The 72,089-nt window shown below is 28.2% G+C and overlaps 3 protein-coding genes across 3 annotated transcripts; 1 reads left to right on the top strand and 2 right to left on the bottom strand.

The window, feature by feature from the left end:
• Positions 1–24,551: 24,551 nt before the first annotated feature.
• Positions 24,552–25,253, top strand: LOC105846701 (zinc finger BED domain-containing protein 4-like). The gene has a single exon (XM_065802358.1). It carries the CDS (start codon positions 24,552–24,554, stop codon positions 25,251–25,253), a length of 702 nt encoding a protein of 233 aa, XP_065658430.1.
• A 4,802-nt stretch (positions 25,254–30,055) lies between these two features.
• Positions 30,056–49,102, bottom strand: LOC100206017 (testis-expressed protein 2). The gene is made up of 5 exons (XM_065802452.1): positions 47,733–49,102; positions 46,441–47,606; positions 42,958–43,188; positions 33,132–33,252; positions 30,056–30,674 (listed from the first exon to the last, which is right to left on the bottom strand). Exons 1-5 carry the CDS (start codon positions 48,993–48,995, stop codon positions 30,582–30,584), a joined length of 2,874 nt encoding a protein of 957 aa, XP_065658524.1. The 5' UTR covers positions 48,996–49,102; the 3' UTR covers positions 30,056–30,581.
• A 20,447-nt stretch (positions 49,103–69,549) lies between these two features.
• On the bottom strand, positions 69,550–70,500 carry LOC136082941 (uncharacterized). Its single transcript, XM_065802360.1, has one exon. The coding sequence runs from the start codon at positions 70,498–70,500 to the stop codon at positions 69,550–69,552; it is 951 nt and encodes a 316-aa protein (XP_065658432.1).
• Positions 70,501–72,089: the final 1,589 nt, after the last annotated feature.

Genomic DNA, 72,089 nt, shown 5'->3' on the forward strand with positions numbered 1-72,089 from the left:
AAAATTTTTTGAAACCTCCTTGAAGACCCATGAGGCATGATACCATTTTAAAGTCAACGATGAACTCCCATCCGTAATTGTCATACTTTAATGCACTCAGCAATATTTTGACACTGGTGTAGTCCTCTTTGAGATGCTTAGAGCGGACCATCGAGAGAGATGGGTAGTTGTTTCCACTGCAAAGCAACACATCTTTGAGGCTATGGAATGAGATGTCCATGAAAAGGCACCATTCAATAGGACTACATGTGATACCTGTAGCCTGGAACTGAACGACAACATTGTTGCAGAAGCACAGTCTATCACGCTGACTAAAGAAGTTAGAGAACCTTTGATGTCACTTCCTCTGATCCACGACTTATACGCTATAATCAATCAAGTTCCTCTGTTTGAGTCTGGACATCAGAAGCTCAGCATTCGATATCGTAAGCCCGAGGTTAGGGAAGTATGGTTTCTATCCCCAACTTCATCTGCAGAATCATAGCCCATATCTCCAGTATTTGCCTCGCTATCTGACTTGCTCTTATCTCCTGAAGATGGCTGATGCCGCCTAGGAGGAATCGGAACAAACAGATTAGGATGTGTTGTACTGGGTTGATAAAGGAAGGCATGTCTGGACAAACGATCTTAGGGGCATTTTTGCCGGTGCGACGATTTTTTGGGTTTACCATGCAGAAGTAGCAGTTGCTTGAGTGGTCCGTTGGTCCTTGCCAAATTCGCGGGATAGTAAACTTCATGATTTGCTTCTCTTATCTGAAATAACTTGTAACATAGCACTAATAATACATAACAATTATAATAATTTGAGGACAGGAAATTGCAAATTATAGAACGATTTCAAGATGGAACCTATTTGCCTAAAGTAGACGACTTATGATAAAACTTTGTAAATTCCTTGAAATGAAGTAGATCTAAAGCATTAAAGTTTTATGAGAATAAAATAAATCACATATAGGCCTTGTTAGCCTTGCACACTATATGACTTGCTTACACGGAATACTTTTTTGCTTTTGTCATTATGGAATGTCCGCACACATAGCAGAATGAACCAATTGGATGCTAACACCCTCTTGATGCCAAATCAGATAAATAACTTCTCTTCAACTACAAATTGTTAACTTTTTAGTCTGCAATAACACGAATTGGAATCTTGGTTTGAGACACCTGTGCTTTTGTACATGGGCAACTACTTTTGAAATGTTCAAGAACGATCTAGAAAGTTCTGAAAGTTTTACGAAAGTTCTGGAAGTTTTTTGAGGTTTTGAACGTTCTAGAGTGTTTAGGAGAATTGTAAAAACATCTGGACAACTCAAACAAATCAGGAATATTATAGGAGGAAGCTCGGCATTGAAAGCAAATCGAGAATTTCTCGAAAACACGCGATTTTCTAAATTTCATTATCCCGTTCACAGAAGCAAAGTTTTTCTGGAATAATAGCGATTTCAAAAAAAACAATTGCAAAACCGTAATAACTGTATAGGAAAATATTTTGAAATATTTTGACGCCATTTAGGAACCAATATCAGAACTACTTTGATATATCATTTCTTAGTTATTAAACATTATATTTTGTGAAAATTTTTTCATTTTATTAAGGTTTTAAGTCATTCACATTTATTCTATACAGTGTACAGTGGGCCAGAATTCACTTTTACTGGACAAAATTCATAACTAATTTAATATTAGGGCTGTATTGACTAAAATTAGGATGAGTAATAATATGATGCCTGCGCCTCTTAAGACGGTGTTATTTTTTAAATTCGTTGCTATGGATACTAATTATCGGATAGCAAAAATTTAGTTTTTAGTATTTTCAGATATTTTTACGAGTGCAATGTTTACCAAATTTTACATAAGTACCATTATGAGGTCGCGCTTGTTAAAAAAGTAAATATATTTTTCATTTAGTTGCTATGGATACCTAATTTTGATTAGCAGCAACTAACTTTTATTAGTTGCATATGTTTTATTTGTGCTATGAACACTATTTAGCACGTGTTTTATTATGAGAAATATGCTCGTGAAAAGCAAAAATTATTTAAGTTTAATATGATTAGCTAGTGTTATTACACGTAGTATTACACGTTGCTAGATAAACTTGTTTTCCTGTAGAAAAAAAATTATATTCTAGCTTAATTAATTAGTTTTTCTATTTAGCGGATTTTACGAACGCCTACGAAGTTTTTAAAATTTGTATGGTTATATTGTTCCCATACAACCACAAGAATTTGAAGCTGACAAAGTTGCAACTTTTCTTATCTTAGTTTTTGATGATGATTCTTGAAATGATAATGTAGGTCTGCCGAGTTGTTTATTTTTACTATTCTTCATTAATGTGGTATTAAAATCATTTTCAAGATCGCCGGTTAGTTTACTTTGATTCCATTTCTTACCATAATCAAAATAAATAAACGAAATTGACTCTCAAACTTTTCGCTTTGAAACTCCAAATCTTATTCTTTAATAAAGTTGTATACAAGTATACTGCCTTCTTTTTCATGTATCGACAGACTGTTGTGTCAAATAAAATAGTGAACTTTGTTTCTTGTGACACTAATTAAGCCTTAATAAAAACAGGGTTTCAGCATCTAAAATGAGCAGTCACAACCAAACCAACTAAATTAGATTATTAAACCCATTTGATTTGACAAGCGCTAAATAATCAAGAACAAAACTTTTATTTGATACTCTTAATAAACGTATTACTTAACAATAATATATATATATATATATATATATATATATATATATATATATATATATATATATATATATATATATATATATATATACATATACATATCAGTGGCGTATCCAGCATTTTTTTTATCTTTGAGATAGCTAACTTTCAGACATGGAGCTAACTCCAAACATTTATATGTTTATACTTATGTCAAATAATGAGAGTTTGCAAAAAATTGCGATGATTGAAGGCTGGGAACAAAAAAGACCCAAAATTTTTGCTACACTTGCCCCAAACGTGAGAGCAACAAGTTAATAAAATATTTTTTGTACTATTCTTAACTAGACTTATATTCAACAATAATTTTTAAGTTTCATAGTATTATCTCTCAGCGTTTAAAAATTATGACCATATAAAGTTTAAACCCCCCTCAATTTGAGGGGGTTGTAATTTTTATATGATCATGATTTTTGAATCAAAATTCTGATTTTGGTTTTAATGCTTTTGTCCATTCACTGGCCCACTGTGCACTGTAGAGAGCTGTGCAGTGTAGAGAGCTGTGCAGTGTAGAGAGCATGATTTTTTGACCAATATTTTATTATCGTTGATCAAGTAAGTATATTTACCTTAAACTATTGTAACTTAATGTTGAAGTTTAAAAAAATGAAACAAATAAACCATGGGCGCCGCACAGTGGGTCAGAATGCCCATTTTTGTGCCAAAATTATTTTTTTATTAAATATTATTAAATTTGATATAAATAACATACTTAGAGCTTTTAAACATATTTGTGACTAAAAAAATGATTTTATTAATTTTTTTTTTTAATAATTTTAAATACAGCAAAAAAAAAAATAAAAAAATGCATTTTTTCACATCTTATCAACTCAATTCAAACACAATCCACAGAATATACATTAAAAAATTACATTTTACTGTTTTTAATAGGTACACAATCTTATGAAAAAAATACTTTCATGTCTTATCAACTCATTCAAACACAATTTACAACTTTAAGGCAACCATCTATGTCTGCATATATTTAAATGAAGTATTTACAAATTTACAATGTTATCTCCTGATAATAATAACTCCAAAACCTCAACAGGAAAGTCTTTTGTTTTTGAAATGCAGGTTTGCCTCAAAGATGCTATGACAGGATCAGATGAGCATAGAAATCTTTTCAAAATGTCCTCATTTGCCTTACATCTTGAAGCTTTTCGAGCATGACGTTCACGAAACCGTTTGAAAAATATTTTTGTTGTCTCCTGTGCTTCTTCACTCATCATTCCAATTGGCAGTGAAATTCTATTAATGATGGCTGGGCCGTGGATCAGCAGTTTTTGGAGGCATTGTGACATGTAGTACCATGGGTACAGTTTCACAAACAACTTTGCAATTTCTGTTCACATCATGGTAAACTTTTCAGTATTTATTTCATAGCCACTTGATATGCTTGACAAAATAATGTGTAATTTTAAAATTTGTTCCTTATTGACACCTGTTATATTTCCAAAAGAAATGGCATCAGTAAATGCTCGTCGAGAAGTGTTGCCATCATTAGATGTACCAGATCCTCCAGACTTTTTTTTGATCAACAACAAGGCCTATCTGTTGAAGAAAAGCTTGTTGGATGTGAGACTTTGTTTCAGCAACTTATGCTTTGTCTTCTGCTGTTCTTGCTTGCCACTTTTTGATAGGCAATTTGTAAACAATATGTAGAAAACAATCAAAACATCGAATCCAGCAATGCAGTGTAGATAAACCATACTGCAAGCCTTTTGCCTGGTAATTTCTTACTATGCTGGCATCAATGTTTTTCATCTATTTTGGTGAGCATCCACAGATAGAGCAACACTGACTTGAGTTAGTGGCCTCAGATAAAGCTGTGTGTACTTTTCCATCAATCATTGTTATTTCAATCACATGCTTTACTTGAAGTACTTTTCCATTGTTTAATATAATTTTTGTACAATTTAAATTCCTTATTTCTTCTTTTAGTTGAGCTTCTTCAGAGATTATATCTTTAGACTCTTTTTCAAACTGAAAACGCAAAGGGCAACAATACAGAGTTGATGATAGTTTTAGGTTTCGCCACAAAGTTGTCTTTTTTCCACCAGCAAATGAGCTCAAGTCAAGTGGTACTATGCAAGTTAAAAACAATGACTCTTCTATTTGTATATTACGGATACCATCTTTAGACACTGTTTGCTTATAGACACTTTGTCCTGTTGAGCCATCAAATCCTGCCTTGTGTCTTAAAGTAGCTATTTGCTACTTTAAGACACAAGGCAGGATTTGGTTGTATCATTAGCAACTGTTTCAATAACTTCATTCTGTACTTGACATAGTCTTTGTGCAGTGTGGTCGACTAAGCTCTGCATTGAGATTTTAGCAAAAAAATTATCTATCTCTATTTCATTTGGATAGCAAGATAATTTTGCTGCCTTTATTATGTGATATGAAGGATAAAGTTCACAGTTTTTTCTCAAAGCAGCATTTCGATGTAGTTGATATCCATCTTTGGTCATATTTGTATCTAAAAGTAAAGCTAGAGCCTCATTGCCAGAGAGTTGTTGAGATATTTTGTTACTATTGTCAAAAATTCTCTTATATGAATTAGCAATGTTTCCAGCTTAGGGTTAGGGTTTACCAGATTCATACCATTGATAACATCCTTTAAAACACCATGGTCAGAGATTTTTAATTTATTTTCTAGCATGTAACATATATATCAATGTATTTCATTTTAACCTATAAATTCTAAAACACATTTATTAGAAATCATTTAAATGACAGTATATTTATGCCTAAAAGTTTAAAGATGATGTGTTTTATTTTTAATAAAAAGGCAAGTGATATATTAAAAATTAACTAATTAAAAAAACTCGTGATTTGTTTGTCGCCGGTAAAATTTTAGTTATAACCAGCTATCTAAAAGTTAATTTGTGGGCAAGGTGGTACTTTGTTGAAGCTAAAACTAACTTTAAGTTATAATATATATACTTAGTAAAGATTTTAATGCATTTTCAGACTGGAGGATATTGGAGGTTTTTTAATTAAATAAAGTAAGCAAAAATTTACACTAAAAAAATAAAAAATGCAAAAAATTTACAGGGAAGTTATTTTGTTTCAAAGAGTACCAATCTATCAATATATAAAAAAATTATAGCGCAAATAATTTTAATTAAAAAATAGTTGACAGTTTCTGTGTAGCAACACATATATTTTATTAATTTTTATTTTAAAACTTATAAATCTGGCAAAAAAAATTAACTTCAACAGGCCATATAAAATTTAATATAAAAGCTAGTGACTAAAAAATATCTTTTTTTTAAAGCTTGATAAGTATGGAAAACAACTATTACCATTAAACCTACGTTGAATAAGATTTCTTTTTTTAATTTTGGCACACCTTGACCCACTGTGCGCCGGTAGGATTTTTGACAAGTGAGGGGGGGGGGGACAAAATAAAGTTCAACAGTGATATTGCAAAAACTACATAAATGCATCAATTAATCAAGCCATTATGTTAGACCAGTGACAACAGAAAATTAAAGAAAATGTATAAGTAAAAACACAAGAATTAAATCATTGTTATTCAGTAAATAGAAATTGTAGTCGTCCGCGTTCACTGCCAAACTTATTTCCAATTTGTTCCATACATTCAGATTTTCTGGAGCATATTTTTTCACGAAGCACGCTCAGATTGCAAAGCCCAGACAAACGCTCATTGGACATGTTTGATTGAAGCACAGTCTTCACGCGCCGCAATGTACTAAATGATCTTTCTACTGTACATGTTGATGTTGGCAATGTTATTAAAATTAGCAAAGCATCACGAACTGCAAGGTAGAACACAGTCATTGCTAGTAAATCTGCAAATTCGTTTATTGTGTTTTAAAAAGATTGAATGGCTCAAATATTAAACCAAAATACACTATCGAGTTTAAAGTTATTAGTTTTGTATACTTCATTGACAGTTGACATTTTCTCTATGAATTTTCCATGAGTTAAAGTTCTCATTTTTGCAGGATGAAGTAAGCAAAAGTTAAATTGTGTAATGTTATCTTCTGAGAACCGCGTTTGAAGTGAATCGATTAATGAATCAAGATAAGGGATATACATAGCCTGGCGAAAGTATTCCTCAACATTTGTATCCGTTGCTCCACAATTGTTTCAGTATAACTGAAACCCACAAATGTTTCAGTTATACTGAAACCCACAAATGTTTCAGTTATACTGAAAGCCACAATTGTTTCACTATAACTGAAACCCAGTATAACTTCACGCGTACAACTTTACCCGTATAACTTCGCCAGTATATCTGAAACCCAGTATAACTTCACCTCCCACGCATGCGGACCAACTCAAAACATCCTCTTTCGTTTCTTACACAACAGTTTACCTTCTGCGGCCTTGCTAGCCAAAAACAAAAGGCAGCAGATCGTCAAAAATAACAAATGCAAAACTTGTGGTAAAATCGAGGACAACATGCACATCTTTGCCTACTGTCCTCCTTCTGTAGAAATTTGGAAGTATTTTAAACACGTATATAACTCCTTGACATCCCGAAACAACTTTTCTCCAATAAATTTGATTTTTTTAATTGAAACAGCGAATTTATCGGAGAAAAACCCCGCTTCGCAGCTGCTGTTGACACTCACTCAAACCATCATGAGTGCAATATGGAACAGTAGATGCCACCACATGTTCAGTAACAAAAAAACTGACCCAATGGCAGTGATCAGGGTAATAATCAGGAATATTATTACCTTAAAATATAATTATCATGTCCGTAGAGTTGTTAGTTGAATGTTCAACTTGCATATCTGCCTTGTTACGGTGTAGATATATAATCAAGAGCAATTCGTGAATGTGCCTCTGTACTTGTGGAAGATCTAATTGAATGGCTCGAAGTGCTTAAGTACAGGGTTCCACGAGAGCTGCGTAAAATGAAATGGTAACTTGTCCAAATAAAAAGTTGTTAAGCTGGATGCTGACAACAACTGATGTGCCGATTGACGCGTGTTTCCGTTTGCTTTGTTAGATAACACATCCAACTGGGTAAATATTTGGTCAAAATTATACCAAAACACTCGTATGCCTTATACTTTGCAGTCCATCGAATCTCGCAGAGGAGAGGAACGTTGGGTATCATTGACCTTCTCTTAGGACTTTTACGGAAAAACGCAATAATTGACTTGATAGTACCAATTGTATTGCAAATTTGCGGAAGTGCACTCAGATCATTTACAACCAAGTTCAGTCTATGTAATGAACAATGAAAAAAAGCCGCCATTCGATATTTCATTATGATTCTTGATTGGACGCCGTTATCCCTTCCTGCCATGGTTGAGCAACCATCGTATCCCAGACCTAACAGACAATCTAAATTGAGACCTAATGATAAACACTTGCTTAATATGGCGTCGCAAATTGAAGCCGCAGACATGTCGTTCAGTGGTACAAATCAAGGAATTCTTCCCGAATCTATTGCTCTTTTGTTGGGTTGACAAAGCATATTCCAATGGATAATTGTTCTGCCCCTGAAATATTGACTGTTTCATCAGCTAATACTGAGAATCCAATGGAGTTATTTGTAGCTGACACAACATCATTTACCAGAATCTGCTCAGATATTTTGATCAATTCTTTTTCGGTTTGATGTGATGTATATTTTGCATTCTTTGCAGCAGTATCAAGGTGATATTTTATAATCTTATCACCAGCCTCAATTCGAAAGTTCAATAGCTGATGCATATTTCCTTTTTCTTCCTTCCTTCCCTCGCAGAGCCAAATCATTTGTTCCACACAACAAAATCATTGAAAGGATAGAGAAAAGCTTCTGTCTGTTTGCTTCAACAATGCGTTTTACAGAATCATCAAGCTGACATACAATTTTCTTGTTTGGATTTCTTCTCACTGCCATGAAGTTTTCAGCATCTTGTTGAGAACACATGTGCCATGACGATAACATGTGATTGTGAGCACATTTGTTAAAATCATTATATTTTCTAAAGACTGTAGTAATAAATGCACCTTGAAAACCTCAATATACTTTTTGTGGGAAAAGATTATAATATATACAAAGAGCACCTTTTAGTTTTGAAGAGTACGCCAGCCAAGGAGCATATTGAACCAACCATGCATGTATAAACCGTTGCTTTCCAGCTTCATGCTACAGCACATCTTTTTTGAAACCATAAGTTTCATGGGGCTTGAATGGTTTGGTTAGTATATGATACTTGAGATCATCATTTATTCTAGCTGTTGCCTAAACAAGTCCAACATCGAAAACTGAGTTATCGTTATCATTTTTATATTCTGATTTTCATATTCAGAAAATGTCAGAAGTTATGATTGCAGATAAATCTGCAATCATAACTTCTGACATTTTCTGCATGTTTCCGTTGCATGCATCAACATTGTGTTGCTGTCTTGCATCATAATGGCTTTCATTTGGTGCCACTACCGGTTGAGGAAGAGTAATGTGTTCCGGTGATTTTTCGGAATCATCTGTAGTTGCAGCACGTTTAAAATTGAAGTAATCCAAAATATTACTACTTTGTCATTTTTTAGACATTTTTTCAGTATTCTGAAAAGAATATATTGTAAAAACCTAAATTTAGAACAGTCTACAAATTTAAATAAATTGAAGAAACTTTTTTTTTCAAAAATTTTTTTACTATATCAATCATATATATTATATCAATGATATATATTATATCAATCATATATATTATATCAATCATATATATTATATCAATCATATATATTATACCAATCATATATATTATATCAATCATATATATTATATCAATCATATATATTATATCAATCATATATACTTTTGAATAAAAATTTTATATTCATGGCTGTTTACAATTAATTAAAAGACTAATGTAAAGTAAACACCTAATAATGCTAAATTATATAATAATATAATGGTTAGTTAAAAAACATTAAATGATTTATTTAAATACAATTTAGACATTCCGAAAAAAAAAACAAAAATTAAAATACAGCAGGTTAATGCACGTTAATCAAATTAAATATATATAATTATAATAATTAACATTTAGCTAGCAAAAAAAAACAAGGTAAAAGTATTATTAAAATGAATATAACACAATAAATAGGAAAAAAGTAAATAGAAATACAATACAAACAAGAAACATTTGCCAACAAACAAAAAAACAGCAGCATAAAAAAGTAAATGAAACTGACACATTAAAAAATAATTTAAAAAATTTAATCACTGTATCCAATTCTTTCTTCGTTAGTTATTTGTTAGCGTAAGAACTTTGTTATTGTAATTCGATTTCTTTTTTTTTATTATTATTATTATTTCCTTTATTTTCCTTTTTTTTCTTCCTCTCTTCCTTTTGGTTTCTATACTTCTCCTTTAACTATTGTTTTTTTCTATTTATTCCTTTTTTATTTTTCTGTGATCTATTTCTATCATACTTTTTTTTAAACTTTCATACAAACATCTTTTTTTTTTAAATATAAAATATACCTGAATAAAAAAGCTTCCGCCATCGTGGAAGTCATTCCACTTGATAGTAATATTTCATTTAAACTGTAGTCATTTACATTACGATGAATAAACTATAAATAAGTTAAATTGATGAGATATGGAAATAAAATCTTTTAAATGTTAAAAGAAATTTTGTGAATATTAAAATTTGTTATTTTGCTTTTCTAGGGGGCAACTGCCCCTCCTTGCCCTTGCCAACCGGCGCCCATGAAATAAACGCTTATATTTAAATTCTTAAACAAACAAAATAATAAATTGTTGCGCTAATTGCATCAGTAAAAGCAAAAATGACTGTTTAGGGAATACCTTTGAAATGTACTTTTTTTTAATTTTTTTTTAATTTGTTCACAACCTCGTTATTCAAATGTTTTTACCTTAAAGATGTTAATAACTGAGCCAAATCACACAAAAATAGTCACGAAACATAACTTAAAAAAACTTAAAAAAACGAGAACGAGACGAGAAATTTAACAATTTTTGAAAACAAATTTATTTAAGTCCAAGTAAATAAAAAAAAAAAAATGCAAACATGGTTTTGACAAATAGACACAAATGACATTTGTCAAATGTAAACAACTTTTTCAAATAATAATTCAGAACTTTTTTTGCCAAACTTTTCCAACAAGACAATGTTTTCTCTGATTAAGATGATTTGTTCTACTTTTTCTGGGTGTAAGTTGTGTCTGGATGATCGGACGACATTTCCACCTTAGCTAAAAACTCTCTCTGATTTAGTTGAACTTGCTGGAATAGCTAAAAATTTGTCTAGCTAATGAAGAGATTTCTGGCAATGTATTTGAATGCAATTTTTACCAATCAAGAATCGCAAAGTCTTTTTTGGCATCAGGGAGATATATGAATATCTCCCTGATGCCAAAAAAGACTTTCCGATTCTTGATTGGTGAAAACTGGCACATTTCGCTCAAAATAGGATTCAGTTCAGATGTTGGCTCTTGCGTTTCAAGCCTGACGTTTAACTTGCGCTTCAGTTTTGAATTAGGGGACAAATCTGCTGAAAGGACTCACGCAACAGGTTGGCACTCAACATTATCCTTAACCGGTGAGGCTAACCATTCTTTTGTTGTTTGAAATATTTTGAAGAGCTTCAAGTGAAGTCCCTTTGCAGCAGGATTTAAGTAGTTTGCTGCAGCACTCAATAAGTTTCCAGTGTGACAAAGAGGAAATCTTTTCTCAATGCAGCTTTTCAAGTTTTTTGCATACAAGACACCGTAGCCATTTTTTCCATCTGTCTCAATAAATTGATCAATTTTGTCATGGATTAAATAAAGAGAATCGGCGACAGTGTTAATTGTTGGAATAGACTCAGCCGACCACATTTCTGTAGCTTCTTTAAGTGGTGCCAAAATTTCTACTGCTTCCTCGATTGATTTCTACTGTGATGCAACGATGGTCTTTGAAGAAAAAATATCTTCATTTGCACATAAGCTGATAATTGCACTCTTTAGATGTAGGACAGAAGCAATGCATTCCAGTTCACTATTCCATCTTGTGTCAACAGATTGGTGTAAATGTCTAAAATTGATTCCTTGAGCGTCTGATTCTGATTCAAGCAACTCAGCTGCAACTGTTGACTGGTGAGTTAAAGAAGCCAAATCTTTGCATGTTTGCAACGCATCATCCATTCCAGCAGTCATTCCAAATGAGTCTCGAACTGCACATTGCAAGATATGATTGTTGCACAAGTATTGGCCAAGGCGCTTTGACAATTTGACTGCAAGTTTCATGTTTCTTGCCTGGTCGTTCACGCAGTACATTGGCAAATCAACAGGCAAATTTAGTTCTTCTAAGAAAAAATCTAGCTATCCTTCAATTAAGATACCTGTGTGTCTGCCTGGGAAATGTTGGACATGGGGTGTCCAGTGATGTAGTCTCCAATTTTCGTCAATAGCATGAAAGGTCCAAGAGATATAGCTGTCCTGAGCTCTAGAAGTCCAAAGGTCAGAAGTAAATGCAGCACTTTTTAGATTTGGCGTAATCTCCGTTATTATGCTCTTCATTCCAGCTTGAACTTCTCTTGACAGAATTGAAAGCTTTCTTGAATAAGTTGTTCTGTGATGAAGGCTCAGTTTAGGGTTTGCAATGTCAAACAATTTCTTAAAACCTCTTCCTTCGACTGCTGAAAAAGATGCCAGATCAGTGCAAAAGTAATCCAGCATTGCAGAGTCAAACTGTTTTTGAATGGAATTGTCTTTGTCATATTTGGACTTTGTTTCAAGCATTTCGACCATGGTTCGCTGTTTCTTCTTAGGGGGAGGAAGAAGAGAGTCGTCAGTTTTTTCAAAATACTCAACATAATCTTGGCTGTGTTTTTTTTCGAGGTAACAATGAAGTCCGCTTGTGTTTCCATCTTTTGTTTTCAAAGACTTTTTGCACGCCTTGCATTCAGCACCGTCACTTGTTTTTTGAAAATATCTCCAGATTTTGTTTTTTCTTGGTGACATTTTTGATCGTTGAAATGAGGCAAGAATATTTCTTTTCAATATGAACAATATGTGTCAAGTTGAATTCCACTGGTAAACTAATGAAATTAAGTCGAAAGTGCACCATTTTAAACAAAAAGTTTTTGTATTGTAAAATCTAATTTAAAAATATTTAAAATCTAATTAAAATTTATTGATTAGATTTTAAAAAAAAATTTAATTAAAAATCTAATTAAAATCACGGAGTCAAAATATTTATTAATTAAAAAAACAAATTATTAAGCGTTTTGTAAATTATAATAATTTTTAATTTGGAAAATAATATAATATTTAAGTCTCGTTCTACTTCTCGCGAGAATTTTCTATTTTTCGTTTCTCACGAGAAGTCCCATTTCTCACGAGAAACGAGAACGAGACGAGATCTCGCTTATGGTTAAAAACTTGTTATTACTTTTAATATAAAAAAATTCCTAAAGTATTATTTTATTTGTAAATTTAATTTACATTTGGTAGCATATTACCTTTATGTAATTTACTTACATATGCAAGTTACTTTTTAATATAATTTTTTTTAATTAGTTACTTTTATAGGTGAATGTAAATTACAGTTTGAGGAACTTTTATATTATGTAAAGTAATTTTTAAAAGTAATTAACTTTTAAATGTAAAAGTAAATTACTTTTTGATGTAATCTTCTTTAACGTAACTTGCTTTTGAAAGTAGAAAAATTTACTAAGTAAAAGTCGTTTCAAGAAAATTAATTACTTATACGAAATGTAAATTTAAAAAAAAACTTAAAATTAAGTTTTTTTTTAAATTTAAAGTTTAAAATTACTTATGTAATTTACTCTTTGATATAAATCGTGTAAGTAAAAAAAAAAGTAAGCAAAAGAGCCATCCCTAGTTTTTACCTGCTGATAACTACAAAATGAATAAGAATTATAAACATTAAAAGAAGCTAGGATAGTTAAGCACAAAAAAAAAAGAAAAACTCAGGTGGTGCTGCTTCATATTGAACCCAAACCTGACGAACAAAAAGTAAAACATTTGTGAAAAATGTTTTACTTTTTGTTTTTGCTGACTGTGGTTAAATATACTTTGTGTTCATAACATGAAAACAAAAAAGCTAAAATGTACACTTACCACATAGGTTAAGTTAATAAGTCTCCCGGAGGTTTGCTTTATAATACTAGACTATTTAAAAACTGAAGTTTCTAGTGAAACTAAGCATCTGACTCTCTACAGTTTTGTTTTTAAGAGCAAAACAATAACCATTGTGTGATAGGATTCCCAGTCAAGGGTCACCTATTCTTGCCTTGTGAACAAGGCTTTGGCTGAACCAAACGTATTGTTCAAAAAAGTTTACAGAGTTTACACACCAAACCAGGATGCTGAGAAGATTTTGAAATCAAGTAAATTAGGGCGCTTTACTGTTCACTAAGTAACAAACGATATCATCAGCGCTATAAATACTTGGTAGTCACATTAAAAAAAAAATCTTTTTGACAGAGGAAATCATTTTTTTGTTGATCTCTTTCATCTGGATAATATCAACGAAAAGTAAACCAATTACCTGAAGAAAGCAACCAAGTATGATAAAAGCTGTGAATATTTTTATGATGAAATCCTCCAGTGGCTAACGAACCAAGATGCCTGCAATATTTTTTTTTTTTTTTTTAAGCACTATTTATTTGAAAACTAAAAAGTAATAAAGTTTATTAAATTTATTAAAAAAAACTTCTATTATTAAGTATAACTGAAAAAAATAAAAATTAAAACTCTTCAAATTTGGTACCAATAAAAACTAAGGAATAGTTATTGTATTGACTTTAATAGTTACTCATATTTTAGAAATAAATGACGTAGTGATTATCATCTAGACTAGATGAGAACTTAGTTTTAAGAAAACTCGCATTTCCAATGACGCTGACATTCGATTTCTCCGTCCATTTGTGAGCAAGCCACAGATTGAAAAAAGTCTTTCAACATATTCTTGGGTTGCAGGAGCTGCAATCAGGTCTTCAGCTAATGGTGCAATATGGGGGTAAACGACACGTCTCATCTTCCAGAAATTAAAAGCATTTTTGCACATAGAGTTATTCTTTATTTCAATAAAATATTTGTTGAGTTTATTTTGTGCTTTATTACCTGGAATAAGCTTTATTTTATCTACTTGCTGTTTTGCCGCTTAAAATTTCCATTTTGTTAATGCATTCATTTCAATGTCAGCAGAAAGAGTAGATGCACTTGCTAAAGGTAAATCATGTTGCACCAATTTTTTGACAAAATGTATGCTTTTGCACATTCTCTGATTTGTCTATGCTTATTATCTAAAAGAGCTATTGCACACGTGGGGTCAAGTAGACATACGGCACTTGAAAGTGGATTAAAATTAGGATCGTTCGACTGCAAAAGAATGGCAAAAGGTCGGCGTAGATCTGCAAGCATTTTAACTGGTACATATTTGGCATCTCCATAATTCTCAAGGTGACATTCTAAATTAAGTATTCATTGGCAAAAGGTTCTTAAAGATTGACAAAATCCTGATGCATTATTCATTTGCTATTGGCAAGTGATTCAATGTTAAGGTCACCATGCACTTCGTTGATAGATATCTTTATTTCCAGATATTTCCGAACCATAAAATAAGTGCTGTTCCATCTTGTAGAATAGTCGCTAATCACAGTCTTACCATATCTGTTGATAATTTTTTCTAATGCAACAAAAGATTTGCAAATTTCTCACACCAATCCACGTACCTTCAAAAGTAAGCCGTGATATTTACCACGTTTTTAACTATCAAGTCAACTTGTTTCCACTCTTTACTATTTGTTATATTCTCATGGACTTCCGGATCTGTAACCTGCTCTTCATTAAACTCATTTTCTAATTCAATAAGTATATCACATTCAGCTTGAGCTTTCATTCTCCACAACTTTATGCCTTTGACCATGTTTGCTCCATTGTCCGAAATAACAAGTTTTAAATAAATAATTGCTGATTGTTTTTTTCAAAACAATCAGCAATTTGTTCACCTGTATGTGGTTGTTTCACAAGATACAAATTAAGCACAGCATATATTGGTTTTTTGGATTTGCAGTGAAAAAAACAAACTGAAATTCCGAAATAAGACGCAGTAAGGCCTTTTTTAGTCCAACCATCAAGGCATATTGTGAAGCACCTGCCTTCAGATATGAGGTCACGAAGTTTTCTCATTAAAACAGTAGTTTCTTCATTAAGTAGGCTAGTAATTTTGGCAGAAACAGGCATTGAAAATTAGAATTCAAGGTATTTGCTAACTTTCTAAATCTTGCATTATCCACCAATGACACTGGATTACATGTTGCAATTGTCATTTGAATACGAGACTTTAGTCGAATTTATTTCTCGTGTGAATTAGTAGGCCATGCGGTATTCCTACAATTAATGCATTGAAACGACGTCAAGTTCTGATTTGAGGAAGATTCTAAAAGAGTGGGCTCACTTTCATCCACTGCTTTTCTCTTTATCCCTGTATGCTTTTTTTCACCTAATTTCTTTAATTCCGACTCTTCCAGCTCAACGTGTACAGACTTATGGTTTCTCGCTAAATAAAGCTAGAAAAAAAATAAACAATTATGTATAATTTTTTGTTTGTACATTTATATTTTATCTATCTATATATTCATCAACGTATAAATAAGTTTGTATACGTTATTGAATATTTAATCTAAAATGATAAAAATGAGTCGTTTGTTTCAAAATAAAAACAACTCTTCAAACAGATAAACTAACCTTAAGATTTGTTGGTTTCTTTCCACACAATTTTGTAATGCATACTTTTTTACCATCAAGTAAGACTAAACATACTGATTTGTCAGATAACGCATCGTAATTAAACCATTCCATACTGAACTATTCATCTTCTACCAACACAAAGTTTACTCAAACTCATCGCGTAGTTGTGTTTGTCTTTCAATTTGATTTTTTTCAGTTCAAATAAATATATTCGAACTATATAATAACTAAACTTATTCGAACTTGACATGCGCACGGCGCACCCCAAACTCGGTGAAGTTTGTAAGATCTCGGAATGATTATTCTCGGTGTTCGCATTTTTGTATTTTACAGAATGGGTGCTAAAATATTACGTTATTGCGCGCCATAATGTTAACGTTGTTGAAAATAATAAAACAAAAAGTTTGCGTAAATGCATTTTAATAAAATTTTTACATTTTACAAAAAAATCAAAAATTTAAAAATACAAATTATCAACATATCTACATTAAATATTATACATTAAATAATATAATAATTTATAATAAAATCAGTATTTTAACATATTTAATTATCTACTTAAAGTATCTTCTTAACGATTATCTTTTTAAAGTATCTTTTTATAACTTAACGTGTCTGCTTCTTAACTTTTTTTTTTGAACGTATCCTCTTTTAGTTTAAGTTCTCTTCTTGTAATCGATCTTCTAAAGGTATCTTATTGTAGCTTATCTTCTAAACATATCTTTTTGTGGCTTATTTTCTTACAGTTTTTGTAACGTAAATTTTGTGTTGTACATAATAAAACAACAAGTTTTTTCGATGTAAATCCTATATTACATTATAATATCTCACAGTCTACTTATAAATTACTTATTCTACATTACATTACAGAGGATACCTATCATTAATATGTTTTAAGAATAAAGAGCTTTCAAAGAGCTTTTGAAGTTTTTTCTTGAAAGCATAGAGCTTTCAAAAAATCCTGCTCGAATTGACTTCATCTTTTTGCAAGCGTTGCATCGTCAGATATGTTTTTCCTTAAATAAACAAAGTATATACACACCATTCAAATTTATACCACATTCATAACAAATAATTAATCTTCAAAAAATCTGTTTAAATAAAATTTTATAAATAAGATATATAAAAAAGAGTAAACAAAAAACAGATTAACCCTTGTACTAATCCTTAAATTTAGGATTAGTGTTAATGATTATTTATAAAGTAGTTTACAGAACAAGAGATAATCTGTTCTGTGTAAATAATAATAAAAAAATGTTAAGTAAATCATACTTAAAAACTTTCATACTTTTGCACAACCATTCTTTTACCAGATAAACAAAGTTTTTGAAGTGGTATTAGTCTTTTTAGTTGCAAAGAATCAACCAATTTTTCTTCTTTGATATTTTCAATTAACTCAGCTAAAGGTGTCATCTTACTTATTTTAAAGGCGATAAAAAATGGACATAGAAAGCGTGACTTAAAAACTTTTAGGTTAAATTTTTATTCGTTAAAATTAGCCAATCATGAAACGGCAAAGTTATCGTTTCGAACTTTACCGAGCTTGCTTACGAACTTCACTGAGTTTAGGGTGCGCCGTGTACAGGTCCACCTTTAATTGAATAAAGTTCAATTAAGTTCGAATAATATATCATTATAATGTATTATAATATAATAATTATATATATCAAATAATTCAACTCATTTCAAAACTAAAACGAAAGTATTTTGGTTTTAAAATAATTTTCAATTCAGTTTTTATTCCGTTCGAAAATTTAAAATTACCGATTTTATTCTGTTAGGGTAAATAAAATAAATTTCGTTCTAGTTTTCGTTTTTGTATCAAACATATCATATCATACTGATTTAGAGAGAAATGTAGGAGAGTGCTGCTACATCAACTGATTTAGATAAAACATGTATGTTAATGCTGCTACATTGGCTGAGGGTTTGCGTTGGGGGCAAGTATAAATCAGTCAATGTTGCAGCACTTTCTTACATTTCTCCTTAAATCAGTATGATATCTGGTATCAAATTTTTGAAAAATCAAAACCTTATTTTGAGTTATAGTATCTTTCGCTTGCCAATTAAGATATATTTAAAAAAAATATGTTGTCAAATATAAACATGTAAAACTAAACTATTCATTACATTTATTATATGGTAATATGCTATAAACTATAAATTATAAATTATAAAGTTATATTATGCAACACATAATAAAGTACAATATAAATACTATAAATACTATAATACAATATTTGTTATTATAATACAAAGAAACCATGTAAACTATTTTATTATAGTTATTATTATAAAGTATAATAGTACTAGTTATATATTAAATGTTATTATACAGTTGACTCATTGATATAAATATTCTTAATAACATTTTGAAGAAATTTAATATTTATCAAGTCAATATTATATTATTTATATATAATACTGTTTTTAGATATATTTTCAGTGTTAAAAATTTTATATATATTTTCAGTGTTAAAAATATGAAAGTACTGTAGTGTGTCTAAATTAAAACATTTGTACCATCTGTGATTTTGTAAGCAGGAATTATATTTTTGTTTTCCACACAATGTTTCCAGCATTTTTCTCAGTACTCTGACAGTTGTTGCATTGAAAAGGATTGAAAATGGGAAAATTTTTTGTGTGAACAATTTGGGTAATTTATATCAAAAAATACTACTCCATCCTCAACTTCTTTCGACCATACATTAGTACATTCTAATAAATAATCAGCTGATTTTTCTAATAAATAATCAGCTGAAGATTTTGATAATCATTGCTATGACTTTTAATCCAAGTAAATAATATTTTTGTGTCATTAAAAAAGGTTGGTAGAATTTGTTAAGTATTGAGATACTATAATATAATTTTTTCTTTCCTTTAAATTTCTTTTTACTTGGTTGCAGATTATTTCATTAAAAATCACATTATTTGAATTCTGATTTTAAGATGTACTTTTTGACAGTTTCAAGTTTTGAAACATTGCTTCTTTTTCAACATTAGATGTACGACCTGAAAACAGTCTATACTGTAGAGGAGCATGGGATGTGATTGTGTGATAATATGCTCCAAAGAATTTTCGCTTACTATTTTTTAAATTTGTTTCTGAATATTCTTTTATTATCATTGCATGTGCAAATGTGATATTTGATAATCAAAAAATACAATGCCTTGATCATGAATCTTCAGTCATATAGAGAATGTTTTGTATTTCACAGAGCGTGAGTAAAAACTTGAAAATAAATCGATCAACTTAGTAATGATCTAAAAACCAGTTTGTAACTATCAGAAAACTTTTTCGATAATTTGCGTAGTTTTTTGCTTCAAATCCATTAAATGAGCTTTTTATCATATTTTCTACAATTTTTTTTTTTTTTTTATTAAATATGGCAATTCTTCAAATATATTTTTGATATGGTTTGAAATGAAATGCATTAGTTGATTATTAGGAACTTCAAAGTGGAAAAGATTTGATTCTGTTAAAGAAAAACCCTGTTTTTTAAAAAGAAGAGCCGGCCATCCTTGCACTCCATGCACTTCGTTTTTCAATAGTTTAACAGATGCATTTTATGGGAATCGAATATTTATTTCATAAAGCTCTTGTTCAATCATATATATATTTTTAGACATGAGTATAATTTGGTTTTTCCTTGGTTTAATGAGTATAATTTGGTTTTTCCTTGGTTTAATGAGTATAATTTGGTTTTTCCTTGGTTTAATGAGTATAATTTGGTTTTTCCTTGGTTTAATGCCTGCTGTGAGGTGTTGCTTGTTTTTATATGGTTTTTTAAGGAAGTGTAGGGGAAGCTTAGTGATAAGAATATATTATTAGAAGGATCTGCGTGGATATTGCATGCCCAACAAAAATAATGACCACCCTTTTGATGACCAGCTTTCAGTTGTGCTGGTAGATTGTCACCTTTGAATATACTTGCAATATCTAATATAGGTGTTCCCTTAAAATCTAATGGATTGTTCAATTGCAAAATGTCATTAATTCTGTCATTGCTATATAAAAGTCAAAATCAGCTTGAACATTTATTAACTCACCATACTTTTGTTTGTATTCAAAGTTACGTAAAAGTATGACTATATCATACATAACACTAACTGTGACAAGAAAGTAAGTGTGATTAGAGATACTGACGCAATCATGCCAAAATATTAAATTCCATGTTCTTTCATAAGATTTAAGTATATATATCAGCTCATTTTTAGTTTGTGTATCATATGCATCTTTATTCTCTTGAATATTACTAAGAGCATCCACAATTTCCTTGTCGAAAAAGTGCTTGTAGTTCAATATTATTTCAAACTTTCATAAAAATCTCGTGGTCTTTGAGCATACCTTAGTCTTATATCTTTTAAGGAAATTTTTCTACCTTTAATATAAACTTCTTTTTTTGCAATGACTTTATTTTTAGATGATAAAAATATTTTTTTTTATATCTTTGCAGTACAATTTTTCCACCTGAACTATTCCATTATCTATTTTTTTAGCAGTTATTGCTTTAATTTTTTATTAGTTGGCTTGCATGGCAAAGATATATCTCTGAAGTATGGAAGGTTCAGCCTTTAAGTTATGAGTTAAACCATGAATGGTTAATAAAATATGGAAAGTTTAATCTTTAAAAAGTAAGTAAAATAAAGGTAATAAATACCTTCGTTTTTTCCTTCTGTATTGTATATTATTAATACTTTGATTACAAAGTTTCTAATATCGAACATTTGTCTTTGAAGCCTTTTTAGGTTACAATTCAAAGATTCTAAAAGTTTTTTTAGTACTTGTTCTCCGCAGGTGTTTTTTTTATTCACCATTAGCAGGTGTAATTTTTTTTCATTTATATCATTACTGTTAAAATAGTGTAATAGATAATAGAATATATGCTATTTAATGTTTAATATTTTAGTTATTTAATTTTTTAAAATAAATTGCACAAACCAATTTTTAATTGCTTATGATTGAATTATTTTAATTATCTTTACTGGCATCATTCTAAAATTTTTTATTTTAAGACTAGTTTTATGGAATTTAAAATTATGTCCTTTTTTTTTTTTTTTCTGTTTTGTTTTAATAATGAGTCCTTTAATGCCAAGAATAATTTGCTCCTATCGTAATATACAAATTATTTAATTTTTGAAAGACAACATTATGAAATCTTTATATGTTGACAAAATATATTACATATATTAATTATTAATAGAGAAGGTAAATGATATGGGTTGTTTGGAAAGCGAGTTGGAAAGTTGACTATTTGAGTTAGGGATTAAGAAAGGCAAGAGCTGTGGGCTTTAATGCCCGCAGAATCACTGACACTAGAGCGAAGCCATTCAGAGTGATGAGCATTAAAGTCACCGACAACAACAACATAGACTGATGGATAAAGAGAGAGGGCTTGGTCAATATGATCAGAAATATCATTAAAAAGAGTGCAGTCTTGAGATGAAAGAGAGCGATATAGAACAAAGAGAAAGGCGATAGTGTGAAGTGGCGCTAAGCGAAAGCACACAAAAGAATGTTTTGTGGATTCAAACCTAGTTTCACGACAAATGGGTGAATTCTTACGAATGTAAATGTCCAGGCCAAGCATGTGACTATTGGAGTCTTTACGAATTAAAGAAAGATAACCATCAACACTAAGATTGCAAGATGAGACAGCTGAACTCAAATTATTCTCACAAAGAGCTTGTAGGTCTGGCGAACTTTGCAAGAGATAAGACTTAACAGAAGAAAAGTTACTTCGAACACCACTAGTGTTAGTGAATGATAGGTTTAGAGAACTTAGTGATGATAATGGATTTTTTGTGTTTTATAGTTTTTGGTACTTTATTTATTTTTAAATTTGTTGAAAAACTTGACTCAAAGGATAGTACTCAGAACACTGTTTTATAGCCCAAGAAATTGCCACATTATTATTAATAAATCCTAAGCCGTAACAAAGGGCAAAATGTGACTTCGGCAATGCACACCAAAAGTAAAACAGGAATAACATCCATGCGCAACATGGTGCATTTAATACTTTGATATTTTTCAGCTGTTGATGGAATCAGCCTCACTGAGAGCTACCACAGAGTTCGGGAAACCTAACTACCAGCCGGCCTCAGAACCATAAAACTGAGTTTTAGAGCTGTACCCTCATTAGGAGATAATAGGATAAGTTGCCTAGTCATATAAACAGAGACACAAGCAAAACCCATGCATTGAGTAAAGAAGATCCAGCATTCAACATCCTAAATGGAAACAATGTATTCATGAATTTTTCATAATAGAACCAACAGGGTTTCTTGCTTTTTTCTCCTCTAAATTTGTGATTGAAAAAATTATAAAACTTTAATATTAACCTCACTATATGCACCTTTCAATCCTTAATCCTTTTCTGTAGTATGCTAGAAGGTAAATAACATAACTACATAGGGTGTGGCTAGTACTAAGAACACACATGTCATATTGATTGTTAAACGAGCTCTGTGAGGGTTTCTCATCTCGTAGGTTCCTTCTAAATGTGATTAAAATTTACGAGTTTTTTTTCTTACGAATTTTATTTTTTATATATTTTTGTTAATGCATATTTAAGCTTAATTTTTGTCTAAAAAATTCATGTTTTTTTAACCTATTCTTTTATTTTTATATTTAACTATTAAATCTCATATTTTTATACATTTATTTACAAAAACAAATATTTATAAAAATATAAGAAAGTTTAATTAGGAATATAACCTTAACCCACAGCCTCAGTTGATTTAAGAACTAGTCCTTAAATAGTCTACCTATTTTTCAGTTGATGCATGTATTTCTTATTTCTCTAAAATGCTGCTTGAAGGCTTTTTTTTTTTCAAAAAAAGTATTCTTTCAGAGAGAAATAATGATACACAAAAATGTCCTCATAATTTTTTTGATCTCTGTAAATATAGATTTTTGCTTAAACTTGTCTTTGTAAGAGCAACAATAGACAAGCATATACATATAAATATATATATATATATATATATATATATATATATATATATATATATATATATATATATATATATATATATATATATATATATTAGAAGTGTGTCGGGTACCCGGTTCGGACCCGGGGACCCGGCAAATTGGTTGTTTTACCAGGTACCCGATATCGGCCATTTGTTGCAGTACAGGGTATCTTCTTTTTTATCTTTAATTGATTTTTCTTTAAGTTTCTACCAATAAACTTCAACCAATAAACTTCTTGATATAATTATTAGAGCGTTTTGTTGTTGATAACTACAAAGTTCTATTAACTTAAAACAATCTCACTTAGAATATTTTTTGATATATTTTTGCAAAAAAATTTATACGCATACAAAATCTGTAACGCTAAATGAAATAATTTGAGAATACGAATAAAATGAATGGGGGTAAAAAATATTTAATAGCTTCTTTTTATTCTGTTAGAACACAAGATAATTTTTCATCTTTCGCATGCTTATAGCGCTTTCCATTTGTATCAAGCACAAATCATAAAAGTAGAGATATAAGGTAAATATTTTACATATTTTTTATATTTAAATTTCGAGCGTATTATTAAAAAAATTATCGTTTTATATAAAATAATCGAAAACGTATGATATCAAACGTAATTTCATTATCTTTATAGAAATTTTATTTGAAAGAAAAATTATGAATAAAAAAGTATAGCGTGGAAGTTTTTTGATATAAGCACGACTCCTCATATGAGCAAGTGCAAACTATGTGATAGTTAGTGACGAAAGGAGGAAAATCTTTAAAGTCTTATGGAACTACAGCAATGGTAAAACATTTGCGTTTGAAGCACTCCAAAGAGTTTGAACTTACGGGGAAAAAAAGGTTCAATCATTTCCGTCTTTTTCTGAAACCTCAGTTGCTTCTACCACCAATACAGTACGAAGTAACATTATTCAGGCTTTAAACAAAAAAAAACTATGGAATATTGATGACCACAGATCTATTCGAATCCAAAAAATAATAGGAAAACTTATCACATTGGATATTCAGCCATTTTCTATTATTGAAGATACGGCATTTAAAAAACTGCTTAAAGATGCTTACCCCAATTACAAATTACCATGTAGAACATATTTCACCCAAAACGTAATCCCTAGCATGTATGATGAACTGTTTGAAGATATAAAAATAAAAATTTCCGCGACAAACTATTTGTCTCTGACGACAGATATTTGGACAGCGGATACTGCGAAAATCTCATTCTTAAGCATTACTGGACATTGGATAGATTCAACTAAATTTTCCCAAGAAACTGCTGTTCTTCGAGTAATTCATTTTCCGGAAAATCACCCAGGTGTTCATATAAAAGAGTATTTACAAAAAGGTTTAGAATCTTTTGAAATCCCGTTAAGCAAAATTCATCTTATTGTTACCGATAATGCAAGCAATATGAAGGCTGCAGTAAAAATTAGTGGAATGACATCAACTCCATGCTTTATCCATACTTTGCAGCTATGTATTCATGACTCTATATTTCGCCAAAAAACCATCAAGGAAATTTTAACTTTATGCAGAGGAATAGCGACCCATTTTAATCATTCACCAATAGCATGTGCAAAATTAAAATCAATTCAGCAGCAATTAAGTACTGAACCTCACAAAATGAAACAAAATGTTCCAACTCGCTGGAAAAGTTCATTTGAAATGCTACAAAGAACTTTTGAACAAAAAGTTCCTTTGGCCACTTATACAGCAGAGTTTGATGAAACTAAACATCCTACTAATTATCAATGGGGAATAGTCGAAAAACTTGTTTACATTCTTGCTCCATTTGAAAACTTAACAATAAAAATGTGGTAAGAGGGACGAAACTTGCGCAAAAATTATACCATCTGTTCTTGCATTAAAAGTTTTATTACAAAAAGCTTCATCAAGTGATAATGACGATGATTGATAAACTAATAAAGTCTGTTACTAAAAGACTTGATAAATTTTTGCCTAATAAAATGTTATGTATATCAACATTTTTGGATCCACGATATAAATTACTTTATCAACATGATGATGAAAATGTGATTATAGAGTGGGTTGAAGAAGCATGGAAAGAAATGCAAGAAGCGCAAGATGTTGTTGACTCTGACGATGCTCCAATAGTAAAAGCTTCAGCCTCTACTGGATTCCAGCCTCTACTGGATTCATTAGCATTGATGATTGTTTTAAAGATGTAGCTTTTATGAGAACCGGAAGAAAGCAGAGTGAAAAACGTTCCGAGGCAGAAAGAGAACTAATAGATATTGAAGTTGCTGACATAATTAAGAAGCAAATAATATTTAGGTCTACAATTACTCAAGAAATAGACAACTATTTATCTCTGCCTCTTTTAGAAAATACAGGTTGTCCGTTTTTGTGGTGAAGTAAATGTGGAATGCAATTTGAAAAACTAAAAAAGACGGCATTAAAATATATTACAGCACCTCCGTCATCAATAGAAAGTGAAAGGTTATTTAATGCTGGTGGGGACAAATACGAAGCAACAAGGAGCAGACTAAAAGCAGATAACGGAGAATACCTAATGTTTGTTCATTACAATCTAAAGTTAATAAAATGGAAGCTTATAATATTTTATATTAGGATTATCAATACTATTTATCACACATGGATTTAACTTTTTATCAGCAAATAATTTAATTTCAGTGTCATTTATTTTTGGTGGATATTGCTTATTTTTTAAAGCATTAGATAGATTTTTTATGTTCTTATCAAATCAATTTACAATAAAATTTATCCCGTTGGTTCACAAACAGCAAGAATTTATGCTTTATCTAAGATGCACAAGCTTAGTAAAGATTCTCCTCTACCACCTTTTAGACCAATTATTTCAACTGTCGGGACATATTATTATAAACTTGCCAAATATCTTTCTGATTTATTGTGTCCTTATATACCTAAATTTAATTCCACCTGTGACTCTTTTTTTGTTTGTTGAGGAATTAAAACAAGTTGATATAACTTACAAATATATAGTTTTCTATGATGTTGAAAGCTTATTTACTAATATTCCACTTAATGAAATTATAAATATAGCTACTAATTTATACTTTAAAGATGAAACGTGTTTAAAATATTTTTCTAAAGCTCAGTTCAAAAAATTACTTCAAATCTCAAAAAAATCCGGTTCTCATTTCTTATTTAACGGGAAATGTTATGATCAATTAGATGGCATTGGCATGGGTTCTCCTTTAACGCCTATTTTAGCTAATATTTTAATTAGATTTTACGAACAAAAATTGCTCCTTCTCCATACTGATTTTCTATAAACGTTATGTGGATGATATTATCGCTATTTTTAATTCAGAGTTCAGGAATTTTTTACACATCTTAATAAATAACATAAAAACCTAAAATTTGCTATGGAAAAAGAACAAGATAATCAAATTGCATTTTTAGATGTTTTTATCAATAAGTCTGTTTCGCTTTCCACATCAGTTTATCACAAAAAAACATAAACTGGTCTTTTACAAAAATTTTCTAGTTTTGTTCCCTAATGATATAAGATTAGTCTTAAACGTTGTTTAATGGATAGAACGTTTAAAATCAACAACACATGGCTAGGATTTGATAAGGACATAAAAAATCTATCTTATGCTTTAAAAAATAACCAATATCCACCTAAAATAATTGACACTGAAACTAAATTATTTGTTGATAAAAAGTTAAATCCATGTGTGATAAATAGTATTGATAATCCTAATATAAGATATTATAAGATTCCATTTATAGGATTTTACTCAAATTTTACTAAATCTAAAGTTAATAAAATCATTAAAAAAATATTGTAAAGATGTTATAATTAATTTAATTTTTACTACCAACAAATTACAAAACAGTTTATGTATAAAAGATCCACTTCCTAAGCTGCTCAAATCCAATGTTGTTTACAAATTTTCTTGTGCTGTATGTAATGCCAGTTATATTGGAGAAACCTCCAGACACTTAACAACAAGGATTCATGAGCATCTTACAAGTGACAAACAATCTAATGTTTATAAGCATTTAATTTCATCTGTTGATTGTAAAAATCTAAGTAACTGTAAATGTTTTAAAATTTTGAATACTGCGTCTAACAAAAACAAATTGAAAATTAAAAAAGCACTCCGTATTAAATAGGAAAACTCATTTTAAATAAACAAACTGTTCATTATAATATAAATTTGTCTTTCTAGTTTTTTTTTTTTTTTTTTTTTTAGTTTAATTATAATTTTATTTTTTTGCTATTTACGTAATTTGTATTATAATTTTTATTGGTTTGAAACAACTCTATTTGTCTGTTAATATTTCTCTGTAATGTCTTCAAATTTTTATTTTATATTTATATCCAGTGTCCAGTGTTTTAAATTGTAATTTTATCTTTTGAAAATGTAGTTTGTTAACTATGAAACATGTCAAGATTAAAAATTATCGTGTTTTTCTATAAAATATATTTATATCTATATACATACATACATACCTATATATATATATATATATATATATATATATATAAATATATATATATTTAAACAACTTTAAAAAGTATTCTACACAATAGAGTGCTCAATGTTCTTAAAAGAACAGAGCAATTATATTAGTAGTAGAAAATCACTTAACAAAATTTTTTTCCATTTAACACTGTGTTTCATCAACAAAGATTCATCTGAAATCTTTGTTGATGAAACACAGTGTTATATATATATATATATATATATATATATATATATATATATATATATATATATATATATATATATATATATATATATATATATATATATATATATATGTATTATATATACATATATTATATATATATATATATATATATATATATATATATATATATATATATATATATATATATATATATATATATATATATATATATATATATATATATATATATATATATATATGGCTACTCAAATGTTTATGGGGCTACTCAAATGTTTATAAATACCTATCTACTGAGGTTTCCTTCCATTGATTTGCATCATATCGGTGTTTAATTTTTTCATTTTTTAGATCAGATAGATTGAATTTCATAGCCTTTGTAAAAGTAGTGGAAGATTTCTTATAAAAGTCATGATCAAGTTTATCAATTGCTTTATTTGTTGCAACTGTAAGTTTCTGATGGCAATACGTTTTACTTTTTACTGCTTTTTATTTAAACCTTATACATTTAATAGAAATTTTTCTAAAACTGTTTTTAACTTTTCGTTAGCTATGCATTCTTGACAGTTAAAAAGGCTATGCATAATCTCTGCCTTCCAGAACAAATTTGACCTGAGTCTCTCTAAGTGCTTTAAGGTACTTCAATACAATTAAACAACTTTTTTCTTATAATTTATCAATTACAAATATAGTTAGCATAAATTACAAATATAGGTTGAATGAAGACAAAATAATATATATATATTTTTCAGTTCTAATAAAAAAGTTGATTTTGGTCCCAAAATGAGGATAAACCGTTAACACGATTATTTATCATAGGGTGAACTTTGAAATTTGTATAGTTGTTTTATAACAGTGTAAACTACAATCTGAGCCGTTTTCACGTTCAAACTATCAAGACTTGCAAAATTACAGTCATTTTCATAAGAAGTGGTGAGTTTCACAGTTTTACTCGCCTATTCAAAGTTTCATAAGTACAAATCTGAATAAGTTAGACTCTTCAATGAGGGTCATTTTGTAGCTATATTATTATAGTAACGAACGTTTGTGGTAAGTACTTTTCTGCTATAATAAGTAGATTTGGGATAGCGTGTCCAAGTAGTTTAAACACTCATTAACATTTTGCGTTTGGTCATGGAGGCATTATTCTAGCGAGAGTATTGACTTAATTTCTGAAAATTATTTTTTTTAGTTATGCTAAGTGCATGAATAATATTTGAAAACAAATTGGGATGGAATTGTACTAGACATAACTTGCAATAGAGGTGTTATAATTCTATAACATCGTTGCTAAGAGTAAAAATCTATACCAACATTAAGTTAAATTGAAATAACCTCAATTTTTTTCCATTGGTTAAAAAATTAAGATTCTGTGATAAATTTTGATCTTAAACGCAATCCTAATTAAAAAAATGAAAATTTTAAGATTTTTACCTTTTTAATTGTATAGAAGTACCTTAAACGTATTACAACAATATGGCCTTGTTTTTTAAATTGTTCATAACCAATATGAAATAAAGGACTATTTTCAATATAATTTTTATATTGATAATTTAATACTCTTGATTGAAAAACCTTATGATATTCATTTACAAGATGTTTGATTTTATGTTTTTCAATTAAAACTTTAAATACTGCAACTTTAGCAAAACCGCAAGTCAAAGGATCGACAATAGACTGCTCTGTCATAATAAAAGTGAAGTTGATTGTATTATAAATCTTATCTGAAAACAAAATGTTTTTTACTTGTTCTTTTGTATTCATAAAAATATTTTTTACTTGTTCTATTGTTTTCTGAATTTGCTTAAGAAATATTAGAATTTGCCCGCTATAAACCAAAATAAAAAGCGTCTATAAACCAAAATAAAAACTCATTTAAATAAGTTAGATTTTATCCCAATAATAAACCGAGAAGGTGGATGCTCTACTTGGTCAATCAAAAAGACGGCTAAGCATTAAAATGTAACACAATAAATATATATTTTAAGAGCTACTATATATACACTTGAACATTGGGTTTTAAAATATAACATAAAAAAAGTAATATTTAAACATCTCTTCGTAATAAACTCTTATTTAGATAATTTTTATTAATGAAAAAAAAGATTTTTTTCTCAAGCTAAAAAAAAAAAGTAGCTAAAGGTAATAATGTAAACACGCCAGCGTGAACGTTTAACCTATCAGCTTAAAAAGCCATTGAAATTCTTTGTTAATAAGTACAAATTTTAATTTTTCAGAAATAACTTTATAAAGATCAAGAAAATAATTTTTTTATAATCAATGAAAAAATATAGCATTGCCAAAGACTATAACCAAAGTCAATATTAATAACTTTGCTAATAAGACTATAACCAAAGTCAATATTAATAACTTTGTTAATAAGACTATAACCAAAGTCAATATTAATAACTTTGTTAATAAGACTATAACCAAAGCCAATATTAATAACGAAATGTAAGATAAAAGCTATAACCCAGACAACTACGATGAAGGTCTATCAGGATAAATTTCTCTCAGTTGATGATCCATCAGTTTTATAGAAAAATCTTGCATTGCGGGTAAAACCAAATATTTCTAAAAAAATTTTTCTGTTAAACATTTGCTAGAAATTTATAGTCTTTAAAGGTAAACTTAAGAGGTGAAGCTGTATATTTAAAATTTTGAAATAATTTTACTTAATTATGCAAACTGATTCTTTTATTACCTTTTTTAATTGTTAAAAAAATTTCATTTAAATGCGTACAAACTTTTTTCCAAATGTTCAAACAGTTGACCGCCCGTATTACATGAATTATAAAGCATTATTTTAATATAAAATAAGACTCTTTTGGCGACAAAATTCTTTGAACATTTTTTACCTCTCCTCAGACCTCTATACGAAATTAGGCTAAACATGGTTGTATCTAGAGATGGGAAACGAACCGAACCCGAACCGAACGAACCGAACTAGAACCTTATCTACGACAGAACCGAACCGAACCCGAACTTTAGTTGTTACTAAACCGAACCGAACCCGAACTTTAAAACTGTTGTGAACGAACCGAATCAAACCAACTGTTCTTGCCCTAACCAAGCTAAATAGAGGCTTGAAAAAGTGAAAATTTTGCAATTCGCACATCACTACAATACATAACATGCTACATTACCTAATGTGTAACATACATAACATAATTCATTACCTAATGTATAACATACCACGAGTTTAGAATTATTTTGTTCTATCTCTCATATTAGGTGTTGGAAGAAAATGAGTTAGTAATTTTAGTAATTAATAATTACTAAAAATTAAAAATTAAAATATATTTTAATTTTTAAATTTCTTCTAAATAATTTGTTTAAATCAAAATTATTTAAAGCATAAGTTATTATTTCTTTAAAAACTAGCTAAAATTTCAAGTAATTTTTACTTTTAGAAAAAAATAAAAAATTTTCTCCCAATGTTTAAAATGGGAAATAGAACAAAATAATTCTAACCTCGCGATAAGTCTACAATTCATAACATTACCAACCAAAATGGAAATGTTGTTTCTAAACATTTGCAATATTGAGGTGTTGTTAATGTTCTGAGTTTTTATTCATATCTTAGTAATTAATGATTGCAATAATTACATAATATTGTAGTAATAATGAGTAACAGTAAATTAACTCGTAAATGGACTAAAAAAGTGTTGGAGAAATTGATAACAGACGGAGCGGCTCGCTTAGTACCTGCATCATGGACAAAGAGTGAATGCTGGACACGCTTCCGTTGCGTTGAAGTTGGGGATGAGGTTTGTAGCTATACTTACTGCATATAAAATTATTTAGTTTTATAAATATTTCAATAAATCAATAATCACCTGCATCTCTCAGGCATTGCATATTGCACACAATGCCAAACTGAGCAGTATTCAGGTTTGATAATTAATTGAATATCAAATGCTAAATAGAGTCAATTGACCTTAGTTATAATACACTTTATTTGATTTTTGTATAACTGTGAGTAATCATGTTTGATCAACAGGTTGTCAAGGAGTTTGCTGTTTGTAAGCAGTGTGGATTATGGTTGTCAGTGCCAAGTGGTCATACTACAACTTTACAAAGACATAATACATCACACATCAATAAGATCAGTTCAGAACCTGGACAATTAAAAATGACAAGCTTTTTACCTAAAAAGACAGAGGTTAATAAATATAGTTTGCGGATCTTGCTTTTTCCTATTTACTGTTTTAACTTTTCACTTGCTACCATTGATAGTAAAATATATTTGTTACAAGTTGTTAGCAATATTTTAGAAATACAATGTTTTTTGTAGTACAAAAAAAAATAGGCGATTATGTATTGCTATGTGTTTAATGTCTATTGTTTATTGCTTTATACTTTATACGGGCACTGCCCGTGACAGCGTGTGATGCATTGCAATTCTGGAAAGACAATGACCGTGAACATAAGCTTCCGACGATGGCATTGATTGGTAGAAAGTTGTTGGCTATTCCTGCTACAAGTACTGCCAGTGAAAGAGTGTTTTCAGTGTGTGGGGTGACGATGAGTGAGCGCAGGGCTCGCCTAAACCCAGAAACATTGGAAATGCTGATATTTCTCAAATACAACATGCAGCCCTGATTACTAGACTGACAGTAGGCTACTTAAGCTACCGTTATCTGTGTTCAGAAAGTTACTGCTTTAATGTTTTGTGCACTTTAACTGCAGCTATTAGCAACTGCATTGTTTTTTGAACTTTTGAAGTTGCAGTATAAAAGCATTGCAAATTATTATTATTCAAGTTATTTGCAATGCTTTAACTACTTAATATTACTTTAATTTATTTGTGTTTTATCATTGTGGATGTAAAGCTTTGTAACTAATAAAAAAACAGTTGTGTTGATACCGAACCGAACCGAACCCGAACTGTGCTTAAGGCCGAACTGAACCGAACTCGAACATTAGATATAACCGAACCGAACCGGACCCGAACTTTAAAAAAAGGGTTCGATTCCCATCTCTATTCGATTCCCATCTCTAGTTGTATCTATAAAGTTAATTAAATACCTTGAATTCTTCCTTCAGCTTTTTTTCTATCCAACTGGTGAGATAATTAAGTCGAACTTGTTTTTCTCCAACTTTAGGAGATGCAGATATAAATATGGCAGGGTTACCTCGAAATCCAAACCTAGAATCAATTAAAAGTGGTTGATAATATAAAGACCCATCAAAGAGACAATTTTTATGTCATTTTTTTGAACTGTAAAATTTTTAATAGTTTTTAAAACATAAAGATTTGTATATTATATAACCTGTTTAATACTTAAAAATTTGCTAAAAAAAATGCTAAAGCTGTTAAGAAACAATTTAGACAACTTATAACGCTTCGAACTTTAGACAAAATTAAACAGTCGTTTATGTATTCCTTTTAACGTATTTTATATGGGTGTTATTTATTAGAGCTGACAAATTTGAAGCTAATGACATCTTCAACATTGCGAAATGATGTACGTACGATGACGAGGTTAGTAAGATTTTAATTTGATTAATTACAGTAACTAAATTATTTAGCTCCTGCTTGTCTTTTAAAAAACAAAAGAAAACCTTGTGAAAAATAAAGAACATTATTAGGAGTCTTTTTATTCTAACAAGAGGTAAAAAAAAAAAAAAAAAAAAAAAAGATAATAATTTGATATAATAAAATGATAAATTAAAAGAAATTAAAATCCAAAGTTTTAAGAACCTTTTACAAATATGCCAAGAATATTTTATCTCAGTTATCATTAATCTGCAAAGTATCTGTTTACCTCTCAAATGTAACACAGGCACAAATCCAGCATTTTTTGATGTTTGATTTAGTTACCTTCCTAACATAGAACAAACTCAAATTTATATGCTAATGATTTGCAAAAAATTGCGATGCTCGATGTAGTTAAGGCAATTTTAAAATATTATAGCGTCGGTATGATATTTTGTTGACTACGACATATTTCCGTTAAATCTGTTAATTACGAAAAGACGAGAAAAATTAAAATGATAAATTTTGCGGTATCAAAATATAAATATTTATAGCGAAAAAACCCAGACCGAAGATTCTTTTTTTTTTTTAAAAAAAAAACCTTTTTAAAATCACAATCGCTTGTCCACATTTTAATAAGATTTTAAATAAATACGTTTTTTAGGTGAAATGAACATTATAGTTTAACGATATGATCTGTTCTGATCGTTTATTAGCAATTTTTCTAAATTATAAGCTCTTTCATGGTCGGAATTCTAGTATTTTATATATATGGGGTTTTTTGTTTTGGCATCATAAAATCTTTTATAAAACGTATAAAGAACATTTTGCACGCCTGTTATCAAATGCTCATCTAAAGTTTGCGCGACCAAATTATTTGCTTTAAAAACATCTTAAGCTACTCTGAATGCATATCTAATACGCATTATACACACATTTGTGATAACTAGGTAAGTTCTGTTCTTCTCATAATGGCTACTAGGGATGTCAAATTTTTAATGAATTTCTGAACTCAAAGTTGCTACATATTGTTTTTTTCATTCTTTTACGAAGGAAAATGCAACAAATTTATCTCAAGAGTCAGCAAGTTACAGTAGCAAAGAAGTGGAGGAAGCTTTTGTCTAGGCAGGATATGGGTATACCAACATAATACATACTGGCGGGCATGTGTATACTGACAAAGAATTTGAAATAAATAGACATACTGGCGGGGCATGTGTATACTGACAAAGAATTTGAAATAAATAGACATAGACAGCTCAAAACAGAGTCTTAAAGCAGTGTGGCTCCAATTGATCTAGTGATTTCAAGGTACTTGCTTTTTTGCTTGGCTGCATGGTTAAGATTTTGTTACCTAAATACAAAGTTGAATTGTTTGATAAGAACTCATTTCTCGATTTCACTAATCACATCTAACCTGATAAAGCAAACAAACAGGTTGTTCTACTGCTTGATCAAAAGTGATATCCTGTATAGGCTCATGTACAGCTTGCGGTCCAGACAACATACCTGTTTTAGTTTTGCAGAAGTGTTCTCTGAAGTTGTTGTCTATACTTTCAAACTATTAGCAAGTGGTTATCAGAGTCTTGTTTTCCAGCTTGCTGGAAAGCGGCATCTTTAATCTCTATTTTCGAAAAGTCTGGAGAGCGATCTGATTTGTCTAACAACCATCCCATTCGTCTTCTTACTATCATCAGTATGGTTTTTAAGTCTTTAATTAGCAAACACTTAATCTTTCATCTTAAATATAACAACTTACTTTTGGATCATCAATATGGATTTTGATCTTTTTGTTCTACTCCTGATTTGTTAAAGGTAATAACCAATAGGTTTTATCGTGCATTAGATAGATGTGGAGAGGTTAAGGCTATCGTTCTTGACATTTCTAAAGCATTTGATAAAGTTTGGCATGCTGGTCTTGTAACATCTTTAAGACTATTGAATCATTCCTTACCAATCGTTGTATGAAAGTTGTCCTTGACGGACAGAATTCTTCTTTATTTCATGTAAATTCAGGGGGTCCTAAAGGTTCTATCCTTGGCCCTATACTTTTTTATTTTACATTAACGATCTCATAGAAACTCTCCCATTTAAGGTGGTATTGTTCACTGATGATACTACCATTTATTCTTGTCTTAATAAGAAACCAACACTATCTGATTGCTTGGATGAGGCATTTGAGCTTGAAAAGGATCTCACTTATGCTACAGCATAAGGCACTCAGTGAGTGGTGAACTCTAACTAAGATAAAATTCAAATTTTTTCAGTTTATTGTTATTGCAACAATCTAGACCTTCCTATATTTATGAAGGGTAATGTACTTGATTAGTCACACCCCCTTTGTCTTCTAGGATTAACTCTTACTTCCAATCTATCTTGGAAACCATAAATCAAATCCATTGCAAAATTAGCATCTGGTAACATTGGATCTCTTTATCATGCTCGCCACTTTCTTAGATTCTATTCTTTTTCTCTTTAAATCTCTAATCTGTCCTTGTATGGAATATTGATGCCATATCTGAAGTGGATCTTCAAATGATGCCCTTTCTCATTTAGACAAGGTGTAAAAATGCATTGTAAACATAGTTGGACCTGCTCTTGCAACCAATCTTCAACTTCTGTCACATTGTCGTAATGTTGCTTCTCTTCCTCTTTTCTATAAATACTATAATGGGTGCTTCTCTAAAAAGATAGTGTTTCTTGTGCCATTTGCTAAAATTCAATTTCGTGTTACATGTCATTCAATTTAGTCTCATCCTTTTACTGTGACTGTTACTAAGTGCTCCAAAATATTTTTTTTTGTCTTTTTTTTTTTTACCTCCAACATCAGATCTTTGGAATTTTCTTCCTTTATCTTGTTTTACTGATTCATATAATTTGCAATCTTTTAAGCCATTTGTTAATCGTTATCTTACTTTACAAACTTCATTTTTTCTTTTAACTTCCAACTCTAATTGTGGTTGCTTGGAGCCTTGTTTTAAGTAAAGATGCTTAAAAACAACAACTATACTTTCTTTGCTTGTGAAGCAAGGCTGATGATGATCATTACAAGAAATCTCATTGGCTGCCATAAGTGGACATACAGTAAGGATTGTTTAATGTTAACTAGTAGAGTCTAACAAAGTCTTTTTACCTTTACTTAACATGAAACTATTTTGAAGATTTTGAAGAAGCTTTACAAGAAATTTTTCTAAAGCTAAGCAAAGCCCAAATAAAAGCAATATGAAGTCAGAGTGAAACTAAAAACAGCAACAACAAAAGTTGAAAAAGAAGCTTGGTGTACGTTTTGTGATGTAGGTTGTGGATTCCTAGATAATTGCAAAGATCCTTATTACAAACAACTGGTTGCAAATCTTATTGAAAAATTCATGAAACTGGGTGTTCGTATATTCATAAAGATTCATATGTTGCATTCACATATATATTTCTTCTCTGAAAACATGGATGATGTCAGTTAGGAGCATGGTGAGAGATTTCATCAGAAAATTCTAAAAACGGAAAGTAGATATTAAGGATGACGAGAAACTGCTGTTATGGAGGATTATATATGGTCTCTAGTCAGAAATAATGAAAGTATGCACTCAAGATAATTGCTTTTATCAAAGCACTTCTAATCTTGATAGAAAAAATTATATTGTAATTGTAAGTTTAAAAATGCTTATTTTAAAGAATTGTATTGCTTCTTTTTGTTTTCACTAATACTAAATTTCCTATACCTTTCATTATATGAAAAAGTTTTATTTGCTATGAAATTAACCTTATGATAAGTGGTAACCTTATGATATGAAGTGTGGTTGTGGTGTAGTGGTAGAGTGCTTGCTTCATAAGCAAGAGGTTTCAAGTTTGATCTCCACCACGTCCCTGGTAGTACTGCACTCAATTCGTTTCTCTGCGCAGCGGCCTTGTTTGTCAAGGTTCATGTTTTGGAGTTATAGAGTTTAGAGAGGGTTATACCACAAATAAATAGCCTTCTCGCCTGTAGTGGCCTTCTCAGCCTTGAGGAGGTGAATTAAAAAAAAATAAAAAAATAAAAAATAATAATAGAATAAATTGATAAAACTGACTTTTTGAAAGAAAATCTGAAAGGAGAAAGAAAATCCTCACCTATATCAAGAAAAAGTGAAATTAAGCATAAATAAAAAAAATAAAAATATCAACTGTCAAAACAATGATCATTTTTGAATTATGTGGCAAAATAAATAAATAAGAATTGAAAAAAAGTGGGTAAGACCTTTCTTACATTGCCTAATCAAGAAAATGACATAAAAGAAACCGTAGTCATGTCAACAACTATGCTAAGGAAAATTTTACTAGAAGATTGGAGGTTCGTAGAGTTGCAGGTGGTCACTTATCTGACATTCTTTTCTATTATTACCTGCCATTTCTACTTGAATGTTCATAAAAATTTGTGCTTTTGGTGATTTTGGTTTCAAATTTAAACACATTGTATATAACATGAAAAGCATATTTAGAATGGTAATCTGCTGACAAACAGTTTTAGCGAGCTGCAAGCTTCAGAACATACACTGACTGATATAAGTTTTTTACATAATTAGCCTTCTTATCTGCAATGGCACCTTGGCCTTAGAAAGGTGTAATAAAAAAACATAAGGAAAAAAGATACAGCATAATTGTAACTGCAAGTAAAATCATAAGTGTTTCATAAGCGTAATTATAAATGTAATAGTAAGTGTAATGTATGTACAAGTAATTGTAATTGTAATGTATGTATGTGAAATTGTATATAGTAATATAGTATATTTGTAATATAGTAAATATGTATATAGTAAATTGTATGTATATAGTATTATAATATAGTAAATTGTATTGTTAGTGTAATTGTAAGCATAACTCTTTTATAATGTCACATTTAAATAAGAAAATTATAAAAACCCATCCAATCCACATAAATTGAGCCATGAGTTTAAACATAAAAATTATTTCTCAAATTTTTTTTATTTCAGTGTTAATCTAATTATTGTAAAGTTTAATTTCAGTTCATTTAAATTTTTTATTTTGTATTTAGTTGCATTTTGTTTTGAATTTTTTTTTTCCCCACCTTCAAAGTAGTTGAAAGAATTTGTAAGTGATAAAATAATAGTAAGTAACTAGGGTCCAGTCCCTGTCCTTGGCTGAAAATAAGACTTTTTGCAAACCCGGCTCGAGCCCTGGCAAATTTATAAGATTTAGCAGGGGTTGATAGCTGGGGCTAGAAAATTTTTTTTAAATACTTTATATATTATAATTTTATGGTTACATTTACTATTTGTTAAATACTGGCTTATATTTGTATATTTTTAAACTCTAATTTACTTCCAACAAGATTGCAAGCAACCACCATTAAGTTATGAGTTACTTTAAATAGAGAATAAGTAAAAATACTAGAAAATGGTTAACTGAAGACTTAAACAATTGTAGTTTGTATAAAAAAGGAAAACATGAAGATAGGTAAGAGTTATAAGATTTTTACAATAAAAGTTTTTACAGCATGAAGGGACAGATGCAGCAAATAAATGAATTTTGTTGTCTTACAAAAATTTTGAATTTTAAGTCCAGAATTTAAATCCATAAGTCACTGTAAGCCTTAGGCTGTTACAAAAGAGAGATTAGATTAAAAATCAGCTGCTTGTTCAAAGCAATTAAAAATAGAGCCACTTTAGATGTAAAATTTTCATAAAGATCAATAGGAGCAAAGATAGAACCTTATGGTACCCTTAAAGTTACTTGAAATAAAAAATAGTGTAGGCCTTCAAGAATAACTTTAATACTGCAGTTATAAAAAAATAATTTAATAATCTTAAAATCTTTACATAAAAAAAACTAACAACAGAGTGAAGACTATTGGTAGTATAGTTGGAGAAGTCAAAGTGTTTTCTAGAGTTTGAAAAATTGGAACCACTTATTTAGCACATTTTAAAAATTTAGCAAAAATTAAAGAGAGTTCTGGAGAACACTTTTTAAAAACTATGATGGAAATTTTGTCTGGAACACAAACTAGTAGAAGTTTTTAATTACGAATTACCTTTAGCATTGGAAGCCAGAATGATTTGGATGTTTAACAATAGGTTAATATGTTTAACTGGCAGTAAGAGTATGGGCATTAGATTCAAATTATTAGAGTCAAAATAAAGTAAGTCATTAGAGTCAAATTAAAGTAACACTTCTTTGCAAATCACTCTGCATTATTCTGGGGAGAAGTAAAAAAATCAGACCCATAAATTAGAGATTAAATGTTAGATATACTTTAGTTAATGACACTGATGAAGACTAACCAAATCCCAGAACCTCACATCTAAGATAAGATACAAGATTTAGTAAACTGAGAATAACAGAGCTTAACATCAGACAAGACCTTTTTACATTGGCTTCTTGGAATAATAAAAGGCCATTTGTTCTTAAGAGAGATGTTCTTGTAAAAAAGTTGTAAAAAATGATTAAAGTTTAATAAAGCAACAGGTCAAGATGGTGAAAAATGTGGGGTAGAATAAGGCTTGACTTAAAATTGAAGATAAGGAATAAAAGCTTTTAAACTTTTATTCCAGATAGAATAAAAGTTTCCGTGATGCACTTTATGCATACATATTATGGATATAAATATACATGTTTGCTATTTATTTAGATGTTGGCATACAATATCCTTACATATTTATATAATCTTTAGTATTTATATGGTGTGGTATTTGCTGAATAAGAAGATGATCAGATAATGATCATGATCATAATGATGTTTAAATATGCATATATATATAAAAACTATAACATGAATTTTGAATAAAAAATATACTTTAATATGTACAAATGTTTATGGTCACAAACCCGGCCCTGCCCCTGCCCCGGCTATATTTTATCAATCCGGGCCCTGGGCTCAGTCAAATATCAAATCCAGGCATTTACCATCACCCAATATTACCTATTTATTTGATTTTACCTCAGACAATTGGTATTCTGAAAAAAAAGTAAAATTTAGCCAAGGGTCCATTTGGTTACTACCTACAATTCATTAAAAATAGCCAACTTAGTTGAAGATATCTAACTACATATACTATATACAGGACTCAAATTAAGCGTATTGCGATCTTAATTGCTTTTCACACCATCATGATTTGTTTGTTTTTAAAAAATAAATATTTTCGCAACTTGTTTTTTTTTCCTCTAATTTAGCATTTCTTTTCTTGCCATTTTTAAAAGTAATATTTTTGTCATAAAGTCATAAAGTATGTCACACTAAATTTTTCTTTTGAATGCAAGTATCATCATTTACTATCTTGCGCAGAGATTTTTATTCAACATAAAGCGCTTTTGAATTTAAATTACTTTAAATCTCTGCATGGAAGCCAATAGCATTTTAAAATTATATTTAGTTTGATTTACTGAATGGATAAAGTACATCACAGTAAATTTATATATAAACTAAATCAAAACAATCAGTTAATTTACTAAAGTAACTTACAGTTACTCAACTAATAAATTTAATTAATATACTCACAAAAGACTCACAAAAGTTAGTCATACAAGTGTTTCTATTTATATTTTGTTAACACATAATATAAGCTTCTAACTATAAATAATATTAACAAGAAATCTTTTAAAAAATATGAAAAACCCAAACCATCTTTTTATATTTTAGTTTTATTTAAAGCAATATCAAAACATTTTTTCTATAAATACGGTGCTTGTTCAATAATAAGCTTTAACAGTCAATAATTATAAACTTAATAGCAATTATAAATAATTATAAACTCAATAATAAATATATATTATAAATAAACTCACAAAAAAAAGTTTTTTGTTTCTTGAAAATAGTTTTAAGAGTAAAACATTTTTGTGCAAACGTTAAAACAGTGATTATAGCAAATGTTAAAACAGTGATTATTGCAAACGTTTAAACAGTGATTATTGCAAACGTTAAAACAGTGATTATTGCAAACATTAAAACAGTGATTATTGCAAACGTTAAAACAGTGATTATTGCAAACGTTAAAACAGTGATTATTGCAAACATTAAAACAGTGATTATTGCAAACATTAAAACAGTGATTATTGCAAACATTAAAACAGTGATTATTGCAAAAATTAAAACAGTGATTATTGCAAAAGTTAAACCAAAAATTAAATTATAAAAAATTTAAACTTAAATAAAATAAACTATTTTACTTTTGTTCAAAGAAATTTAAAAAAAAAAAAAAAACTTAAGCATATACTTAAAACTTGAGGAAATATAATTCGATTTATTTGATAAAATTTTTTTTGTTCACTTTTTATTGCAAAACAATCTGAATGAAAACATCAACTTAAAAACCATTTGAGTGAAAAAATTAATTATAATTGAATTTTTAATAGTGCGCTAGATCAAGAAACATTAAATTATAAAAAACTCAGTTTGCAGTTTGTTTTATTGTTGCTCTTTACAAAAATAATTTAATACTCTTTAAAAATAACACATGAACTTTTTTTTTTTTTCTAGACTAGATTTGTTTGAATTAATTTGAGCCCTGATATATATACTTATACATAACATATATAAAATACTACCTATGTCTAGATTATAGGTATGCGTTTGTAGAGCTTAGGTATTGTCTTATGTAGTAAGCGATCGGGGTTGATATTTGACCGGGGCCGGGTTTGATAAAACATAGCTGGGGCCGGGTTTGTGACCGGGGCTGCATTACTATTGATATTTCTTATAAATATATTATTGTTATTTAAAATTCATGATATATTTTATATTAAGGTATATATCATCTCATTGTCATCATCATCATCATCATCATCATCATCATCATCATCATCATCATCATCATCATCATCATCATCATCATCATCATCATCATCATCATCATCATCATCATCATCATCATCATCATCATCATCATCAAGCATACAGTTGATGATGATGATTAAGATGATTATTATGATGATGATGACAATGATTATCATCATCATCTTAATCATTGGCATCATTATCATCTTCTCCGATACACACTATAAATATAATTACTACTCTCATACTCTCTCTAAGATCATTGCTTCTTTTCCTATCTTTTAAAGACACCATATATCCATCTGATCTACTTTGTTCTTTCTTATTTGTCATTGTAAATATTTATGAATTATATTATATTTGTATATATTATTTTTGTGACTTTTTCTTATATTTTCTTAACTTTCATAACAAATTTTAACTTAAAGAAAAAAAAAAAAAAAAGCAACAACATCAACAAAAATCCAGCCCCGGCTAGTAACCCCTGCAAATTGTGTTTGTTTAGCCGGGGCCAGGTTTGCAAAAACCTCTGCTTTTAGCAGGGGCCAGGGCCCCGGTCACTTACTAATCTTATGCAACTAAATTTCAGAAACAAATTTAAAACTAAACATTACCAAAGTCTATTTGATGGGGGCGGTGGTAAATTAACTGCCAAATTGCCCTTCAAACTTTGAATTTCAACTCTAAGTATAATTGGCATTTTACGAAATTTTTCACATACTCTAGTATAAGCTTTTTTTGCAAACTCTGTCTCGGCAACTCGTTTCGCAATCTTTGATTTAGCTAACCAAGAGACGAGTCCAACTAATCTTTTACCCGGGTTACTTTCTAGAAATGCTTTGGTTCTAAAAAAAAATCAAATTAAAAATATTTATCTCTTAAAATTAAACTAAGACTAAATTTTTATAAAAATAATCTTTAAAATTATTTATATTATTGTTTTTTTTTTACTAATTATTTGAAACTTTTGTTAATTTAGTTTTTTTTAAAGATTTGAAATTCCTTTTTTTTTAATTTTTTTGTTTTTGAGTTATTAGATTTGTTAACATATTCATACATGCCATTTATAACAAAACATGTTATAAATGGCATGAAAATTATATGAAAATTATTTTGAAAATTTAATAAAAATTAAAAATTTTTTTTTTTTTTTTTTATAGAAGAGTTCAACAAACTTTCCTGACAACCACATAGCAACATGAGTAATCAAGTACACTTTCGTTGTTTTACTTTATTTTATTATTTTTCTTTTTGTTTCCACTTTTTGCTTCACAAACTCTTATTTTTATTTTCCTACAACCATTTTCTACAAAATACAATTTTTTTATTTAAAAGTTTTTGGAACTTTAAAACTTTAAAGCTTTTTTTTGCCCTCCTGATATAGAAATGCGCGCTTTAAATTTTAGGAAAAAGAAAAAAACAAAGAATAATGAAAGATAAGATTGCTGCTCAATGCCAAACCCTTAGTCGATGTAGCAGCAGACTATAAGATAGTCAATATATGTACTGAACCCCTTGCAACATCCTGTTTTTGTATGACATCAACAGTGTGCGCCTAATGCTGCATTTATATGTATATATATATATATGTATTTATATATATATATATATATATATATATATATATATATATATATATATATATATATATACATATATATAAATATATATATATATATATATATATATATATATATATATATATATATATATATATATATATATATATATATATATATCAGGCCTTGTTAAGAAGCGTTATGCAGCTCGCATTTTTCCTGCAAAAAGGCGATTTGCCTACGCGTTCAGCAGTTTTGCGCTACGCAAAAACTTTTATCTTTAAGAATTTTTAAATTATCTTTTGATGTTGTTAACATGACGTTTATTTAGAAGAAAAAAAGTCCTAAGTAAAAGCATTTAACAGCAATTGTAAACTAATAGATTTTTTGTTAAAGAAACAGTTTGTTTAATAATTTTTTGTTGTTGTTAAAAATTAGTTAAAAAAAATAAAGTTTTTTAAGTTTTACCTTAAGGAATTAAATGTAAAAATTCCTTTTAAATATAAAAATTATTTTTTTTCATAATAGTTTAAAAAATGCACGATTTATTTAAAAGTAAATATTTTATTAATAAAATATTTTGTTTGTTTTAATTGTTTGTTTATTGTATTCAATAATGTAAAGTTTTAATGACGTTCGTTTAATATATGAAAATAAATTATGATCACGAATATGTTATCGGTAACTAATAATTGATTAAAAACATTTTTAAAAAGAGTTTAAAAAATAAACAAGAAAAAATTTATTAATAGTTAATAAAACAACCATAAACCAACTGTAAAAATATAAGAAAATAAACAAATATTATTTTAGGTTTTATGAAAAAAATATTTTTTTAAAAATAAAATTTAGTTTATATTTGAAAAAAATAATAAAAATGATTTTTCAAATAGGAACTTAGACTTATTATGAATCATTACTTAAAATGTTATGTCTTGGTTAAGTAAAAATAACAGACATTTTGCATGTAAGGTAATTAATCTCGTTTAAGTTAAAATACATAACATAACTTTAAAAAACTATAGGGGTATATATATATATATATATATATATATATATATATATATATATATATATATATATATATATATATATATATATATATATATATATATATATATATATATATATAATTTTTGGGCCCTCCCAGCCCTTAACGTGGGAGCAACAAGTTTATAAAATATTTATTTTACTATTTTTATCTTAATTTCTATTTATCAACAAATTCCAAATTTTATGCAATAATCTCTAATTTTTCAAAAGCTATGACCATATAAAGTTTTAACCCCCCTCAATTTGAGGGGGCTGTAAACATTGCAGGGTCATAAAAACTGAACACTAAGAGATTATTGCATGAAACTTGAAATTTGTTGATGAATATAAATTTAGATAAAAATAGTAAAAAAAGTATTTTATAAACTCATTGCTCCCACATTGAGGGCTGGGTGGGCCCAAAAATTAGGTTTTTTGCTCCCAAACTCCTATCACCCCAATTATTGCAAAACATTCTTTTTTGATATAATCATAAACATACAAAAGTTTGGAGCTCAAACATCTAAAACTCAAACATCTAAAAATACAGTGTACACCACTGTATATATATATATATATATATATATATATATATATATATATATATATATATATATATATATATATATATATATATATATATATATATATATATATATATATATATATATATATTAGGGTGATTCTAAAAACAACTTTATTTGATATTGTCTGCTGCCACCCCCTAAATGTGTTCTATGTAACAAATTAATACTAAATTTAAAAAATTTTTGAATAAAAAAAAATTTTTGGGGTCGCTCAAGACCCTTAAACATCAGATGGGTCCCTAATATTTTTACAAAAAGTTCTTCAAAAGCATATAATGTTGGGTCTCAAAAGAAGTGAAATTTTATAAAAATTTCAAAAATAGTAAAAAAAATTCATGGAAACACATTATAAAAGTTTGTTTAAAAAAACTATGAAAATATCTACTTTTTTATTTCTAGTTAAAAAATGGTAGTTTTTAAGCCATAAAATTTATACTAGTAATCTTTATATAAAATGATTATTATTTTTAGAACTTTTATAAAATTTCACTTCCTTTGAGACCCAACACGATATGCTTTTGAAGAACTTTTTTTTTTCAAAATATTAGGGATCCGCCTGATGTTTAAGGGTCTTGAGCGACCCCTAAAATTTTTTTTATTTAAAAGTTTTTTAAATTTAGTATTAATTTATTACATAGAACACATTTAGGGGGTAGCAGCATACAACTTCAAAAAAAGTTGTTTTTAGAATCACCCTAATATATATATATATATATATATATATATATATATATATATATATATATATATATATATATATATATATATATATATATATATATATTACAAAAAAATACATGGGTTTGAAAAAACATATTTACTTATGAGTATATAGCAAGTAAAGAAAAACTAACTTCAATAATTATATTTATTGAAATTAATTTATATTTTATAATAAAATAGTGATATTAAAACAAACCTTGGATCTGACATAACTGTAGTATCTGCTTCTAAGCTTGAATCATGCGAATCAAAAGCATCTAAATATACATCAGGAATTTCATCATGATAAACACTGTCATTTTCATTTCCATCTTCAAAGTCGTTTGAAATATCTGACATTTTAGTAGCGGTATTTCCACAATTTTCTTTTACAATTCCAGAAATTAAACCACTGTAGTAGTCCACATTTAGCTGAGTTTCTAATGTCAGAGTAAAAGAGCCTTTATAGGAAACTTGCAAATCAGACCAAACACCGTATTCATCAAGAACAGGAAGAGATCCTTTGTGAATAATAGGAATATTATGTCCACAATTTAACTCAGTTAATTTTATGTCCATTATAAAAGGAGGAGTACTGATTTTGCTTAAACGAGACTGAATTTTTTGATGAAGTTTATCAATCCAATAATTGTCATGCCAAAAATCCCAGAATGCTCTGCCAAGGAAAACATTGAGCCATGCTAAATGTGGTTCAACCTTTTTTCCGTTAATATTTTTTTGCATCAAGTGTTCACTTTCAGTAATGAGTTCTACCATGTAATAGGGATAAGATTTAGCTGGTTGATCCAAAGTACATTTATTTTTTATATCATCAAATGTAACTTGATGTTTTAAAGGAAAAACAGAAAGCTGAATTCGATAAAACCAAAATTCCTTTTCTCTGCCCGTATTTACAAATAAGTAAAATAACTCCTCTTCAGTATTTAAAATTAATTCATTTTTGTTGTTATCACAACTGCAGTTATTTAATACATCATTTAAATTTGATGTGAGTTCCTCTAAAGTTATTTTAATTTTTCTCTTTTTAAACTCACCAATAGGAACAGAAAACTTCATTGGGTATTTCTTATTCCACAAACGCCGCATTGGTAAGTCATCAGGCTTTAACTCAAAACAGCATTTAGACAAATCAAAATGATATTCGTGTTCAAATAAAAATGCTGGATCTTGATCAATAACATTTCCATTTTGCCCTTTGTTATTTCTCTTTGGTTGAACTAAAGGTTTATCTGATTTGCCTAAAATATTATACTGACACATAAATATATAAAGAGTATTTTCATGTATCGCAACATATGCATCTTTTAGATTAGATTTTTCTAATAAATAATCCCAATATGTATCTGCAACTTGTAACCAACCCTAAAAGCAACTTTTTTAAAAATATACAATAATAGCTAAGGTGTGTATGTGTGTTTGTGTATGTGCATGTATTTGCATTTGTGAATTAATTTTATTATAAAAAAATATTTTTAAAAATGTTTCTACTTTTAAATCTTTTGGCTTTAGTAAAACCTCAGGTTTCGGAACTCTATTGATTCCTTCAACAACTTTTGCACTTTCTTCAAAATAAAATTTCAATTCTTTACGATATTCTTGAATACTTTCAATTGAGGGACACAATTTAATAATTGAAAAGCAACAGTACAAATAAGATATAAGAGCTCCAGTAAATATTCCACTTAAAAGTTTTGGGTAAAAAGACATCATGTATGCAAACATTATTAATGAAAATCCAAATAGTTGATAAAAACTTACATTCATAGTTTGTTGTGGATACAGGTTATCTTTTAAATCTTCATGAACACAGAGTTCAGTAAGTGCATTAATTTCTAAACTACTCATAAATAAGTCTTTATTTGTTGTACCTGCAGGTACAACACCTGAATTTTCGGTATTTTGTGTCACAGTTTTGTTCTGTGAACTTAATAATTCAGAAAATGTTAAACGAGGAGATTTAGGTGCTTTGGAATTATCTATTTTATCTTTCTTTGGTGTAGGTGGTTGATCTGGAGGGATCTGGTTACGAAGTTGACTACTGTTTTGATTTTTAAAAAGACGACTTTTAGAGCTTTTTTCATTTCGATACGTATGCTGGGAAGTTTCAAGCAAAGGCAAGTGACTTTCATCTGTTGTCATAGTAGATAAACTTAAAGGAAAATTTACTTCTGAAGTATTTTGTAATATTTTAAAAGAATTTAGAATTTGATCATCTTTATGTAATTGATCCGAACCATCAAGAGATAAGCGTTTATTGTAATACTCTTTAGACTTAGATATATAATTGTGCAACTGTCCTTTAAGCCAATGTGTTTTGGTAGTTTCTTCTTTTTTATGAAACAACAATTCATTATTGACATTGTTTTTATTGTCAGAATTTTCATACCCCTCAAAAGAAGAAGAAACACAATTTAAAATTGACGAATTTTGTATATTTTCTGATTTAGTTTTATCAGTTATTACATTATCAGAAATTAAACTATCTGGTTTTTCTATATTTGTGTCTATAGTTTTTGAAACTTTATTTTCTAAAATAACATCATGATGACAATTATCTAATAGCTTTGAGCAATCACAACCATGTGTCTTATTAGAGCTTTGATTTTTATTTGAAAATTTGTATGCTGAATAGTTTGAGTCTTGATTGATATTAACTAATGATCTAAATGTCTTTTTTAAAGGCATATGTTTGTTCACAGCTTGTTGTTGTTCATCATCAAAAGATTTTAGATCACTCATTGATATTGACATGACTTAAAGTATTAGCAATTTGATAATTTTTATTTTGATAACGCTTAATTTATTATTAAATCAATTTTATTACTCTTATATAATTATACTCTAATTTTAATACTCTATATTTATTTTAAAAAAACAAACATTTTTATTTTAAATATATTTTTAAAATAAGTTTACACAATTAACTTCATTTAAAAGAAAAAAAAAGAAAAAATATACAAATATGAGCTCATTTTATCATACTTTGAGTATATCAGCATAGGTTAGTAAATGCGCAAGTTAAAATAAAATTTATACACAAATTTATTATTTACTACCTTACTATACTTTGTATTTCGATGCAAACATGCTATTTCATAATTCTTGCCGATTTTAAGTAGAATTAATAAGAAAAATTCAATTATTTTAATTAGATTAGTAGATTGAATTTTATGTCTGGTTGATAAAAAATATTTTACTAAATTAAAAGCATGGACATTAGCATAATTTTTGTGTGTTTACTTTTATAATTTCGCTGTTGCGACTCTACATTAATGTGAAAAAATCAATATTAAAATTAGAAAGTACGGCCTAGGAAGAAAATGATACATGAGAAAATAAAAAATGATACAGGGATAATCTGTGAAAATTTTTAAATATGTTTTATAAATAATTAAAGTGTTGCTAATCTATAAATATGCTAATTTATAAACATCAATGAGAAGGTCCGGTAACACGTTCATTTAGTGTCGAAGTTGGAGATCATTTTTTTAAAAATAACGAGTGACTTTTTTTTATATTTTAAATTATTATGTTCATACTAAATCAAAGTTATTTATCATGAAAAAAAAAAAAAAAAAAAAAAAAAATTAATGTTAAAAAAAAAAAAATTTGATGTAAAGTTTTTACTCTTAATTCTCGATATTTATAACCGGCTTAATGAGTGTAAAAGTTTGAACAATTCATCGTGTTTGATACGTCGAAAGCGATGTTACGTTTTTATTTTTTAAACGCGTTCGATGCATCGAACGCGTTTAATCAAATAAAAACGTAACTGAAAGATTCACGATTCGTTATATAAAAAGTAATATATAAAATGGTATAAAATTTCTTATATTAGTTGTTATAATCTTTTCTTTTTTTTGAATTACGAATATGTTTCTTACGATTCCTTTACGTTTCACATCAGAAAAAGTATATATTGTCTAATGTATTGATAATAAGGAAACACCAGCAACGCTTGGTTGAAGAAAATTTATTCTAAACAAAAACATGCTTGATGAATCGTATTTGGAGCGACAAGAACTGTGCCTTATGAGAAACATAATGTATTAAATCAACATATTTATAGTCATGCAGGTCGTGATCTCAAAATTTTTAGCATATTGTTAATATTGAAAAAAAAAATATTTCCGAAATTCAAATCTAGTTTAAGACGTTATTTAGTACTTACGGATTTTAATAAAGTAGATTTTCTCTGCCAACTTTAGAAGTTTTTAACTAAATTAGCACCATAAATTTAAAAATATAGATAATTTAACAAATGAGCAAAGTCAATATAAGGAATTTCAATGTCTTTATCACACTTTCATTGAAAGTATTTACTTTTAAAGTTACCTACAATTTAGTTTGATTTATTTGATGTTATTTAGGTTGCTGACCTTTATTTGTTGAAAATGAATGACAGGTCTCGCAAATGTGGAATTTCAATTTTAGATTATGCATATGCAAACATGTTAGATCCACGTTACCAAGGATCAACATTGCAAGACATTGGGTAAAATATAACATGACATAGATATCTTTGAAGGAAACAGTGTTTAAAATGTTGAAGGCTAAACTTAGAAACAACCCCATCCAACACACTACAATCTCTTTTTGATTACACACAAGACACAATGACACAAACACAAAGTCGACATCAAGAAAAGAAAACAACTGGATAGGTAAGTAGGTTTTGTGAAAGTTTGAAGGTCAAAACTTTTGGAAAAGTGGTTGATAACCCAGAAAGAAGGACCTCCTTGATAACCAAGATTAAGGCATAATTAGAAAGCTATTTAACAACAAAACCTATTCCTAATAATGGGGATATACTTTGTTACTAGAAAAAACTGAAAAGGGAAAACGCTCTGAATGAGCGTTTTCCACAGCTGGATAAACCGGTGGTGACAGGAGAACAAAGTTGTCATCATCCAAAATTGAAAAACATGTTTTTATTAAAGAAAACCTAACACAGATAAATAAAATGCATAATGTGAACAACTTTATAGTTTGTTTTTTTATTTTTTATTTTTCCAGTAAGTTTTCATTTCAATTGTTGCAGCACAGTAACAAACAACATTAACCAAATAAAATTTTAGTATTAAATCTAGCTGTTTTATGAATTTCATTTTTTATTTGCTTAACAATGATGATTATTTGATGATGCATTGTTTGATGATTATTTGATGATGCATTGTTTAACGATGATGGTTATTTGAGGCATTGTTTAACGATGCGTGTTTCAATGCATATATCATATATATGCATATATATATGATATATGCATATAAATATATATATAATCATATATATATATATATATATATATACATAATATGTATATATATATACATATATATATATATATATATATATATATATATATATATATATATATATATATATATATACATATGTATATATATATATGTATGTATATATATATACATATGTATATATATATATATATATATATATATATATACATATATATATATATATATATATATATATATATATATATATATGTATATATATACATATATATATATATATATACATATGTATATATATATACATACATATATATATATATTCATATATATATATATATACATATATATATATATATAATATATATATATATATATATATATATATATATATATATATATATATATACATATATATATATATATATATATATATATATATATATATATATATATATATATATATATATATATATATATATATATATATTTATATGTATGTATGTATATTAGGCCATGCCAAAATATCATGATTTTCAGAAAATGAAAGGTCGCGGTATAAATACCTGTTCTATACATAAAAAGAAGTATATAAACCAAAATGATCTCTCTTGGACCATATTTAGTTCTGGAAAATGATTTTAGATTTTTACGCGTATACGAGAAATAGTTGTTTTTTTCTGAAAAAAAAAAATTCTATTTGAAAATGAAGAAAAAAATAAGTTACAAAAGGTATTTTTTAGTTAAAAATCAAATATTGTTACTATAACAGACTTTTTATAATTTGGCCAGTGCACTTTGGTCAGCTTCTAATGATATTGACGCCCTGTGCTCTCTGACAACTAGCAGTATATTTTGCTTTTTGTCCTCCTTTAATGCGCTACTGATATATCTTTGTATTAGATTGATATTCCGCTCTGCTGGGTCATTTGTAACATTTAGAGATTTAACAAACTCACAAAATGATACATAGGAATCATTTTCCTCCAGCTTTCCATCAGCTAAATCTGTTTTCCAGGTAGGAATTTTGTCCTGTATGCCTAGAACAATGAACAGAGCCCAACTTTCCTCTGTAATCAACTCTGTTACCTCAGAGGTAGGTAAAAATAGGACAGCATCAGGTTTACCATTGGGAATAGTGTTGATATCTGGTACCTCAAAGGTCAACAGCTTGTCTAGAACTGCAAGCTTCTCTTCAAAATCTGGATCTGCTAGTATTAACACAGCAACCTTTGGGGCAAGGTACCAAGAGTGCTGCTGAAAAAATTTCAGAAAAGCATTGCCAGTTTTGACATCAAACTCTTTTTGTATAATATAAGCAGACTTGAATGACAGGTAATCATTCTTAACACCATATTCTGCTTTGTATGAACATAAATACCATGGAGCATAAAAAAATGCACATATAAAAGCTGTCTTTTTCAGGTGAGGTAACTGATCTTTAAGCAGAAAATCTATTATACCTGATGTCATAACAATAGCTAAATTGTAAAGACTTTCGGCCATGAAACGAGCATTGTGATTGATGAATTTTAAAACCATTCAGCTTTGGTGATGAGACATTTAAATAAAATGCAGCATACTTGACTAGATGATTATAATCATCTCTTGAAAACACTTCGTGATTAAGAGCAAACTTCAGATATTCCTGAGCTTCCAGGTAAAGTTTATGAAGTTCAGATTTATGAAGTTGCAGGTAAAACACCAAATAAGAGATTGTTTTTGTTCTGAAATTCTGGGCTTGTAACACTGACAGCAACTCTATCTCTTACAACAGATTGCAAGGTATTTTCATCTAAATGTTTTAACAGCTTGCCATCAAAGTGGAGAACAAGGTATTTTCCAGCCATTATCTCTCTGTAATTTTCTCTGATGGTATTACCTAAATAAAGATCATTTTTTAATACAATATATTATTGTTATGATGGTTTATATTTAGGTAAATATTCCACTCTTTTAAGGTATAGTAAGATTTTGTATCATAACTTTCATTTATAATATATTTACATTAGAAAATCAGGGACAAGAAATATGGCATCTGAAGAAAAACCTTTTGATTTGAAAAAAAAACTTAATTTTGATAGGCAAAAAGTTGGCATAAAAGACTTTTTCTTTAGGTGTACTATCCCTTGTCTCTTTAAAAATTACCTTGATGTTCAATTACTTTCGCTCTCTCTCTTGAAATACTGGATTTAGAAATGCCCAATTGATTAACATCTCCTTCCAGGTAATTAACAACAGTCGACAACTAAATCTTTTCTTCTTACTTAAAATTAGATATTGATAATATCTTCAAATACTACCATTGGTTGGAAGCTGTGTATTTGGTAGCTGTGAAATTGGGTTAGTTAACTGATATAATGGTCGTCTGACACTTTCACTTATATGGGCATTTTTCTTCTTTTTCGGACCCATTTCTTTCTGAAAAGTTAATGTTATTTTAACTAATTTTAAGCTATAAGAAATTATTAACAGTTTATAATAGATGTGTCATGTAGTAATTGTAATCTTAAACTAAACCAAAATGGTGCAATCTTGTTATTTCGCCATCCTTCACGTAATTTCACCATACTTTGCGTATTTTCGTAAAATCCTGATTTCATCTTCTGGCACCTGGAATTGAGATAGAACAATGAAAATTCATATTTTTGCTTATTTTTATGCATAGAAGAAGTTTTTAAACCGCGACCAAAAAAATTTTTTATTGGCATGCCCTAATACATATATAAATATAAGACTTTAAAATGTATATATATATATATATATATATATATATATATATATATATATATATATATATATATATATATATATATATATATACATTTTAAAGCGTAAAGATTATGTAAATATTTAATAAATATGTATGTATATATACATATAAATATATATATATATATATATATATATATATATATATATATATATATATATATATATATATATATATATATATATATATACATATATATATATATATACATTTTAAAGCGTAAAGATTATGTATATATTTAATAAATATGTATGTATATATGCATATAAATATATATATATATATATATATATATATATATATATATATATATACATTTTAAAGCGTAAAGATTATGTATATATTTAATAAATATGTATGTATATATACATATAAATATATATATATATATATATATATATATATATATATATATATATATATATATATATATATTTATTAAATATATACATACATATTTATTAAATATATACATAATCTTTACGCTTTTTTGAATCAACGTGATGGATATAAACATTTCTTACAAAGCTAGGGCAAATAGATGGGGATAATTACAATTGTTTTTCAGCTACCTTTTAAATTTTCTTTTTATTAGCTCGAGTTCCAAATCTTAAACAAAATTTATAACAAAAGATATAAAACAAGTATTGAAAGTTGATTGCAAACGAGTTGAATACGTTTAATGGTATTATTGATGTGTTATGATGGTGATTTTAATAGTATTGGAGATTTGTAGTTTGGCTAATCCATTTTATTGAGATCCAATTGAAACAAACAGGTATTTTGAAATCTAATTGAGTTTATTTAAAAACATTATAAAATCTAAAGAATTTTTCTTGAAATCGACTAAAGTATTTTTTTGACAAACTGCTGAATTTTGTCTCTGCATAAACCATTTGATGAAGTGTGCGCGTAAAGTAAATAGCATTAGTACTATGCTGCTAATAATTATTTAGCGCTATATATTATTTTTAAATCAAAAAACGTCTGTACAAAGTTGAAGCTTTTTGGCCCAGGAAATGTTTTTTATGTAACACGATGAAGTTCCTAGTTCTTTGTTGAATTTAGTTTACAGTGTGTTGAAAACTTTTGCTACTATTTCTACCGAGCAAAAAGTGGATTCGGGGCCGTATTCTCATCTCTCGTTAAACTTAACGGAGCGTTAGTCAAAAACTTATAATTAACTACATTAATAAAAAAATTCTTTAAAAATATAATTTTTTAAACATAAATGTAACCATGAGCGAGAACTCGTCTCGTTCTCGTTTGTCGTGAGAAATGGGACTTTCTCGTGAGAAACGAGAAATAGAAAATTCTCGCAAGAAGTAGAACGAGACTTAAATATTATTTTCCAAATTAAAAATTATTATAATTTAAATTTAAATGCTTAATAATTTGTTTTTTTAATTAATTAATATTTTCACTCCGTGATTTTAATAAATCTAATTAAAAATTTAATTTGTTTTTGACAAAAACAAATTAAATATTTAACTAGATTTTTAATTAGATTTTTTGATTAGATTTTTAAAAAAAATCTAATCAAAAAATTTTAATTAGATTTTAAAAATTTTTTAATATTTTTTGGCATCAGAGAATATCTCCCTGATGCCAAAAAAGACTTTCCGATTTATGATTGGTGGAAATTGCATTCAAATACATTGCCAGAACTCTCTTCAACAAATCATCTTAATCAGAGAAAACATTGTCTTGTTGGAAAAGTTTGGCAAAAAAATTCTGAATTAATATTTGAAAAAGTTGTTTACATTTGACAAATGTCATTTGTGTCTATTTGTCAAAACCATGTTTACATTTTTTTTTATTTACTTGGACTTTAATAAATTTGTTTTCAAAAATTAAGTTAATTTCTCGTCTTGTCTTGTTCTTGGTTTTACGAGAAGTACTAACTTCTCGTCTCGGTTTCGTCTCGGTTTGAAAAAACATAGTCTCGCTCATGGTTACATAAATGTTTTATTTTGGTATTAGTTTTATTTAAACGAATTTATAGAAATTTTCGCAATTTCTTTACTTAGAAATATTGTAATGATATTTTAGACAAAAGCTCCGTTAAGCTTAACGGAGAGATGTGAATTCGGCTGATGATAAAATATTGATAATAACTCTGAAGCGCAACTAAAGATTTTAACAATCTATCCCTTGTTTACCTTTGTAAAAAAGATGATATTGATCTTACTGTTGAAACAGTCAGTAACTAGTGTGATGTCGTCATTGAAAACTACTGGTATGCTAAACGATTGAGCATGGAAGTTGAATGAAGTTCGCTGCTTTTTACTTTTGCCACTGCAATTCCAACTTTTTTAGTGTAAAGTTTTTCTATTTTCTTTACATGAAAGTTTTTCAAGACACATTTGTATTTTTTTGAGGATTCGTTTTTAAATAGGTTTGATGATAATATATTTAAATTTAAACGAATAGTATATACAGATATATTGTTAAGAACAGACATATTTAACTTACAAGTTCTATTTACCAAGTTTACAATTAGTGTATTTCATTCAACTTCATAATTTACTGTTTCCGTTTTTAAACATAACATTTTACAGGAAACAACAAATTTTGTTTTAAAGTTAAATAGTTATACAAGAATATCTCCCAACCCCACTGCACAGTGGGTCAGAAGCCGGCAAAACCATACAAAAAAGTTTTTAAATTTTTAAATTTTGAAAAAGGCAAATTTCGCTCAATATATTAATAAGCCAGAAATGATATTTTATTAAAAAATAATTTTTCAATAAAACGCCATATTTGTTGCTTAAATATTTCCTTAAATACTTTTTATCAATAACAACAAAAAAGTGTGAAAATTTTATTTTTTTAAAGAAGTTTAAGTTTATTTTTTAACTTATAAATGACTTATATAGTATTATGTTAATATTTAAATCACATGAAAAAAAAAAATTCTTTGCATTTTATATAAATATTTTCAACAATGCAAACATCAATAATTTTGACTTATAAGTTTTTATTTTTTTTAAAAATATCATTTAAAACCATCGGATCAACCTGTATCAACCGCTTAAAATGATATATAATTGAATACCAATATGACATTGATTTTGTGGTATAAAAATTGGCTGCCTATAGCTGCCTAAAAAAATACACTTTTAAATTCAATTAACTACGTCCACGTTTCTTGTTAATGCATTTTTGATCGATAACAAAAAATTTAAGAAGATTTGAAATTTAAAAACTGCAGTTTGACTTTATAATAATTGTTATTAAAGACATAAGTTTAAAATTAAATATTTTTGTATTTTTTAATTGCTTTCCCGTAACTTCCTCGTATTTGCTCAATGAACATTTAGATCGCATTGAAACCATTATTCCTAATTTTTTATGCTACCGTTTTAGAGTAATAAAAACTCAGAGACTGTGATAAAATATGAATTATATGCTTTTACGTAGTACAAGTTTGGGACATAATATTTATTATTTATTTTATAATTTCCGTAAACAATAAAATTATATGTAATCGATAAAAAACACGATAACAACCAATGAGAAATAAAGGAAAGGAACTGAGTTTCGTAGTTACTGCTCGTAAAAAAATTACTTTATTAAAAACATTTTAAATTATTTCTTTCAAATTAAAAGTATTTTATTGAACAGACAATCTCTTTAAAATGGATAGGAGATGTCTTATGAATTATATAATGGAAAATAATTTATTACAAAATGATGATTTACATGCAAAGATTTTGAGTTTTGTTTCCCGAAGCAATTTTGAAGAATCTAATGATAGCTTGTCAATTATTTCGAAATTCATTTACCAAGCTAAAAAAAAGTGGAAAAAATCGAATAGAACAAGAGCAGTATTTGAAAAAAGGTATAAAGTTTGGTTAAACCAAACCATATTTGACTGTAAAAAATAAAAAATTGAAACAAAAACCTGTGGTATGTTTACTTTAACTATGCGTAAATTTATTATAATGTGTATAATTTATTTGTATTATTATTACGACGATTTAATAATTGATAAAATAATATTATACTTTAAGGTGGACGCCCTTCGATTTTGTTTGAAGATGCGTATGTGATAACTTAAGATCGCATAATTAAAGAGCTTTTGAGTAAATATAATTTAAACGAACTTTTATATGCAGCAAGTAAAAGTTTGAAAAGGGATAAAAGGTTTATAGAAGCAAAAGTGGTTAAAAAATATTCAACAAAGAATTATCGACAGAATCACTTACTTCAGAACAATCATTAGCGCTAGTCTTAGATGCTAATTTATCCAAAGAAACTTATCAGCATTTAAGAAACAATGCTCTTCCATGCAGCTCTCTATACCCATCTTATCATATTGTAAAAGAGGCTAAAAATAAATACTACCCTGAAAACATTCAGGTCAGTGACTACTCTGCAGAGGTTCCATTACAAGCTCTTCTTTTTCATACTGCATCAATAATATGTTCAGCTTATAGTGTTGTGCTAAATTCACCTGTGCTTAAAGATTGTACTAAACTATTTATAATATACAAAGCTGGTTTTGATGGTGCAACAGGACAATCTGTTTATAAACAACTGTCAGATATTTCTAGTGAACTTCATACAGATGAATCACTTTTCATAGCTTGCTTGGTTCCTCTAGAACTATATTGTTTCAAAGATGACAAAAAACAGGTTGTTTGGAGAAATCCGAAACCATCGTCAACTAATTTCTGCAGACCTCTGAGATTTAAATATAGAAAAGAATCAAATGAAGTAATTCTTGCAGAATATGAGTCAATTATGGCTTCTATTAAAGAGATAACATTATCTGTTGTACCTGTTTTATTGGAGGACGCTACAACAAAGGAAGTTGAAATACAACATATTGTAAATTTAACAATGATAGATGGAAAGATTCAAACTATTATTTCCACAGCAACCATGAGTTGGTTTTGATTGGAGATGCACCACACACTGAACAGCATTGGTATGAGTTACCAATGCTGTTCAGTGTGTGGTGCATCTCCAATCAAAATGAACAATTTATCTTTTTAAACATGGCGTTTCAACTTTGCATGCTTGGATAAGGTTTTTAGAATGTATGCTCCACATCTCTTATAAGATGCCGATTATGAAGTGGCAGGGTAGAAATCAAGACGAAAAAAATATTGTTAAACTGAGAAAGCTTGAAGTTTGTGCTGAATTTCGAACAAGGGTAGGTCTTGTCATAGACCAACCGAGAATAGGTGGGGCAGGTACAACAAACGATGGCAACACAGCTAGGCGATTTTTTCAGCAATACGATGTCTCAGCTAGTATAATGAACATCGATGTAGATCTTATGAAAAGGCTTCAAATTATTCTGGCCACAATATCAAGTGGTTATGAAATTAACTCATCCAAATTTAAAACATTCTGTTGGGAAACTGCTTCGCTCTATGTGTTCTTGTACCCTTGGTATCCTATGACCCAAACACTTCATAAGATTTTGATTCATGGCCATGAGGTCATCGAACTATTTACTCTTCCATTAGGTATGTTTTCTGAAGAGGCTCAAGAGGCTACCAATAAAGTTTTTAAGATTTTTCGAGAAAATTTTACAAGAAAATGCGATCGGAAAAAAAACAATATAGACCTTTTTCATCACCTTTTATGTGCATCTGATCCTTTAATTTGCACATTAAGAAAGAAGATACATAACAAAAAAAAAAAGTCTACCATCTGGTGTACTTGAACTATTGCAAGAGCCAACGATAGAATACTCTGCGTAAAACATAAATTTAAATAATATCCTTGTTGTTAATTTTGTTGGGTAAAAACGGAATTTTTTATAAATGGAAAATAAATGAGTTTTTTAATAATTTGCGTAATTATGTAATAAAATTTGAAATTTTTAAAAAACAAATGTTATTTTTTCCACAAATTATGTTTTTCAATATAATAAACTGTTTCTAATTAAAAAAAATAAAAAAATTTTGGTTTTAGAGGTTTTGGCTAGAAAATGTCACTTTTGACCCACTGTGCACTGATAACAAATTTCTCCCAACCCAATGATAGCAAATTTCCCCCAACCCCACTGATAACAAATTTCTCTTCGAAAATTTTAGTGGTCATCTTTAAAAATTTGTAACGCAGCTAAAAATTTGACAAAAAAAAAGTTATTTTGTTTTTTATTGAAACTTTATATCATATTATTCTGAAAAAGATTCTCTACAACTGGTTTATGATCAAAAATTATTTGTAAAAAATTAATTTAATAGTAATTTAGAGTAACAGAATAAGCATTGTCAAAATTATTTTATTAAATTCTCTGTTTAATTCTACTCTGTTTTACTCTATATTGTGAGATATTTAACTAAATTAATCTATATGGTCCGTAGACTTAAACTAAATGAGTTAAAACTTATCATCAAAAACCATTAAGTGTTTTACAAAGTATACATGGAAATTTTGATCAATTATTTTTTATATTAATTATAATTATATTAGTTATAACAGTGTGCAAGTTAATTTTTCTTGTAACAATGAACTTGGTTTTTTACATTAACTATAGTTAATACAGAAAACTGAGCTCATTGGTACAAGAAAAATCAACTCGTACACTGTTAAAATATTTTTCGTTAATTCAACTGAAAAAGTCAGACACCAATAAGAGAGCACTGTCTCGGTAAGTTTTACGGTTTCCGTATAAGAAACCTCCAAATTTACTGCTAAAAATGCCTGTTTTGGTCCCTGCAATTCCACTTAAAAAATGTTTGCTGGAATATTAAAGAGTTTACAAGGTATTGGAAGTCAAAAATAAATGAATAGATTTTATTTATTGTTAAAATGTAACTCAAATGTTAAAAAACTACTTATGACATAAGTATAATTTATAATATCACAATATAAAAAACAACAACTGAGAGTCCTTTAGTTTTAAGTACTTAACCCCCACAAAAATATAAAGAAAATAACAACTAACAAATTTACAAAAAACAAATTAACAGAGTAAAAATGTAGAAATTTGTTTTAAGCGACTGCTGTTCTATCTGTTCAAAAATTTTCAAAAGTTTTCTATTCAAAAGTTCGTTTACAAAGTTTTTTGATGAGTTCCGTCCTCCGTCGATTTTTTTTCCTTTTTTATAATTCATCTTTGCAATACTTCTACGTAAATATTAGCTTGGGTTATGTATTTACAACTGTAAAAATTGTTTTTAAGTTTTCTTCAAACCTTGATTTCTGCATAGGTTTGAATATATTTATACTGTATGTTGCAAAACTGAACTAGAATGTACAATTTCTTTTACTTTCTCATAAAGAATTTAGCATTTTGACAATTGATATTGCTGTTAGGAATTATTATAAAATAAACAACTTTTATTAAGTATTTATTAAAGAAAAACATTTACTTACAAAATAATAAAACATGATGAATCACTTTTGAACCACGCGAAAAAACTAATTTTGTCAACTTTTAATATTCTGTCCATAAACCTTTAGCTTTTTTAAATACTGATAATCTTCTATTTATGCTCTTTACAAAATTTTCGCATAAGTTTAAAGAAATATTTTCCCCACTGTTGAACTCTTTTATATAACACATTAATGGATAATGGAGCGTCAGAAAAGTAAACGAACGCTTTTTCTTTTTATTATGACTACAAGTTTTCAATCAGGTTTAAATAAGGACTTTGTGGTAGCCATTCTAGCACTTGAAAGTCCTGCGAAGCTAACCAGTTCGTAAACAATTTAAAAGTGTGCTTTGGGTCATTGTCCTGTTGAAAGATGACCTTATTTATTGGGTAAGACGTATTTTTTACAGTTCCCTATAATTCGTGTTGTAAAATATCAAGAGACATTAAGTTATAAGTAAAAAAGTTGCGAAGAAAATATAAGTTATAAAAATGTTATTATCTGTAGTCTCCTAATGTTTTTATTTTTTAAATCATTTTATCTGCAAACTCAAAAATGCGGTGATTTAACAAAATAATTCTAACGCGGTGTGTCAGATATGGTTCTTTTCTAAAATTGGTATAGCTGAAAGTTTTCTAGATCAACTTTCGAATCTAACCATTTGTCAGCTATATTAACTATATTGCTATATTAAACCATTTGAGCTTTATATTGTCCTTCAATTTATCAGCTATTTTGAACTGCTTTTAAATACGTGGATCCATAAATAATACAATAAAATTTATTTGAGATAAAACTGATAAAATCACATTGAATGTGATTTAAATCAGTAGCATTATTATATAAAATTATTATATAAAATGGTTTGGCTGGTGCGCCAAAGTGGCTTTAAGATATGTTCTGCATTCGGAAACAAATTATAAAGAATTACTCTTTTTTAAGAGAAAAACTAGCAAGTTTTGCTTGGTACTAGCAAGTTAAGGCTTGATAAAAAAATGTAATGCATGAAGCATGACCATAAAAAAAAAAAATAATAATAATAACTCGTAATAGACCTTCTTCTTTCATCGAAAATGGATGACAATGTTTGTAATACACTCAAAAAAAATTTACTGCGGTCATCCAACCATTTATATTTTTTCTGATGGAGAAATATTTAATTCTATTTGAAAGATGAAAAAATGGCGGAGCAAAAGTTATCCTTAAAAATAAAATGATAATGCTTTTTTTATTACTTTGAACACAATACTTTTTTATATAATATTTTACTTTTTTTTTCCTTTAAGCTCTGTTTTTTTTCCTCGTTCATCAATTAATAAATGAGTTTTTAGGCGGACTAAATTAAATAAGAAAAAATTATAAAGGAAAAACCAGTAGTAGGAAATGCGGATTCTAGCTCATAAAAAAAGTGCATTTCCAAAAAAAGTGTGTGAGCTAGAAAGTATGGTATTATTTCAATCATTTTCAAAAAAAGTGTGTGAGTTAGAAAGTATGATACATTTCAACCATTATTCAACTTGTATATTATGGGCTCTTCAACTAGCATGACATTGTGTTAATTGAATTATTATTTCAACAAAGAAATAATAATTATAATAGGAATTCTAAGCATAAAATAAAGCATATCTTATTACATCAAAACTTCCAGATTGTCCAACTTGTGCATCGCCAGAGTTTAATGTAACTACTAATCTCCTTCCACTACCAACACTAGGCATAGAATCAGAAAAATTTCTGTAAAATAAGGTAGTAGTAGTAGAATCAATTAAATCTTTTGATTGATACAATAGTCCAGATGATTCATTATCAAATGCTTTAATATTTGCACCGTTCCACGAAGAAAGATAAACCAGGTGAAAAGTATATACATACACTATTACAATCAAATCCTTGAAATACCGTATAATTAGTATCGGTATATGATGTCCAAGGTTGTATAGCAGAGTTAGTATTTACTGGAGAATTGTATGCATCATATATGCGTACTCTAGTTTCCCACCAATTTCCAGATAATCCAATAACATGCATTCTAATATATTTAAATCGTTGTTGCATCAGTACCTGTATTTGGTGGAACAGTCTGTTTTTTTAATCCAAGGCATGTTAAACTTGAATTTGGTGTTATTCCTAATTCATTAAGATTAAGTGTTTTATTATCAACATAATTTTTTGTAGCAGCATCATGTGAGCTAGTAGGTTCTGCGACATTTATTAATTTATTAGAATTCATACTAATTTTACTAGTTGCATTATTATATCATCTCTCCTTATGAACAAGTTAGTAGCTACATCTACAGCTACAGATGAATTAGTGTTGCGTCCGAATTTATCAACAAGCATTTTATACGTAAAGAAAATTTTTTAAACTATATTTAAAAAAAAATTACCATAGGTTATTAATAATGTTCTGAAAATCATATTCTTCATCTAGTTTTTTAAAACATATAAACACAAGTGTCCACAGAATGAGGTATTTCCAAATTGAACTCAATCACTATTATAATAAAAAGGACTTTTTAAATAATTAACAACTTCAAATAGTGGTGGTAGTCCATAAGAGTCAAAACTTAGTTTTTTATCTCCGTCTTTGTACCAGCAAATCCAGTGAGCTCCTTGCGTACTTGAATCTCCTGTATTTAATATTCCACATTCTTATTTTTGTGTATTTTTAAGTAATTCATCTCTTACAAATACCCCTTTAAAATGTTTTTTTTTAGTTTTTTTGCTGCTTTGATCAATTGAAAATTTGTTAGTGGTTCATTCGGTAAAATTATTCCTTCAACATTGATAAGTTTATGATAAATGTTATCAATCTTTTCCATTTTTACTTATAAATTGATTTTTTCTTTTTAAAAAAAGAATTTCGGGCTCTTTGACCTCTTTGGGCTCTTTGACCTATTGTAGTGTCCATATGCTAATGTGTGTATACCATCTTCTAAAATAACTCTTTTATTGTCTTCTGCGCTTAATGCTATTTTATTGACCTCTTCTGTGTAAATTTCATGTTTATAGGAACTTATTACATTCATTCTCCTAGTATGTTCTCTTTTATTTAATAGACAATCTTTGTAATCTTCATGAGTTATTCCTTTTTTAGCAACATTTTTCGTAACTCCCTTAAATTTTTTCTTTTCTTCTCCGTTCATTGTGAATGAATACAACTTGGATCCAAGTCCTACAAATTCTTCAATTTGTGCTCCTTTTGCTTCCTCTTTTAACATTCCTAATACTTTTTTATTAGCTCCATTTTAGGTTATTTAAGTGCTCCCAGAAGTCCTTACGGTCTTATCACGGAGCACTGCGGAAGATAATTTAACTGGAAGTTCACGCCTCCTTCCTTACCAATGTCGCTTATTGACCTCTGGGTCAGAAACTAGCCACTGCGCCACGGCTGCTCAAACATTCAACAGCATTAGCAATATCGGCATAAAAGTCTTCTGTGTTAATTTCGAATGCTAAAGAATCTGTATCTGTAAATAATAGTTTTGCTCTATCAGCATATTTACTCTTTATGTAATCATAGAGAAATTTGTACATTAGAGTTTTGCTCAAAATTAATATACACATTCCTAAGTAAATTGGTTTAGTATATTTTAATTTTGTTCTTTTTTTATGTATTGCTATTAAGTTTTCATCAAATATTATTCTACTTTCAAAGTTCGGTTTTGATGCTAATTTAATAGCTTTATTTCTGTCTGTTACTAATCTAATATCAACTCTGTTTTCAACATTCTCCATTGTTTTTCCAAAAAATGAATTGTTTATGAGTTTAAAAAAATCTATTTCAAACTTATTAGTTGCTTCAGTTCTTAGATATGTATTTTTTTTTAATGTATTCAGTTAATCACGCTCTATCTTGAAACTTTACTCCTCCATGAATTTTAGCAATCTTCAATCATAATCTTTCATACAATTTAAGATTTTCATAATGAATGACATAATTTTTCTTATTATTTAAATTAGGAACTAATTTTTCAACACGATCAATGGTTATTCTTTTAGGTGCGAGCGGATAATTATTATATTCATCATGAAGATATTCAGGATAATCTAAATCTACTTCTAGTATACATGGAATTGATTTCCAGTTTGTTATCTAGTTTTCATTCATCCATTTAAAATCATGTGTAGGGAGTAATTTACTCATTGCCCATCCATAAAGTTATTAGCATCTAGATACTGTATATAGGTTGATGGTTTGCTTTGATCATACGCATCATTCATATACTTATTATTAGAAGTTCCAAATCTATTAGATATCGTACTAATTCCACCTCTTATACCTTCCTTTATCATTAGTAATATATCGTAACCACTTAGCAATTCTAATTCTATTTCTATCATCTTCAATGCCGCATCCCAAGATAATCCTGGTGCTGCATAGTACCAAGCAGGATCTAAATCATAATTTCAAATACAAAGATCTCTAAAATTTTCAAATACATCAGCAAGTAACAACACATCTGAAACATTGTACAAATCATGATATACTCTAAATGTTTTACAATTAAACTCTTTCCACACATTTTGCGCGTGCGAGTAATCATTATCACTTATTCCTTCACTGTGTTATTTAGAAAAGAATGATTCTTTTGGCGGTAATTGTGTCTCATTAAATCTATTATTAGAATCAACTCAATCATATGGTTATACACCTTTTCTTAATAACAAATCTAATTTTTTAGCTGAATAAAATTTTCCAATATTTTTGCACTGGTCTTTTGCTAAATTCTTTGATAATTTATCTAAACTATCAGACATAAGTCTATAACTAATAAATCTAAGAAACGAAGTTCAAGTTTAACTTCAACATTCTTTCCATCTTTAACATACTCACCAACTTTAATTTCTCTAGAAAAGCTAATATACTTCTCTTCATTGTTTGGTATACAACTCAACTTTCCTCCTGATAATTTCTTTATAAATAAGTGAGAATCGTAACCAGATAAATTGTGAAACCGTAATGGAAAGAATTTAGGAATTTTATAGTTTAAATTACAATTTTGATGAGCAGCACCTCTATATTTTCCAGTAATATGACAGTGGTCACTTACTTTATCATTTTCAAGTTTTCTTCTACAAATGTGGCATGATATTGCTGCATTAAAATCATGCTTGTTTTCATCAGTAAACATCATCTTTTTTGAAAATTTAATCATGCCATAAATTTTCTTAATATTTTTTTCTGAGCTGTCAACAAAAATTTGTGCAACATCATCAGTTTCATTAGTTGAAGTAAATGTAACTGGACTACTTTGATAAATACTTTCGTCAAAACATTTAATATAAAAACAGAATGAACTTGGAATATGTTTTTGATATTGTTTAGTATAAGATTCATTCGGATTTGGTTCACAAGTACCGATTGGTTTGATAAAACTTTCAAAGTCAGCATATACTACAAACGGAACTATCATTGATTTATTGTGATTAATAAATTGCATTGTCGAATTCGGTGGTGGAAGTTCAATGCATACTGAATCATTTGTTTCACAATACGTTTATGATTAGATAATGATTCTTTAGAATTAAACCCAAGTAAACAATTCCTATAATAATACACTTTACTATGATGCCTAGATAATTGTGAAGATAGAAATCTGCTCAAATGTTTTATTAAACAATAGTGATTAGTTTCACCAATTGAGATTAATAGTAAATCTATTAAATGTTTACGATCATTATTCTTTGACACACGCAAAATATGAACTTCTGAGTTTTCATAACCAAATACATTAACACTGATATCTTGATTATAATTCTCAAATTGTGTGACTTGGTTTAATGATACTGGAAATTTTATTTTATCCCAGTTTATTTTTTCTGCTTGATTTTTATTATCATTATCTATTCTTTCAGGATTTATATCTTTAGGATTTAATGCTCTTGCAACACACTACTTGAAACATTGATTATCTTCATTTTTCATATTAATTATTACTTTTTTAGTTTCTAAATTTGTATCAAGTGGAATATATGATTTTGCTTTAATAGGATTAAACTCGATAATATTTATTTCTATCTTTTCAACAGAAACAAACCTCCAACCTGATCCTAACTGTTGTAAAGATGATAATGATTCCAAAATTTTATGCTCAGCACTTTCATATAATTCATTCAAATCTATTGATCCTAATACAACTGTATTATTAGTTCTAAATATAGCAGATTTGATTATATTTCCTCCTGTTAGAATAGAAACACGCTCCATTACACAAGTTAGAGCAATATAAATCTTTGAATTTCTATTTTTATTTATTATTTTAATCGCACTTTTTTTAGCAGCATTTATGAATGATAAAGCATCGTAACCTTCTATTCCTTTAGCTTTAAATTGTTTTGTCACATTTTTAATAGAGGACTGTTTTAAATTAAATTTTATAGTATTTATTTCTTTAACTTTATTTTCAGGTTCAACTTTATTTTCAGGTTCAACTTTATTTTCAGGTTCAACTTTATTTTCAGGTTCAACTTTATTTTCAGGTTCAACTTTATTTTCAGGTTCAACTTTATTTTCAGGTTCAACTTTATTTTCAGGTTCAACTTTATTTTCAGGTTCAACTTTATTTTCAGGTTCAACTTTATTTATAACTAAGTTGTTGTATAAATTTTTTAATGAGTTGACTTTTTGATTGACTGTATTCTTAATTGGATCAGGTACGTGTGACGCAATCCAACCTGCAATAGAATAAAATTTACTTTTAAGCCAACCTGCTGTAGATTGCACTGATCTTTGTTCAATCGGTGTGTTACTAACTGTTATAGATTGCGTCATAATTACAGGTGTGTGCGCTAACGCTTCTAATAATTCACTTTTTCTCATTCTATAATAATGTTTAATTTTTGGCTCTTGTGCGATTTGTTTTAATTCTCTAACATTTTTATTTTCCATTTTTATATAATAAAATATTCTTTTTTAATTTTAATTTTCTTTAATTAATTTAAAAAAAAAAAATCTTGTCATATTTTTTTTGATTTTTAAATATATCCAAATCGTCGTATTCTACAATAATAATTAATATTTTTATATTTTGAAATCTCATGCTCTTTTGTAATTGACAATGTTCTATATACAAAAGGTGAAGGAGCTAAAATTTCTGAAGATGCCAAATCTGGAATAGGGTCATCTAGTATATTTTCCATTATTTACAAATCACATGTAAATATATTTTAGGCATATATTTATTATAAACATTCTATACGTTTCCACCCTCTAATTCTTTAAGTAGGTTTTATAACTCTTTCTATTTTAAACTCACCATCTTTTTCAATTTTAACTGCTTTATTTAAAAAAAGGTAAATAATTGTTAGATAATTCTATAGTTATATCGTATTCTGTGACATTTTTGTTTTCCATTTTTTATATGACAAGATTTTATTTATTTTAAGAATCTTTTTTTTCAGAATTTATTTTTTCAGATTTTAATATTTCAATCTTAAATCCATTATCAACTTTTCCATCACGTAAATTAAGATATCTCCATCCATGCTTAGTTTCACGCATAGCACTATATAATGATTTATATATTTTAATTTCTTCAGTTTCCATGTTTGTTAATTTAACAGTGACTGGTTTTTTTCCCTAATTGTTCTTAATCTTTCATATTTTGGATCTATTTCTTTTTTTTCTTGTTTTTCACGATGTATTCTAGGCTTGATTGTTTTTTTCTTATTTGTTTCTTTCACTGGATGTATTCTAGGTCTGCCAACTGGTCTTTTATCATTTACTTCTTTCACTTTAGTCATAATTTATTCTTTATTTAACAACCCGTTATCTATAGCAATCATTAGCAATGAAGTGATATTGTCAGATGTATTTGAAATATTATTTTCTTCTTATAGATTTTTAAAACTATTTTTTGTGTATTTCATTCTTTTAATATATAAAGAAAAACAAATTTAACTAATTCTAAAAAAAATTTAATTTTCAAAAAATTTAGTAAACAGAAAAAAAATTTCTTCCGTCTGATTGCAATTGTAACATTTTATCAGATATTGTAACTGCAAATACTTCAATACCTACTGAAACAGTTGTACTTAATGTTGCTGTAACTTTTATTTGTAACAAACCTGATAATAATTTTTTTGATTGTTTGCTAACATCAAAAACAAAAATTGGGTATAAATCTTTATAGTCAGAAGGAGTTATATTGCGGTGCGTGATCATATCATTCATTCCATAAAATTTTTCATTAAAAACAGCTGCATCTCTATAAGCTCTTGAAAATTGCTTATTTGGGAATGATAAATTATAATCAACAGCAGGATAACTTTCAAAATTAAGAGAAATGTAGATATTTGACAAGTCACAATGATCAAATATTGAAGGATTAGCATTTTGGTCTCCACTTTTAATTGTTTGAAATGCAATAATTATGTATCTTGGTCTTTCAGTATCTATCCTTGTGCACACGTCCCAAGAAAATCTAGTAGGTTGTTGAACAGATATAGTATCACACTGACGCTGATGATAACATACTGGAATGTTCGTTTTTGATGCAACTTGATTAAAAAGTTTAAACCTTTCTGCATCTGCTGGTAGCATATGTGGTATAAACAATGATATTTCATTAAGATTAACTTTTGCATCAGCTACAGTAGCAAGCTTAAAAATTGCGTCATTATCAGTTTTTTTTACAAAAGTTATTGTATGTTTAAATCCAAAAATAACTTTGTCGTAATCATCACAGAATCCAAAAATGTGCCTTAAAGGTATGCAAAATGAAAATGTTCTTTTTGTAGTCGGTTTATTAATTATGTATGCTTGTCTTAATGCAAACCCCGAGTCATAAGTAAGTACTGCTATTGTTGCTGTATCTTTACACCACAGTTGATTTAATCTTTGCGCTAATTGAAAGTCATTTGGGTATTTAAGCATTCCTAACATTGTAGTTGCTCAACCTGGGTGATTAATAGTTTCTACATTTTGGTTTGATAATTGGTATGATATTTGACAAAATAAATGCATAATACCATTATTTGTCAGCGCCACTGCATCTGTATAAGCTTAAGCTGTTCCATTAGCAAATTTAACAAGTTATCCTTCAAATAAGAGATAAGCTTCAGATGGAAGTGTGTAAATATCTTGTGTCAGAACGTCGAATCTTATTTCTCCAGGACTATTTAGATTTGTACGAGCAGCTGGCTCATATTCATGGAATTCAAGTCTTTCAATTCCATTATCCACATTTGCATTTCTGTAAAATTTAAAGAATCTATTATTGCTGAAGTGAAAGAAGTAACTGAGAAAAGATCAGTTGGAAGACCTAGAATACATCCAGTAAAAGAAGTTGATGAGAAAAGATCAGTTGGAAGACCATGAATACATCCAGTAAAAGTAAAGAAAAAAGAAATAGATCCAAAATGTAAAAGATTAAAAACAATTAAGAAAAACCAGTCACTATTAAGTTTACAAACATGGAAACAGGAGAAGAAATAGTATATAAATCCTTATATAGTGCAATGCGTGAAACTGGTAAGATTGATATTGGTTATAAGATTGAAATATTAAATTCTGAAAAATTAAAAAAAATTAAAAAAAATCTTTATATATAAAAATGGGATCTGATAATTTATTTGAAAATAAAAATGCGATTGAATTGTTAAAAAATAATATTGAAAAAGTAAATTGGAGTTTGTTATCTGAAAATCCAAATGCTATTAAACTATTAAAAGAAAATTTAGATAAAGTAAATTGGGATGCTTTATCTTTAAATCCAAATGCGATTGAATTGTTGAACGATAATTTAGATGAAGTATATTGGTGGGAATTATCTGAAAATCCAAATGCCATTGAATTAATAAAAAATAATTTAGATAAAGTACATTTGGATAATTTATCTAAAAATCCAAATGCAATTGAACTAATAAAAGAAAATTTAGATAGAGTACATTGGAGCATGTTATCTTTAAATCCCAATGCGATTGAATTGTTAAAAAATAATATTGAAAAAATAAATTGGAGTTTGTTATCTGAAAATCCAAATGCTATTGAACTATTAAAATAAAATTTAGATAGAGCAAATTGGGAAAATTTATCTAAAAATCCAAATGCTATGGAAATATTAAAGAATAATATTGATAAAGTAGATTGGAAATATTTATCTGAAAATCAAAATGCGATTGAAATATTAATAAATAATATTAATAAAGTAGATTGGAATTGGTTATCTTTAAATCCAAATATCTTCACAAATGATTATGAAAAAATAAAAGAAGCAAATAAATATTTGCTTGAATTGAAAGATTTTTTCATTACTCCTTATTATCTAGAATTATTAATTATAATATATGGAAGAGAAGAAGCTCTTAAATTATTCCTTAAAGAACCAGAAAATGAGATTGAGATAAAAGCGTGAAAAATGTGGAACTTTTAATTGAATTTCAATTAAAAAATCTATTAAGAAATGCTATTTATTAATTCTTATAGAGGATGGGGATGCATTTAAATTTTATTTGAAATATTGACAAGAAAAA

The sequence above is a fragment of the Hydra vulgaris genome, chromosome 08, assembly GCF_038396675.1.
Source record: "Hydra vulgaris chromosome 08, alternate assembly HydraT2T_AEP".
In the NCBI taxonomy this organism is placed as follows: domain Eukaryota; kingdom Metazoa; phylum Cnidaria; class Hydrozoa; order Anthoathecata; family Hydridae; genus Hydra; species Hydra vulgaris.

Coding starts and splice junctions, on each gene's coding strand:
- LOC105846701 (XM_065802358.1), top strand. CDS start 24,552: ATGTATGATGAACTGTTTGAAGATATAAAAATAAAAATTTCCGCGACA.
- LOC100206017 (XM_065802452.1), bottom strand. CDS start 48,995: ATGTCAATATCAATGAGTGATCTAAAATCTTTTGATGATGAACAACAA. Junction 43,189..46,440: donor ACAGTTATGTCAGATCCAAG/GTTTGTTTTAAT, acceptor ATTTTTTTTTAG/AACCAAAGCATTTCTAGAAA. Junction 30,675..33,131: donor AGCTGAAGGAAGAATTCAAG/GTATTTAATTAA, acceptor AAATTTTTTTAG/AAATATTTGGTTTTACCCGC.
- LOC136082941 (XM_065802360.1), bottom strand. CDS start 70,500: ATGTTAGGAATGCTTAAATACCCAAATGACTTTCAATTAGCGCAAAGA.